Raw genomic sequence first — 72,089 nt, forward strand, 5'->3', positions numbered from 1 at the left:
AGCAATAGCCTCTTCGTAGTTTTTTGTGAATGTTTGTTTGGAAGTTCGCTTTACAAACTACATATTATTTGTTGGCAAGGCAAAAGTCTATGAATTATGGTGATGGAGTAATGAGATTTTTTGTTGTCAAAAAAATTGTTCATGTGATTGAATCTCTAATTGAAATATTTAACTTTTTCCTTCTGCTCCATCTTTAGATTACCCAACTCCTTTAGGGGTGTTGTCTTCAGTAAATTTTTCAAGAAATATATTTTTTAATCCTCTCCAATTTTAGATGGAGTTTGGAGGAAGGATGTGATACCATACAGCTACTCTACCATCCAAGCTACATGGAAAATTTTTACATGCAAGATCATCGTAGCGTACCTCAAGTTTTTTCGGATGTAGGTAAAACTTGTCTAAGTGATCCTCAACCTTCACTGTCTTGTCAGGGTCATATTTCTTCAAGAAATTCTTCACGTGCCTCGACATCTGCTGCAGGACACTCAGAAGTATCAGTGGGCTCTATTCATCTAGCCCATGTTTTTCTTCGCCATGTCTTCCTCTTTGTTTTCTTACTATTTCTTTTCTAAATCTGATGGTTCATCTTCCTCGTCTTCTTCCTCTTCTTCTCCACATGTCCCACCAAAATTTTAACCTAAGAGTAAGGGGTTGTCTCTCTTACCTCCTTGATAGAGTGACTACTCCTCTTCCCCTTCCATGGAGCTTGCTAATTCTTTAAGAGTGGTGAGAACCACTTCTTCAATGGACGAGACTACTATTCCTGTGGGGGTGGTCTTGTTCTTGTTTTGAGAATATGGAAGACTAATTGCTCTCAAAATAAATCCAAGAGCTTTTGAAAAATGACAGGTGATGGGTAGAAAACCTGAAGCTGATCATACGATATTTCACATTAAGGCCTAGCCTGGGAAGAGTCACCATTTTCAGAAGTACAACTAGGGGAGATGGAGTGAATGTTTTCACCTTGAGCAGAAGATGGATTAGTCGGGTTGGTGGGTCAATATGCCATAAAATACAGCCTACCCTCTTTTTAGCACCATAAATGTTGGTGGTTTTGGACCTACCAACATTCATGAGATCTACCTGATATGAAGTCACAATCAGACCTCACACGATTTGGTGTAGGAGTCCCATTCGGTATAAAGGCCTGCTTGCCAAATCCTTAAATATTTTCCTTGACTCTAACTCTCATCACAAGAGATTAATGCAAAGGTATCTTCAAAAATCAAGGGGAGTGTGCCTCGTGAGTGTGCAGTGCAATTGTTTCGAGGTTCTTCTATTGAAAAGTGGGAGAGAAAAGTGAGCCTCTAAGTGATGTAATAGTCCAACATTTATAAGAGACACACATGAACCATAAGGACCAACTTACTTATTTATTACAGGTGGAGTAGGGGTAGGAAAGAGACTCACAACAAAAGCAATTTTCCAAATGCTTATACAAATTTATGATTAATAGAACACAATTGATCCTATGAAGCCAAAGGATCTAATATTATCATATACAAGAAAATATGCACATAATGCAGGTGGAATAATAATCCATTCTGCATTTTTAATGTCTTTTAACAAGTCACAATTCTTGCCACTCAACAAAGAAGTATTAGACAACTTATCAAAGTTATATCATGAACTGTGGCTACATAGATGAAGCCTCTATGATTAGTAGTCAGTTATTATATTCTACTGAAAATAGACTCAGAAACATAAAACATGTACAAACCAATAACTTTGGAAACGTTTAAATGATATTTTGTGGCGATTTTTACCAAGCACAAACAATTCACAACACTCTAATTTTTGAACAACCAAGAATCAACTATCAAAAAATAACACATGATTTCTTGAAGGATAATGTCAAGTGCTTCCAATTGTATATAACTATGTGACAAACATATGAGACATTCATATCAATTTGAAATAGAATGCAAACAAATAGTCGAACATGTGATGATATAACATATATTAATACAACTTACATGTGCCCTGTACCAAATGATCCAACGTTTATCTATTTATTTTACAAAAACAAGGAAGCTACAATGCATAACAAGAAAATGTTAACGCTTGTTCCTAGCAATGAAATTTTAATCAATGCAACTCACGAAGATGAAGAGAACAATGGAAATAGAAATAGAATGCAAACAAATAGTCAAACATGTGATGACATAACATATATTAATACAACTTACATGTGCCCTGTACCAAATGATCCAACATTTATCTATTTATTTTACAAAAACAAAGAAGTTGCAATGCATAACAAGAAAATGTTAACGCTTGTGCCTAGCAATGAAATTTTAATCAATGCAACTCATGAAGATGAAGAGAGAAATGGAAATATTCCAAGGCATCAAGATACAACTAATTTGCCTTCACAAATTGTGATAAAGTTGAACATGCTAGTTGAAATGCATGCATGTTATTATGATGCACAAGATGGGTTAGTAAACAGTGTAGATGGAATAGTTAAATCATATATACCCATACAGATAAGGTTGATGTTCTATGGATTAAGTTCCATGACCCAAATATTGGTCATTGACAATCTACAAAACTAGCTTATTTGTATACTTCATACGTGCACATGATTGGATACCAATACTATGAATATCAAAAGCAATGTTTATGACACCAAAGATAACTCATTTGAAGATACATAAATAATTCCCAATTCAAATTGCATGTGCACACATGATACATGGGTCACAGAGGTTAACCTTCGATAGGCTTCCATTCGGCCCTACTGGAATACAATTGCATGGCTTAGTATACACAACTCTATCACGTGTGAGAAACATAGAGTCATTGTATTTACTAAATGCTCTCACAAGAAATAATTTCAAGGTTAAGCAAAAAGTAAATGGTGAAATGAATTTCAAGGTTAAGAAAAAAGTAAATTGTGAAATGAAACATTTGCAAAGCACTTCAAAATGGAAATTAGAAAATTATTATTCATCAATACAATCATTATGATCCATCTCCATTCTTTCACTAAATGCTTGTAATCTTCGTGCACATCTTAGTGACATATGCACATCTGAGTGACACATGTAGTGATTATGACACAATGCAATCTGACATCTTATGTTTACATGAAATATATGTCACTGTGTATGAAAGTTTAGTAAAATGAGTCTCAAATTGTATTAATCACGTACTAATGATACTGATAAAAAAAACATATAACTATGCTTGAACACATCCATTTTGGAGAGAAACCTATAGAAGCATTGTTGACAAAAATAATAGTTCACAGATCAAAAATTGCAATACTCAATATATATGCATCACCACATACAAATTTGAACAATATTTTTAATGCAATTGAAAAATATTTATTCCATCTATATTTAAAGGATATCATAATTATATTGGGAGACTTAAATATTTATATGTTATAAAGCAATTAGAAAACAAATGAGCTAGAAAGCTACATGAACAACTACAATCTCCATTTTCTTATGAACAAAACTAGTAGCATACATAAATCATTCATTGACCATGTGTGATCAAACTAACTAATATAGAATACAAAATTTCATATACATATTGATCTAATCATGACATGCCCTTCAGCTATGATATACATATGAAACACTTTACAAAATTGTAAATATTGATACCTTTCAAAAAACGTAAAAATTTTGATACCTTTTCAAATATGTACAAACATTTTTTTCCATTTTTATTTTACTAAAACATACTAACATATTCCTATCTACAATAAACCAAATAATAAGACTATATATATTATGCATCCTATTGTACATTTACATATATGACTTCATATATTCTTGAATGCAGATTCTACCAATAAAACCCTTTTCAATCAAACTAAAATGGACGAGAAAAAAGAACAACGTGGAACATGAATGAAGAAAGTATATACTTCAACATGGAACATGAAAGAAGAAAATATATACTTATTTATTTTTCTTTTATATGGTTTTTAATTCTTGTTCACTTTTTCCTTTTATATGGTTTTTAAAATTGAACTAGATATGTGCTACTATTCTATAACAATATGTGAGCCGCTGAAAATAATAATCTCTTGAAAAGATTGTCTTCTTAGATGAGTTGTGTCAGTTTCTTGATTTTAGTGCATAAAAGGTTAAGTTAACCATGTTATTGTTTCCTGAATTTTTATGCATAAAGATGGAATCTATAATAATTTCTTGAAAGGGAAGCATGAGGAACCTACCTGTGGGAAGATAGAGAATTGAGGGTATAATGACTTCCTTTAAGAAAGAAGTAATTTGTTACATGAAATGATGGTAGTATTCTAGAGAAGAGAATATGAGTTGCATACATTTAAGAAGGGTTATTGTGATAAACTAATGTATGCACAAAGAATAGTCATTGTGATATAGAGATAAGTTCTTTGTATGATAGAGAAACTATGTTGAGTTCTCAAAAAATAACTATGTGAAAAGAACGCATGTGCATAAGCATAGGAACAACAGTTTATTACATGTATAAAGGTATAACGATTGTGTTATATGTTTTAGTAGAACTAATGGGTTAGATCTCTTAAAGAGAATTATGCATTAGTGTGAATAACATTATGGAAGTAAAACAAGTATTTACTTGAACATATGTACCAGCTAATTAGTATGTCATTCTCGCTCAAGCACATGAGTAGATGTTAAAATATCACTTTTAGAGGTTGATTAATGATTGATTAATTGATTGTTGCCAAGGCCTGATGATGACAACATTGACAGGAAACGATGGCGGATGGTGCCAAAGAAAAGTGATGTTTACCATTGTGGCAGGTAAAGAATTAATGGTCCATGCAAATGAGTACAAGCTGCATGATTGTAAATTGAAAGAACAATCATGCCACAAGGAATGTTGCATGTGATGGAATGTAAGTAAAGGATTTCATGGAAGATGTATTATCTTTTAGCTAGTTATGTGACAACATAAAGATGATTCATTGTAATAATTTTATAACAATGGTTAAGGGATGGAATCCCTTATAAGCCATTGAATGAGGGGTGAAAACCCTCATGAGCATTTAATAATAAGATTAAACATTTGCTTCTTTTCACCTTACGAGGTTTCCCGGGTATATTGGTGTTCAATGGTGTGATTGCCTTGTGTCAATTTGATGATGAATCCTTGATGTTGATGCTTCCTTATTGATGGCATAATCATAATTTCCAAGTATGAGATTAATTAATATGGTTAAAGAAATCATGAAATGGATGCAAGGATTCATGAGACAGGTTATGTTATTACACTACCACAGTGGTGGTTAATGGTTATGCAACTTACTGTCCTTTATTGCAATTTACTTGATGTACTAATGAACATTATATCTAATGGATAATGAGGAATTTTGTAGTTGTCAATTGGATAATTACTTGTGGATAATTTGTATAAAAAAAATTCTAACTCCCTGCTTTTACATGTGAGGTTACCGGGGTACATTACATGTGGTATCAGAGCTAAAGGTTGCAGCACCGGCACCTTTGGGAATTGGTAAGCGGAAAGGAAATTGAGGTACACCGTCAGTGGGAATTAACTCAGGTATGAGTTTAACCATTCACATATTGATTTATGTAGTACACTACTTCTGGCATGATATGTGTGATTCATGTTTATAACTACTTTGAGTAGTAAGTAATAAAGTTTTTTACATAACTATGTTCATGACATTAGATTCTTTATGAGGAAAAAGACAATAAAACTCATGTCACACTTATGAACAATATTGAACACTCATTACACTTATGAACAATATTGAACACTCATTGAGGAAGTGATAATCAGCTACCAACTTTTGATTTTCAAATATGGCAATAACAATGATGCATTCATTGAACAGGATTGAAGTTACAACGAATGAAATTTAATGAGTCAATGCATGAATATAAATTATGGGGAACATCCTTGAATAGGATGAAAAATTGTTTTAAAAGGACCTTAGAAGAACCCCTTTAGATATTGAAAATATGCAATGAGTCAAGTAGTGAGACTTGATTGTAATAACTAATTTTTTATTATGTTTTGCCATGGTTCCATTAAGATGATTGGTAGTTGTGATTGGTTAGTGTTGTATGACTAACTAATAGCACTTATGTCCGTGAATTAAATTTGATTTAAGCTTATTATAATTTGCAAGCAAGTGATTATGGTAGTTACTTCTTGTATTGGTTTGTTAATGGCAATACGTTGTGGGGAATTGGAAAGGCTTAGATTGTTACCTCAACTATCATTGGCATTTACATAGTAATAAAAATTTGCATATACTTTTATGCATGATAGTATTGTGCCACAAACTAAAAATATTTTTGAAGTGAATACTTGTTAAATGATACATATGTATAACTAATGTTGCTGATGGGATTAAGTAGTAGTAACTTAATGGCAACAAGAAAAACTCATCATGTAAAATGTTGCAATGATAATTGAAATCATAAATGAGAAAGAATAATGTTATGTGATATGCATGATTGTGTTATTTGGAAATCAGAATGCATACAACATGTATGTCAGTTGTGTTTCCTATCAATCTAGATGTTGAGGGTTAAGTGTAGATGCATGGTATAAATGAATATTTGTTTTGTTAAATATAATGATTATATGGTTCATTATGTAAATTACTTTGGGAAAGAGTGATAAAAGAGAAATTTAACATGCCAGACAGTTGCAGATAGTTGTGAAAGACTAGAATGCCTTGGGTTGATGGCAGTTGCTTGCCCGAAGGGGTTGATGGTACTTGTATGCCCAAATTTGGGTTGATGGCAGCTACCTACCCAGTGGGGTTGATGGTACTTGTCTGCCCAGATTTCATCTCCCTAGAGATAAGTTATCTCACTAAGGGAAAAGAGTTTATGTGGTCATTGGAATTCTTGAGTTGGTTGGCCAGCGGAATTCCATGATAGACCTGGTAAGGTCTCTATCAAAGAAACTGTCTATATGTGAAAATGACTCGATCTGGTTGTGGAAACTAGTTCCTATGTGTTGGGAATTCTTTATCCTACTATGGTTCTCATAGCTAAAGAAATTAACTAATCAACTATATGTTATGCTAAAAATGAATTTTATATATAGTTATGTTATGCACATTTAACAGGAAATGAGCTTAGTGCTCAATAAGGAGTTATTGGAAATTTTAATTCCTTTATTGTATTATTAATTTTGTGAACATCTTAGTAGGGGCTAAGGCAATTTTCACTTGGTGCAGTGATTGACTGTTTGATGATTAGGGAGCTAGGCGCTCTTTTGGTACTTTTAGAAGTACTCTATGGATGTCTTTAGTGAGAATTAGTTCAATATTCTTATGGAGCAGTGATGAGCTCTTTAATGTACTTGTAAAAGTACTGTGATTTAAAAAAAATCTAACATTGCAAAATTGATTGATAGTTAAAAGTATTTCATTTGACTCAGAATATTGTGAATAATGCGATTGAATTTGTTTGTCAAACATTACAGGATTGCTTACCATGGAGGGTTGATGGGTTTTCCAACTACTATTAAAATGCTTACGTGAAGGTGCTTATGATTTTCAAGAGTAGATGGTAAGTAATGGTAAGTTGATATAGAGTTTGGTTTTTGAATTTGAATAAGGGCCAAGTGGTGGCAATTAGAACTTGCATATTTTGCAGTTATGAATGCTTATGACTATTGATATTTCTTATGATTATATCATTACTATTTTGTTTGTTGTGATTTCTTGGAATGAAATCTTTGATTTTAAAAGACAAAGGATCACATTTTGTGTGGTTTAGATGGTTATATCATGAGTAAAATCTAAGGTTCTACTGAGAGATGAACATCGAGGACAATGTTCTTGTTAAGGGGAGGAGAATGTAACATCCCTACCGTAATAACTCAGCATAATTAAACAGTTATAAAATAGTTAAGAGTTAGTTATGAAACTAATTCTTGTTAGTCGGAAACTAAAATCAAGAAAGGATTGTCGGTGTTTTGGGTGGGGGCTGGAGCTTTTCCATGCAGCAGAGACAATGGAAATCTTATCAAATAATAGGAGTTGCGCGCTTGCATTTTGGTCTTTGCCTCACTGAACCTTCCTTAAGGCGTCTCTCTCTCTGATTCTACCAACTACCTTGTGAGGATCTTTCTTGCCCATTGACAGATTTTGGAACCTTTCGAACTTCTTATATCATTATGCTTGGCTTCAATTACAAGAATTACATTCATGCAATTTACGGTGTAGAATTGGAGGTGGCTTTTTAACGTTGTGATGGTTGTTTGACCACCAGTGAGGCATTTCTCTCTCCAATTCTGTGTATCATACATTTTCTGCCACCCTTTAGCTTGTCTAACATTTTCCAGATCCGTTCGAGGGCAGTCTATATCTGCAAGCCTTCACTCGGTCTGGTAGGATTTCGAAATCAGTGACAAAAGGTCCAACTTCTTTCCAAAAGAATGTTTTTTTGGACCGTGGCATCGTTGTCCCTGTGGAGAAATTGACCCCGGTGTATTCTTGCTTATATTAAAGTGCCTCAGCCCCAAGGACTCCGCGAGGGCAGTCAATGGTGGAAGAAGAGAGGTTGTGGTACTTCTTTCTGCAGGAGGAGGCCGAGGATATGTGGGAGGTTGTGCTTCTCGCTGAGATTTACTTGTGGTCCGGTTTCCCTATCAGATTAATGTTACAGGTTACATTTCCTTCACTATTGGACACTCAATCCCATGCATAAGACAAGTAACTTGCCACTTACTTGAAGAAAAATATAAGTATGTTTTATTTGGGTATGTTACAATATCTCTTTGAAGGATTTCTTATCAAATATAGATAATAAATGCATAGAAGTATGCAAACAAAAATGTGAAAAATGTGTGGACCTAAAAGCTAAGAAAATAAGTAGTTTTTCTTATAAAGAAAGTTATGTAGATCCTCTTAGAAAGACTACATGTGAGTCTTGTGTGTGAAATGCCGAGTCACTTGTCATTTTTCTTGAAAACGGATATATGCTAATTGCATTGTGATACTAGCTAATTTCTAAGTTTTCTAGTGAAATAGCATTACATGCATGATAGAAATAGATAATGATGTGCTTCTAGGCACATAGATATTCATTTCTAACTTTCATGAAGAAAGTGTATGTTTTCTATACACAAAAATATAGTTTCTTTTTAGGAAAAGAGTGCATTCTTCATGCATGAAAATAATGACATTATGAGAAATCTCTTCAAAACTAAAATAGAGATTATTTCATTAGAAGCACATATGAATAGTGTTCATAAAAGAACTAGAACCCATACTTGTTTCATGAAAAGATTATGTGCATTGAAGTAAAAGTAATTGTGTTAGGAAAAACACAAGTTGCATGCACATAAGGGTAGCTATTGTGATTTTGGAAAGATGTTTTTGTGTGCACGTAGAGAAAGTGATTATGTCAACTTTCTTGAAAATAATAATCTCTTGAAAAGATTGTCGTGTTAGATGAGTTGTGTCAGTTTCTTGATTTTAGTGCATAAAAGGTTAAGTTAACCATGTTATTGTTTCCTAAATTTTTACGCATAAAGATGGAATCTATAATAATTTCTTGAAAGGGAAGCATGAGGAACCTAGCTATGGGAAGATACAGAATTGAGGGTATAATGACTTCCTTTAAGAAAGAAGTAAGTAATTTGTTACATGAAATGATGGTAGTATTCTAGAGGAGAATATGAGTTGCATACATTTAAGAAGGGTTATTATGATAAACTATTGGATGCACAAAGAATAGTCATTATGATATATAGAGATAAGTTCTTTGTATGATAGAGAAACTATGGTGAGTTCTCGAAAAATAACTATGTGAAAAGAACACATGTACATAAGCATAGGAACAACAATTTATTGCATGTATAAAGATATAATGATTGTGTTATACATTTTAGTAGAACTAATGGGTTAGATCTCTTAAACAGAATTATGCATTAGTGTGAATAAAATTGTGGAAGTAAAACAAGTATTTACTTGAACATATGTACTAGCTAATTAGTATGTCATGCTCGCTCATGCACGTGAGTAGATGTTAAAAGATCACTTTTATAGGTTTATTATTGATTGATTAATAGTGTATCTAATCTTGTTTCCAAGGCCTGCTGATGACAACATTGACAGGAAACGATGGCGGAGGGTGCCAAAGAAAAGTGATGTTTACCATTGTGGCATGTAAAGAATTAATGGTCCATGCAGATGATACGATTTGCGGGATCGTAAATTGAAAGAACAATCATGCCACAAGCAATGTTGCATGTGGTAGAATGTAAGTAAAGGATTTCATGGAAGATGTATAGCTTTTAGCTAGTTATGTGACAACATAAAGATAATTCATTGTAATAATTTTATAACAATGGTTAAGGGATGCAATCCCTTGTAAGCCATTGAGTGAGGGGTGAAAACCCTCACGTGCATTTAATAATAAGATTAAACGTTTGCTGAATTTCACCCTACGAGGTTTCCAGGCTATATTGGTGTTCAATGGTGTGATTGCCTTTTGTGTCAGTTTGATGATGAATCCTTAATGTTGATGGTTCTTTATTTGATGGCATAATCATAATGTCCAAGTATGAGATTAATTAATATGGTTAAGGAAATCATGAAATGGATGCAAGGATTCATGAGACAGGTTATGTTATTACACTACCACTATGGTGGTTAATGGCTATACAACTTACTGTCCTTTATTGCAATTTACTTGATGTAATAATGAACATTATATCTAATGGTTAATGAGGAATTGTGTAGTTGTGAATTGGATAATTACTTGTGGGTAATTCGTATAAAAAAAATTCTAACTCCCTGACTTTACATTTGAGGTTACCAGGGTACATTACAACTTGTCATTCCCCCTTACGTAGATTATTCTTCTACATATTTCCTTAAATATATTTTAGTGTTTACTTTTTTCAACACATTTTCTTTCTTCTTCTTTCTTCACCGGTTGTCATGCCCCCTTCTTCTTTAACCACACTTTTTCCTCAAAGTGTTCATTTTTTCACCACTTGCCACTCCAAACTTTCTTACTTCCTTAAGCACACATTTACCACATTTTTTTTTCACCACTTTGTTCTCTCCCCTTTAGTTTTCCTTAAATATAGTTTAGTGTTTACTTTTTCCCAATACATTTGATTTCTTCACCACTTTTCATGCCGGTTTCTTTTTTAACGACACTTTTACTCAAAGTGATCATTTTTCACCACTTGCCACTACAAACTTCCTTGCTTAACCACACTTTCAGTAAGTGTATTTTTTCACCACCTGTCGCCACCAGATTTTTACATTTGATTCTTCTACGTAGTTTCTTTCATCTACTATTTCAATTTCACTCCTATCCATTTTCAATTTCATTTCATCCATATTTTTATTGTTATTTTCACCTTTTTAACTTCCTTAACCACACTATTGCTATATTAAACGAAAGCCAATGTTTTTTCACTACGTGTAACCACCACATTTTTACTTACTTTTACTATACTAAAGGAAACTGTGTTTTTTTCACTACCTATAACCACGCGATTTTTACTTATTTTTTTTACATTCTATTCTACTATGTAGTTTATTTCATTTACCATTTCAGTTTCACTCTTATACATTTTTTATTTTTTCCTATCTTCCCAATTTCTCTCTCCATTGTTGTTAGATTTCTTCTCCATTGTTATATGGTGACGCACACCTACTCCCATAGTATACTAAGTAAAGTTCGTGGTTATTTTCACCACTGGGTTTTTACCTTTTTCTTACTTTCTATTATGCTACATAGTTTCTTTCATCTACTATTTCAATTTCACTCTTATCCATTTTTGTTATTGTTATTTTCATCTTCCCAATTTCTCTTTCCATTGTTGTTAGATTGCCTCTCCATTGTTGTTAGATTGTCTATATGGTTGCACAACTCCCATTAGACCTTGCACATCTTCATGCTCAATTCACACAATTATTCACCACTCAACTTCCATTAGACCTTGCACCCAATGCACCACCTGATATGATAATTCTTTAAGTCGAAGTTCCCTCTTTTGTCATGTACAAAAGTGAGAGGGAATTGTGCCATGCTCGAGGTATTGGTGCACATCCATGTACCGAGAGTCTATGTTGATAGTGGGGTTGGTTCGCTCAACATTGTAAATTTCATTCTCTTGCTCTCATCCTATGAGCTCTTCTTCTTCCTAAATTGGATTTTCTAACTCTGCTACTAATTGGAAAGAACATGACCCTTGATTGCATGAACTGGAGTGATGTCTAGATCACATTCTTGTAATTCGGTCATCCAGTTCGCCATCCTTTCACAGAGCTGCTTCTAAAAAGCAGTGATCTTACTACTGGGTGTGGAACAAAGATAACACAACAATTCTTTGATAGATAGGGTTTGAAGTTCTTTACCACATTATACACTTCATAATAATGTTTGTCCATGGCATGGTAATTGAGCTCTAGTATGTTCATACTTTCACTCATGAAGGAGATAGGTCATTCATTGTTCAACTCATCCTTTTGATTGAGCACAAGAGCAAGAGATGTGTCAGAAGAGAAAGTGTAGATCAAGAAGTCTTTACTAATGTTAGGGTTGTACAATTTGAGTTCTTTTGCTATAGCTTATTTGATATGGGAGAAAACAACCTTTTCCCTCTTATCGCATTTATAGACTACATCCTTCTTGATCATCTCCTGTATTAGTCTAACAATTTGGGCATAGTTGGAGATGAACTTATGGAGGAAGTTAATATTCCCCAAGAAAGACTACATGTATTTCTTATTCACACGGTGGGGAATCTATGTGATGGTCCTAACCCTGTCTGGGTCTACCTTGATCCCACTTTTAGCAATGATGTATCCCAAGAGGTTGTCTTCGACACTGCAAAGATACTCTTCTCTATATTCAAGGATATCTCGTATTTACGACATCGCTCAAAAATATTTTTCAAATGGCATAGGTGATCTAATATCTATTTGGAGAATATAGTCACATCATCAGGATAGACGACTACACTTTGTACAATAAGCCCACGAAAGGCGATGTCCATCGCATGTTGGAACGGTGCACCAACGTTAACTAGACCAAATGACATTTGTTGAAATATGAACGTGCCCCACTTTGTTTTGAAGGTAGCTTCTAATTTTTCAGGCTCTACTGCCAAAACATGTTTTTATCCTAAAATTTCATCAAGCAAAGAAAACATTTCGGCCCCTGCTATTATTTGTAGTATTTTATCTATGGACGCCACAGGCTAGTTATCCTTGTTCGAGGTGTAGTTGAGATTCCAAAAATCTATACACAGGTGGATCTCGATGGACTTCTCTCTCACAAGAACCAATTTTGATACCCACGTCGGATGTGGCACCTTGTAGATGATTCGAGCCTCCAATAGTTTCCTCAACTCCTTTGTATTAGGGGCTCAAGCGTTGGATCACCTTTCCTCAATTTCTATTTAAATGGCTTGGCCCCTTTCTTGATTGGTATTACATGTTGGATGATTCATGTGTCATATGCCTTGAGTTCATCATACGTCCATGCAAAGACATCATGGTACTACTTGAACAAGATTATGAATGCTTTCTGCTCTTGTGGTGTGGAATAAGTACTAAGATTGAAATATTTCAGATCTTTCTTAGTTCCAAAGTTGATTTTCTCAGGAAACAACATGGAATTGAGGGTCTTGTCATCAATGGGCCCCTGGAAGTAGTTCTATAGATCATACAACTTCTCTAATGAAACCGCACCTTTGGGGATGAGGTTCCTTTTACTTTCATTAGTTGCATCTTGTGGTGCCCTTTCATTCTCGTCCTCGTCGATCATTGCATCCTTAATTATGTCAGTGTTCGCCACAAAATATAATATTTATTGGTTGTCATAAAAAATGTATAAGTTAGTGATATTATCTGGGTCGGAAGGTTTATATAAAATTTCAATAGAAAAATCTTCCCTTAAAGGTGACATCCTAGCAATAGCATTTGCCAAGGCATCTGTTGCTACATTACACATTCTTGGAACTAGATTAATATTAAATTCTTGGAATTGAGAGATGAGTCGTCATACATCTTTTTGATAACTTTTAAGATGAGGTGACACAATGTATAGTGTTACTTACCTGATGCGCCATGATTTCAGAGTCACCTACAAATTTTAGAATGGCAACATTGAGGTGGATGGCCTTCTGTAAGCCCAACATGAGTGTTTGATACTCTGCATTGTTATTTGTGCACTTGAATTTCAAGAACCTATAGATCAAACGTTTTCCTTGCAATGGGTTTATTAAAACACAACTAGCTTCAGAGCCCTCTTGATTCTTGGATCCATCGAGGTACATAGTACACATAGTAGTGGGGCTGTCTTGCTCAACATTGTACATTTCAATCTCTTTCTCTCATCCTGTGAACTCTTCTTCTTTCTCTTTTTCATTTACTAACTTTGCTACTAATTGGAAAAGACCACGACCCTTGATTGTGTGATCTGGAGTGATGTCTAAATCATATTCTTGTAATTCGATCATCCAGTTCTCCCTCCTTTCACAGAGATCTTGCTAGAAAAACAGTGATTTGACTACTGGGAGTGGAACAAAGATAACAAAACAATTATTTAACAGATAAGGTCTGAAGTTCTTTACCACATTGTACACTGCATAAGCATGTTTTTCCATGGAAGGGTAATTGAGATCTAGTCCATGCAGACTTGCACTCATGAAGGAGATATGTCATTCATTGTTCAACTCATCCTTTTGAGTAAGCACAACAACAAGAGAAGTGTTAGAAGAAAAAGTGTAGAGGAAGAAGTCTTTACTGAAGTTAGGTTTGTACAATTTGAGTTCTTTTGCTATAGCTTGTTTGATATGGGAAAACATGTCCTTTTCCCTCTTATCCCATTTATAGACTACATCCTTCTTAATCATCTATTGTATTGGTTTAACAATCTGGGCATAGTTGAAGATGAAATTATGGAGGAAGTTGATCTTCCCCAAGAAAGACTACATGGATTTCTTATTCAAAGGGTGGGGAATCTACATGATGGACCTAACCCTATCCGAGTCTACCTTGATCCCACTTTTAGCAATGATGCATCCCAAGAGGTTGCCTTCAAAGATTGAAAATATACTCTTCTCTGTATTCAAGGATATTCTGTATTTATGGCATCGCTCAAAAATATTCTTCAAATGACACAAGTGATCTGATATCTATTTGGAGAATATTGTCACATCATCAAGATAGACCACTACACTTTGTCCAGTAAGCCTACGAAAGGAGATGTCCATCACATGTTGGAACGGTGCACCAACATTAACTAGCCCAAAGAACATTTATTAAAATGTGAACGTGCCCCCCTTTGTCTTGAAAGTAGTTTTTAATCTATCAGGCTCTGCTACCAAAACCTGTTTGTATTCTAAAAGTTCATCAAGTAAAGAAAACATTTCGTCCCTCGATATTATTTGTAGTATTTTCTCTATGGATGGAACATGGTAGTTATCCATGTCTGAGGTGCAGTCGAGAATCCAAAAATCTATATACAGGCAGATCTCATCAAACTTCTTTCTCACAGGAAACAAGTTTGATACCCACAGCAGATGTGGAAACTTGTAGATGATCTGAGCCTCCAATATTTTTCTCAACTCCTTTTGTATGAGGGGCTCAAGTGTTGGATGACCTTTCCTTAGTTTTTGTTTAAATGGCTTGGCCCCTTCCTTTATTGGTATTACATGTTGGATGGCTCATGTGTCATATGCCTTGAGTTCATAATATGTTCATGTGAATACATCACGGTACTACTTGAACAAGTTGATGAATGATTTCTACTCTTGTGGTGTGAAACAGGTACTGAGATTGACATATTTTGGATCTTTCTCAATTACCAAGTTGATTTTCTTAGGGAAGAACATGGAATTGACTGTCTTGGCATCAATGGGCCCCCGGAAGCAGTTCTGCAGATCATACAACTTCTCTAATGAAACCACACCCTTGCGGATGAGGTTCCCTTTACTTGCATTAGCTACATCTTGTAGTGCCTTTTCATTCTCATCCTCATCAATCATTGCATCCATGACTATGTTAGTGTTAGCCATAAAATACAGTATTTATTGGTTGTCATAAAAAACGTGTAACTTAGTGATATTATTTCGGTTGGAAGTTTTATACAAAATTTCAATAGAAAAATCATCCCTTAAAGGTGACATCCTAGCAGCAGCATTTGCCAAGGCATTTAGTGCTACATTACACATTCTTGGCACTGAATTAATATTAAAATCTTGGAAATGAGAGATGAGTTGCCATACCTCTTGTTGATAACTTTTAAGATGAGGTGAAATAGAATGTATAGTTTTAGGTACCTAACGCATCACAATTTCAGAGTCACCGACAACTTTTAGAATGGCTACGTTGAGGTTGATGGCCTTCTGTAAGCCCAAGATCAGGGCCTCATACTCTCCATTGTTATTCATGCACTCAAATTCAAAGAAACTAGAGATCAAATGTTTTCCCTACAACTATTTTATTAAAACGCAACCAACTTCAGAGACCTCCTGTGTCTTGGATCGAAGTACATAGTACACATATCATATGTATAAGGAATTTTAACTACACTATTACGACTACTACTACTACTAACTATGCAGAGTTGATTATCAATAGTTGGACACAGAAGGAGATCCAACTGTGTGTCTGGTGGAACTGGGGATGGCTCTGAAAGATAGCACCCCAACCGGGCTTCTAGAAAAATTTTCCAAATTAGTTCTGCGAAATCCATTGGCTCGTTATGTCCATTTAAGGGAGTCTCTGTGTGCTTCATGTATCTCCCTGACTTTTCACAGATCTAATTGTTCTTGCCCTTGTACTAAAGCCATTAGCGTGACTAGTCTATGGCGAAGTATCCTTGAAGCTTGATTGACGAGTATTTACTTAGTAACACTTTGTATGCTTCTGGAATGTCCACAATCACTATGCTGATACATTTGGGAACATGTTCGTGGATGATAAAAGAATGATGACATCAATGAGTTCACTAATTGTATAGACATGAGTTATGTCCAGCTAAATAATCTGTGCATCTCATTTTTCCCATTTAGCATTGATCTTCTTAGAAATAGATAGTGGCATGACGTTCATCGATGCACCCGAATCAACCAAGAAATTTTGCACATTGAAATTGAAGATTTCCAAAGTTGACAAGAATGACAGGCAATGAGTATTTGCATCCATAATGAGTGCATTAAGTACAAATGTGAGAGTGTTAGGAGACTTACTAAATCCCTTGTCTGAAGAGGTGGCATTACCTAAAGGGGTTTTCCCAAGTGCTCACAGAAGGGTGTCCCATTGGCTCGTGATGTTTGTGAGTTTGAACATGGAGATGTTTGCATGAACCTTCTTCGTATTGTCTACAATTTTATAATCTATGGTGCGTAGACTAACCAAGGTGTCAGGGGATGCAAATTGGTTTGTGGTTTTTGGAGGGATGGTTATGTCCATACTACTGTCGGAAACATTTTTTGTTGAGACTACTTTCGTGGACTTGTTATGAGTTTTCATCATTGAGTTAGATGGAGGATTGAGTTTCCTTAACACATTTTATTTAAATTTATGTTTTGGCACGTCAATGACAGTGGATGGCCCTTGGCTTCTTAAGTTGTATTGGTTTCTACGCTTCTAGGTCAGACCATCACTCGAAGGTTTCTTATCGGTAGTAATCTTTTGGGCTATGAGAACGCAGTGATACATGTTCATTTCATGCCCAATTCTTGTAAATTAATCGACTGCAATAGCTTCTTCTTTCTCTTCAGCAGGCTCAACCTACTCCTGAACCATGACTGAGTCAAATAACTTTGTTTCCATTCTCCTCATGAGTTCATTCCATCGTGGACTCAACTTCGTTGAATGATTCTCATTGTGAAACGTGCAATATGAATCCATGCCAATTTCTTTGATATTCAGAACAACATTGGAACTCTGTGCAGATTGTTCTAGCTGGCTGATGTTGCTGTCGAAAGTTGATTTCCTTGTAAGTAGGAACTTGGAAGGATTACTTCTAAACGCAATCCTTATTTTCCTTTGTTTGAGCTCATCCATTTCAGTAGTCAGGTACTTCATGGGATGAGTCAGGCTTTCAAGATCATTTGTCTCTTTCTCCTTAGCCTTGCTCATGGAGGCTTGAGATCTCTTACCTGTGTCCTTGTAGTCTTTTATTGATTCATCATCTATGATGACTCCAATAGCATTCAAGTCCTCCTCAACATCGATAGGCTCTTCGTAGTTTTCTGTGAATATTTGTCTCGCAGTTCACTTTACAAACTATGTAATATTTTTTGGCAAGGCAGAAGTGTAGTAATCTGTGGTGATGGAGTGATGAGGTTTTATGTTGTCCAAAAAATTGTTCATGCGATTCAAGCTCTAATTGAAATCTTTAACTTTTTCCTTATGCTCTATCTTTAGATTACCCAACTCCTTTGGGGGTGTTGTCTTCAATAAAATTTTCAAGAAAGATCTTTTTTAACCCTCTCCAATTTTGGATGGGGTTTGGGGGAAGGATGTGGTATAATACAACTGCTCTACTGTCTAAGGTACATGGAAGATTTTTACATTCAACATCATCATAATGTACCTCAAGTGTTTTCGAATGTACATAAAACTTGTCTAAGTGAACTTCAACCTTCATTTTCTTGTCAGGGTCATATTTCTTCAAGAACATCTTCGTATGCCTCGACATCTTGTGCAGGACACCCAGAAGTCTCAGTGGGCTTTGAGTCATATAGCCCTTATTTTTCTTTGCCATGTCTTCCTCTTCATTTTCCTACTCTTCCTTTTCTAAATCTAATGGTTCCTCTTCCTCTTCTTCTTCCACTTCTTCTCCACATGTCCCACCAAAAGTTCAACCTAAGAGTAAAGGGTTACCTCTCTTACCTCCTTGAAAGAGTGGCTACTCTTCTTCCCTTTCCATGGATCTTGCTAATTCTTCAAGAGTGGTGAGAACCACTTATTCAATGGACGAGACTACTATTCCTGTGGGGGTGGTCTTGTTATTCTTTTGAGAATATGGAAGACTCATTGCTCTCGGAATCAATCCAAGAGCTTCTGAAAAATGACGGGTGATGGGGCAGATAACCTGGAGCTTGTCATACAAGATTTCATATTCAAGCCTAGCTGAGGTGAGTCACCATTTTTAGAAGTACAAGTAGGGGAGATGGATTGAATGTTATCACCTTGAGAAAAAGATGTATTAGTTGGGTTAGTGGGTCTATCTTCCGTAAAATATTGTCTGCCCTCCTGCTAGTGCCATAAATGTTGACGGTTCTGGACCTGCCAACATTCATGAGATCTCCCTAATATAAAGTCCTGATTAGACCTCACACCATTTGGTGTAGGACTCTCATTCGGTATAAAGGCCTGGTTTCCAAATCCTTAAATTTTTTCCTTGACTCTAACTCTCAGCACAAGATATTGATGCAATGCTATCTTCAAAAAGCAAGGGGTGTGTGCCTAGTGAGTGTGTAGTGCAACTGTTTCGAGGTTCTTCTACTTAAAAGTGGGAGAGAAAAGCGGGCCTATAAGTGAAGTAATAGTCCAACATCTAGAAGAGACACACATGAACCATAAGGACCAACTTACCTATTTATTACAAGTGGAGTAAGGGTAGGAAAGACACTCACAATAAAAGAAAATTTCCAAATGCTTATACCAATATATGATTCATAGAACATAATTGATCCTATGAAACCAAAGGGTCTAATATTAGCATAAACAAGAAAGGATGCATATAATTCAAGTGGAATAACAATCCATTCTTCATTTTTAATTCCTTTTAACAAGTCCCAGTTCTTGCCACTCAATAAAGAAGTATTACACAAATTATCAAAGTTATATTATGAACTATGGCTAGATTTCATAGATGAAGCCTCTATGATCAATAGTTGATTATTACGTTCTACTAAAAATAGACTCAGAAACATAAAACATGTACAAACCAATTACTTTGGAAACATTAAAATGATATCTTGTGGTGATTTCTACCAAGCGCAAACAATTCAAGACACTCTAATTTTTTAATAGCCAAGAATCAACTATCAAACAATAACACATGATTTCTCGAAGGATAATGTCAAGTGATTCCAATTGTACATGACTATGTGACAAATGATGAGAGATTCATATCAATTTGAAGTAGAATGCAAACAAATAGACAAACATGTCATGATATAACCATATTAATACAATTTACATGCGCCCTATACCAAATTATCCAACATTTCTCTAATTATTTCACAAAAACAAGGAAGCTACAATGCATAACAAGAAAATTTTAGCGCTCATGCCTAGCAATGAAATTTTAATCAATCCAACTCACGAATATGAAGATAACAATGGAAATGTTCCAAAGCATCAAGATACAACTAATTTGCCTTAAAAAATTGTGATAAAGTTGAACATGCTAGTTGAAATGCATGCCTACTATTATAATGCATAAGATGGGTTAGTAAATGGTCTAGATGGAATAGTTAAATCATATATATCCCTATAGATAAGGTTGATGTTCTATGGATTAAGTTACGTGACCCTAATATTGGTCATCGACAATCTACAAAACTGGCTTATTTGTATACTTTAGACATGCATATGATTGGATACCAATACTAAGAATATCATAAGAAATGCTTATGACACCAAATATGCCTCATTTGAAGATACATAAATAATTCCCAATTCGAATTACATGTGCACGCACGATACATAGGTCATAGGGTTTAACCTTGGATAGGCTTGCATTCGACCCTACTGGAATACAAGTGCATGGATTAGTATACACAACTATATCACGTGAGAAACATAGAGTCATTGTATCTACTAAATTCTCTCACAAGAAATAATTTCAAGGTTAAGCAAAAAGTAAATTGTGAAATCCATTTCAAGGTTAAGAAAAAAGTAAATTGTGAAATGAAACATTTGTAAAGCACTGCAAAATGGACATTATAAAATCTTCATCAATACAATCATTGTGATCCATCTCCATTCTTTCACTAAATTCTTGTAATATTCGTACACATCCTAGTGACATATGCAGTTATTATGACACAATGCAATCTAACATCTTGTGCTTACAGGAAATATGTATGTCACTATGTATGAAAAATGAGTAAAGTGAATCTCAATTTGCATTAAGCATGTACTAATGATACTGATAAAAAAACATATAACTATGATTGAACACATCCATTTTGAAGAGAAACCTATAGAAGAATTGTTGGGAAAAATAATAGTTCACAGATTACAAATTGCAATACTCAATATATATGCATGACCACATGAAAATTTAACAATATTTTGAATGTCATTGCAAAATATTTATTCCATCTAGATTTAAAGGATATCATAACTATGTTAGGAGACTTAAATATTTATATGTTATAATGCCATCAGAAAACAAAAGAGCTAGAAAGCTACATGAACAACTACAATCCCCATGTTCTTACCAACAAAATAGTAACATGCATAAATCATTTATTGACCATGTGTAGTAAAATTAACTAATATAGAATACAAATTTTCATATACATATTGGTCTGATCATGACACAATATCTCTTGTCCTTCAGCTATGATATACATATGAAACACTTTACAAAATTGTAAATTTTGATACCTTTTGAAATATGTACAAACAAATTTTTCCATTTTTATTTTACTAAAGCATACTAACATGTTCCTATCTATAAGAAACCAAATAATAAGACCATATATGTTATACATCCCATTGTACATTTACATATATGACTTCATATATTCTTGAATGCAGATTCTACCAATAAAACCCTTTTCAATTAAGCAAAAACAGATGAGAAAAAAGAACAATGTGGATCATGAAAGAAGAAGGTATATACTTATTTCTTTTTCTTTTATATGGTTTTTATATTCTTGATCACTTTTTCCTTTTATATGGTTTTAAAACTGAACTAAATATATGCTACTATTCTATAACAATAGGGTAGTCGTTGAAAAAGAAAAAGAACAAACAAGTCAAACAAGTCAAGAACAAGAAAAATTGTTTGATCACACCAAAGAACAAGTTGAACAAGAAGCTACCAAAGTGTATGCCCATAGTCATTTTCATCATTTATTTTACTTCAATTTTTCTTGTCACCAATTACTTACATTCATGCAATTAAAATATTTTGTATAACTAGTTAGAATTCAAAGTGACAAATTATTTTTAAACATGACATATTTTCGTGTTTGTAAAATCAAATTACAAAAGAAAGAGAAATGATAAGTCAAATAGACGATGCAAGCCCAACAACAAGATATAAAAAGGTATAAAAATATGCTCATTTGTATTTAAAATATTAATTCCCAGTATATATGCAATCTCTTTTTACAATCTACTAATATACATATGTATAACTTGTTAGTTGCCTAAATCTACCTTAGGTTGAGAAAGGCAGGATCTAGGGTAACATCAAACCACGCTTAACCTGGTATATAGCCCTACCAGGTTGGAAGAGGGCTCTTTTCTTGTCAATCCCAGGAAAATATGGTCAATAAAGCTTGAGATGACTGATGTAAAGACTAATTTTAGGCTAGGTATATGCTCAAAGGAGTTTGATTGAATTTTATGTTGGTTTTCTGGCTCAAATGTGAAAGGAAGATTTGGGTCCAGTGAATGGACACAGTCTTGCAAAAGTTTCTGTGGGGTGAGGTAGGAAAATGGTTTAGTACTTTGAAATAAGTGAGATGAAGAGTCTTAAGACTGGTGAGGAGTTGAAGAGGGCATGAAAGTCTCAGGGATCCTCTTCAAACAATTGAAAACATAAATAACTAAACAAACCCTAGGTAGGGCACTGCAACATCAATGAATTCTAACTTTATCCATGATTCATTTAGTTAAGATGAACAGAGAGAGATGATGGCATAAATAAGCACATGTAAACTTGAATTACTGAAGGAAAAACAATACCAAATCAACTTGCCACAAGAATCCCACAAAATGCTACAAACCCTAGTCTATTCCTTTGCCAAACTGCAGAGATGAATGTACAATAATTCTCAAAGCATTCACAATAGTCCAACCTTTACAAATGACTGAAAAACTACTAGATATAGGCAAAAAAAACTCATGCTAGGCTTTAGGGGTCTAATTCATGAGTTTAGGAGTTGTTTCAACAAGATCTAAACTAAGAACTGAAAACTAGGCAGTGGAACAGCTTGCCTCTAAAACCTAGGAAACTGATTCATTCAATTCAAAACCACCTAAACATGATGTATCTACCTCCATGAGTGAATTTTTATCATTTTTACATCAAATTCCATCAAGTTAAATCAATTTACATCATGAGTTTGACCATAAGAGAGAGAAAAGTCAAACAGAGAAAAAACCAAGCAAAAAACAAAGTCTTTTGGCAAAAATGACAATTTTGCATCCTGTGTGTCGCACCACTTTTCCTGTGCATAACACTTTTTGCAGCTGATTTTCGAGGCCTTCCCATGCACCAAATTTGCTCCAAGTCGGGTTGTTGGAAAGGTCTATAAACCCCAAAATATGTGGAATTTCAAAGATTGAGTAAGGGGAAAGGGTCCGAAAGGGAAAAACACAGGCCTAGCCCTGAAAATTGTCAAATCGTAGCAAGAAACTAGAGTTTGTGCGAAAATGAGGAATTTGAGGGATATCAGTGATCGAAAGTGTTTATTAAGGTACATTAAGGATAGGGGATGGTGTATGAACATCAGGATACAAATTTTGTTGATGATTTGACCATCCAAGAGAAATTACCTTCAAAACCTTAGGAGAGGGAAATGAACCTTACCTAGGCACAACTGAAGCATGAAAAAGGTGTAAAATGACCCATTGGAACCTGACATGATGATGAAAAGCCTCTGAATGATGGTACACTCAGCTGAATGGTGACATGGACCGACATTTGGACAACTTTGAAAGGAGTAAAAACAAACCCTAGACCTAATACCTAGTGACCAAATTTTGCTTGAAGACTCACTCAAATGACAAAATTTGACATTGATACCTTAAAACCACTTTGTAAGAGCATGTTTGATCATTGGAGGAAGGTTTAAAAGACTGAAACTAACATAACTAAATGTATATAAACTAGAAAAGGTTGGAGAAGTGAGCAAAGCACTAGTATCCAATCCCCTTAGACAACACACCAAAAATATATGTACATGCTATTTATCATAAACTATTCATTCATTTCTTACGCAAAATACATGCAATAATATCAAAATCATGTTGAAATATGCCATTACTATTTTCAGTGCAAGTGAAATAGAAACAGTAAAAGGTGAATCATCCATTTTATGAAATGATGCATTAAAAAGGTCTGCATATGTAATGTGGAATTGTAATTTATTTATACTTCTACTATCTATATAAAAATCATACCATTATTATTAAAATTCTTATAGAAGTATCTAAGTAAGCAATTTATACGGGAAAAAATAGATACCGCCAGTTAAAGTATCAATGGAAGACTTGAATAGTGGCAGAATTGGATAATTATTTGTCAAAGACATAATGGTTGTTTATAGAAAATATATCAACAAAGAAAACAAATCACATCAAATATTAAGTGCTAATTTGATATATGATAAAGGAATGATGACTATATCATTAACTATACCTTCACACTATAATTGAGCAACATGAACATTTTTTTTGAAAAGGTAGCAGTATATCAATTACAAATTTTAGAATACAAATTATGATTGTGGTGACAATGATAAAATAATTTCTCTTAATCAATCAATCATTATAGAATCAAGCGTCATAGAAACTGTGTCGAAAGTTTCTAAAGAATATTGTTTCATTCTAAATACAAAAATTAAGCATTTTGCAGACAAAAATGAAATATAACCAATTGGCACAATCGGTGCAATTGTTACAGTTGAAAAAAGGGTTGGATTGTACTACATACTCCACATCAAATATGGATATTCTAAGAATGGAAATGCAACGATATGTATTTGCATACCAATTATTCTTGATTTTTAATAGTTAGTATGCATTAATCCATTATATAACTATTGTAATATGTCTCCTACTGTTGCAATTATTTGATGCACATGAACAATACTTTATTTCAATGGAACACCAATTATAGAAATGAGAGTTGCCCCTAAGTATTTTCAAGAATAAAACCAAAAATACAGATGTCCAAGAAAAAATATTATGAACAAAAAAGTCAACTTCATATTCAACTCCATTTGAACTTGTCTGCATTATTTGTAACTATGCTATCATTTCATCCATAATGATCAACAATGGAACAATCTATTGTTCAAAATGCAATAATAATTTATTTTTTGTATACAAACAATGTATAATGCTATAATAGAATCTATCACAACTAACATTGTGCATTGCATTGTCAGGCAACCTTTACTACATGATATACTTCCTCGTTTAATACACATTTCTTATGAAGCATATCCGCAATGGAAAGCTACCATTGTGTACATTTTATGTGATCTCAAAATTCGCAGGAGGTTCATATTGAAGGAAGATAACGAACTATTACATGTCAGCGCACAAATGAAAGGTACAATAACATATGACTTAACATATTTTCTTTCGAGATGTCCTTTATTCAATTGATAATGCTATGATTTTTTTTTAACTAATTCTTTGTTACAAAAATCACAAAAAACCAACGACATGGCAACTATTAGAAACCAATAGCTTGTTCCATGCCATTGAATTCCTTCACTTACACATCAAACAAATGCAAAAGTCATCTAAATATGTTTCTTTATATTATGGTGTTATTCTAATAGAACTATTTAACTTGCAATTTCCACACATTTACCAAGAAAATGTACTTATGACAAAGTACTCATGTACAATATTTTTGTATTATTGTAATGTTTCATAATTTTTTCTCATTATCGATGAAATAGATTAATGACAATTGTCCTATTTTTTTTTTGTCTAAAGTCAATTCTTGTACTCACATTTTATTAAATATTTGAAAGTTGCATTTAATCATGAACTAGGTACTTAAACTCAATTCCTTTTTCCAAATTTTCTTTAATATTTGAAAGTTGCATTTAATCATATTTGAAAATTTCATTTAATCATGAACTAGGTATTGGTATTCATGAATTACTCTCCAACTGAACAACAAGGTCAACTTCATATTCAACTCCGTTTGAACTTGTTTGCATTATTTGTAACTATGCTATCATTTCATCCATACTGATCAACAATGGAACAATATATTGTTCAAAATGCAATAATAATTTATTTTTTGTATACAAACAATGTATAAATTCTATAATAGAATCTATAACAAATAACATTGTGCATTGCACTGTCAGGGAGCCTTTACTACATGATTTAATTCCTTATTTAAAACCCATGTCTTATGAAGCATATCCACAACAAAAAGCTACCATTATGTACATGTTATGTGATCTCAAAATTTGCAAGAAGTTTGTGCTGAAGGAAGATAGCGAACTATTACATGTCGGCTCACAAATTAAAGGTACAGTAACATATGACTTACCATCTTTTCTTTCGAATATGCCCTCTATTCAATTGATAATGCTATGATTTTATTTTTTTTAACTAATTCTTTGTTACATAGATCACAAAAAACCAGCGACATGGCAACTGTTAGAATCCAACAGCTTGTTCCATGCCATTGAATTCCTTCACTTACACATCCAACAAATGCAAAAGTCACCTAAATATGTTTCTTTATATTATGGTCTTATTCTAATAGAACTATTTAACTTGGAATTTCAGCACATTTACCAAGAAAATGTACTTATGACAAAGTACTCTAGTACAATATTTTTTTATTATTGTAATGTTTCAAAAAAAAATCTCATTATCGATGAAATGGATTAATGACAATTTTCCTTCTTTTTTTTTTGGGTATAAACTCAATTCTTGTTTCCTCACTTTCTTAAATATTTGAAAGTTGCAGTTAATCATGAACTAGGTACTTAAACTCAATTCTTGTTTCCTCATTTTCTTTAATATTTGAAAGCTTCATTTAGTCATGAACTAGGTACTTTATCATTGGTATTCATGAATTACTCTCCAACAATGCTTTCAAAAATTGCCAATTTTTTCCAACTGTAAATGAAATTGTTTTATCTTTGTCCTAATTTTACCCATAATTTTTACGTTTCTCTGAAATTCTGAAATTCATTAGTATAGTTTTGAGAATACAGTCCTCCTTTCTCAGTATACAATAAGTAGATATCCTATACACTATGAATACTTGTCTTTTATTTCCAAGGATAAGTGGATATACCACTCACGGTACAATACCAATGGATTTTGATAATACTATGGCTACAAGCATGAACACATGGGCAGTTTCTATAGATATGCATGTAGAAATGCTTATTTGCAACATTGAACTGTATAAGCTTTAGCCTTAGTACATTCCATCCACATGAATCTATCTATTTACTATGCTAAACTTTGTTTTTGAATATTTTTAATCATCAATCATCATGTTGCACTAAAAATGTTGCAACTGACTTTTCAGGAAAATATCTTGTTTCAAATTCCAATAGTTTATATGTTACATAGGCCTCATTATATCAAACTATCTCATGTATTCATTACTTACTCTCCCAGTTGGTTTTCCAATTATGAACTTGTTTAATCATCATTTTAGGTTGAATGGCATTGCAGACAAAGTGTTACAGTGATACATGTGTAGAATGGAAGGTTGGTTTGCCACATACATTCATAACATGTCTTGTATATGTCCAACTAAGGTGAGAATCGACTTTGTAATACCATTTTCCATGTTATCTTATTTCTTGAATATTTGATTTCCTATGAGGTTTTTTCCCTTATTATTTTTAATCTTTCAATCATCAAGCAATGCATTTCTCCCATCATGATAATTGGCAAGTCGAATCAGGAATGATGCTCTTTTTCTTTCTCTCATCAGTTAATTTGTAACTCTAGCATGCCCTGACATAAGCATTGTGTATTGACAAGGTTTTATTTTTGGTTCTATGTCTGCACTATCACTATTGTTTCCATTGGCAAGTTAGTTATTATTCAACTTTCACTAGAGGAGTGATAGGAGTTTCTTTCACACTCCCATTGTGTTCTCAATGACTATACTTTTGAGTTCCACTTAACAAAGTTTTGCTAACTCGTTGGACATTAATAAAATTATCCCATATTATCTTATTATTCTCATTGTTGCTTCTTTGGCAGCCATGATTTTGAATAAGGTATTCATAGGTTTGTCTTCACCCCTCGGGCATTATGAATTTCCTCAATTTTCAAAACGTGTCTCATATCACATTTCACCCCTTGGTCCTTATGAATTTACTCAATTTTCGAAAAGTCTCTCATCTTGGCTGCCCTAGCATGGGTCTTCTAATCTTAGGAAGTAAATTACAGCTACTGAGATAGTTGTTCAAGCTCCTCTTTTACTACACTCACATTAAGATATACACAAAATTGAGTTGCCAAACTTGTGAAGCTTTTTTCAGTATAATATCTAGTCACTTTTGCAATTAGCTTTTTAAGAGATGTTGGTTTTTTATATCCCTCATAGTATTTACGAATGAAAAATACATAGAACTTCTCCTCAACCCCAGTTTCCAAGCCCTCTTATACTATGCGTGGAGGAATAGTATGTATATCTTAATTTGATATCGTCATTTAGTTGTTTCTCATCCTATTAATATCTTTTATAATTAAATATTGGTAGTCTAAAAGTTTCTAGAACCCATTGTTGTAAATTCTATATAATTTCTTTAGAATAGCATAAGACTCAAATATATGAATAACATTTGAATTCAATTTCGATTCTTCATGTTAGAAATAGTGTCAAACATCTGATATTGAACTATTGGTAACTTTGGAATGGTAGAGTCAACAAAAGACAATAAAGCAAATAAGAAACATTCAACATTGCATGATGGAATTAGTTGCGGGTAGAAAAACAGTTCTATGATACATATTTGGCCATGGATGGGGAACCACAACTTTGTAAATAGGTATTTCAATCTAAGATGAAAATAAGGGAAGGACACTGTAACTTGAGGAAAATTCTATCATGGGACAAATCCTTCTTCATTGAAGGTCGATAGTGTCAACCATATGATATTGAACTACTAGTAACTTTGGAATGGAAGAGTCAACAGAAGGTGGTAAAGAAAATGAGAAGCATTCAACATTGCATGATGGACTTAACTGTGAGGTACACAAATAGATCAATGCTACAACTTTGGCCATGGATGGGGAACCACAACTATGTGAAGAAGCAATTTAGTCTAAAGGGGAAAGAATAGCAGAGCAATGTAACTTGAGGAAAAGTCTAGCATGGGACAAAGAATTCTTCACTAAAGGTCAATTAAAAATATTTTTTCATATCTTACGTTATACTCTATACTCTATTTGATCTACTCTCTTTAAATTTTTTCCATTATTAAATTTGTTTTTCTTTTACTCTATTTTCTTTGTGCTATATTACTATTTTATGTTCAGTTCTCAATAAAATATCATTTACAGAGCTCAATCCTAAAAAATTATCTCCAATAAACAAAACTTTCAAAAAGTCAAGTGAGACTTTATTGCCCCTTATTAAAGAAGGTTTTGTATTTGACTTCTCTATTGCTTTCCTATCTAGAATAGTTTTTATGTTCTATAATTACTATTGTCTTGGATTCTCGATTATCGGAATTTAATTCTCTTGTTATTTTTTTGTTTATATGCAAGAAAAACATTTATATATAGAAGAAAGGCACATTACCATGAATTTGTTTTACACTCCTTTTCATCAAAAGTTTTCCCTTGACCCCAAACTTCCTTCACATATCCTTTTGACATTTTAAAACTTAGAAATTGTTCATCCCTGTCAAAACTTAAAAATTGTTCTTCAAAAGGTTGCCCTTGGACCCCAAGCTTCCTTCACATATCCTTTTTCCATGCTAAAACTCATAAATTTTTCTACTAGCTTACAATACCCATCTTAAATCTTAGTTATTAAGAACAACTGAGGTATATGTAATTATTATTATACATTTTTCCTTGACTCCAACCCACTTCAAAAAGGTCAATTGCTAAATCCACAAAGGAAATGTAGAAGGAAAGGCAGTCAAATGATGCATATGGAAATAATTGTGGTGTTACACCTCCATTAGTTACAAAGAATATGTCCAAAGGTCATAAACACATGAAATATACACATGGAAATGCTCTAGCAGGTTTGATTTTACAAATATATCATTCTGTTTGGTATTTCCTTAAGGACCTAGAATATGTAATGAAATATCATTCTTCCTAACATGGACTAGGTTGAATCAAAAAGGTTTTCTAAGGAAAATCTTCTTGAGAGTGACAAATAATCTCTTGAATTTGGTGTATTTTGTTTAGATCTTCCGACAAAATTTCGCTTCAACAACAACGGTGCATTTGTAAAACCTATCCAATCAACAATTTTATCAGAAAAATTACAAAATTTTTAAATATTATTGAGTTTTCCTTTGAATGGCCACAACAATTTGGTCACAAATCCATTTCTGACTACTAAAGGTTTATGCTATTTCTCTTCTACTAATATTATCCCCAATTGAAGAGATTGGTCCTTCTTTGTGATCAAGTTCAAGGAGAATGCCTTGCTAAATTTGCATGCCATTTTGATTGCTTTGCTTGGGTTAAGAATGAGAGTTATCTACCATAGAGAAGCATTAAGGTCGTAAACTAAGCCGCTAGAGAATTGTCATTTTAATTGTTCATTGTGTATGTTGATCCAAACTCAGTAGAATCTAGGTCTTTGGCCTGACGTATAATAATGAATTGACCTCCCTGCTTTTGTGCTTATTTTTGAAGGTCTTTATCCCTTCTAAATCGTTGTTGTGTACAAATTATATCCTTGATTATAAATTCCAAAACGGTCAAGTTTAGCAAGAATTTGTGACTTCTTGTTTCCAAGTGAATTGTTTATGTTTTGATATTAACATTCAACATCCTCTAGTATTTTTGTTTTCCTAAATATATTATAGACCTGAAAATTAAATTGTTAAAAACGTGTATTTGGATCCCTTTTCCAAAAAAGTGGCCTCACCACACATGTCAACCACTCCAGTTCTTTCACTTAGTGAAGCATCCAAATTTAACATTTATTTCCTCCATTCTGCCATCACAAAACCACAGTGGTTAATATGTTTATCCATTAAAGATTTTGCATCATTTTCCTCTATTACAAATTTGTGTCTCTCCTTTCCATAAAATATTTTTCTTCTCCCTTCGTCTAGTTTCGATTTCCCTAAGAAAAATAAAATTCTTTAAGGTTTATGTATTTTTCTTAACTTTAATCTTGAATTTTTTCTATGAATATTTTTTTTTTTCTATCTGGAAATCATAAATTTATACTAAGCGAAAGATTAAAAAATGACAGTTTATAAACATCCTTATGCGTGATACCCTTTCCCATGTAGGTATTTTACCACCAAAATGGGTTTTGTTTCAACTTGGCTCTTTAACATCTTCATTTCTTGGACCAACTCATGGCCTTGATGAGATAATCTAATTCATATCAAATAATGCACCTGCAGGTTTTTTGTTTGAATGTTTCTCTGTCTTTTGCAATTTTTTCAACTCACCAAAAAATGAGAACTAGACATTTGAAATTGTTGATGTAGACCGACAGATGCAACTTGTTTCCTCTCAACACACCCCCATGGTTTTTGTGTCATACAGGTATGACATTGTTGATGTCTTTGTATAATCATAGGGTTTTCAATTCATACTTGTTATCGTGTCAAATGTTTGATAGGAATGTCATAAGAGTGCCATAAGAATTTACACTACATTTTCTATGTGCAAACTCAACTCATTCACTATACTCATTATGAGCATGCACCTTTTATTTTGCAGCACCCTCCCATGCCTCTTTTTTGAGTCACGGGGATAGGTTTTATGCCTAAAAGATATGTTATTTCAAGCACCTTCATTATAATTGGCATGAATCTAACCCAAAGAAGCTTGAAAATTCCACTTTGAACATACTGGATAAGTAACAACATGTTACTTTGACTAGATTCTTATGTGGCTTTCTTATTTGGAACAATGGAGACAATGTCACATTGTGACAGGAGTACTATATTCTTTCACTTGAAGTTCTTGCTTGCCAAAACCAAGCTTCCCTCTCATTATTAGTTGTGATATACGTAGGTATTCCTTTATTTACTTTCCTATGGGGATGAGCCTAGAGAACCCCAAAATGGCTCCCTTCCCAAGGTTCTATGACCTACGCTAAGGATCAACAAACTTGCATTTAGGAGATGATCTGGGTGGATGTTGGTGGCCACCCACTTATCCCACCTGGACCCCGCAACTCTCTCTTTCAGTTTTTCAGTTTCTGTAATTGTAGCACAATTTACTATTTTAGCATTTTTTCAGGTCCTCAACTTCCAGAGATGTTTTGAGGTCCTAAACAACATTTTTTGGGAAATCTGGGAGTAACATGGGTCCATAAAATTGGATAAGGAGACCTTTACTAGTTGTCAATAATTCATCATGTATTATTCTAGATAAGACATTTTGAACATAAATACATCCATTACACATTGTATTTCAAATTGTTTAGCTAATTTCTTCATTCTTATAGCCAATTATTCCCTAAAAACCAGTTCCATTCACACTTAAAGCTAGCTTGCAAACACCTTGAACTTTTCTATAAATTGGAGACTTTGAACAAAATCCTACACAACATCCATAACTAACGGTAATATGATTTTTTCCTACCCAACTAAAGGAGCTGAAAAACATAGAGACTCTACTAAAACAACTCTAAGCTCTATTTACCTACCTACCCTTCAAACTGATATGCCACTAAGAAATACCCATCTTCTCACTATCTTCATAAGCCCAAAAGAAATACCCAACTTTTCACTCTCTTGAAAGACAAAACTCCCTTCTACACCTACATATGGACATACATCCTTCTGCGTAATATATCATAGCCTCAAACTGAATATCATTTTTTATGAATGCAATAAAAAGCTATATTACTTAGACGTGTGCCACAGATGTATTTTAAATTTTAGCATTAGCTACATCATTATTGACTAGCATGGAATCCATTAGCATGTATGAACATACACAACTAGTGCGGTTGATTCTTGTAGAGCTTGTTCTCATGATTCTTTTCATTATGGACATCCTAAAAGTAGAATCATAGAGAAAAAGAAATCTAGAAGCAACCACTAACAATAGCATCTTGAGTAGATTTATTGGAATGAAAGATGGGACACAAAGGAATAGAATTCAACTGATCTCTTCACTCATGCCAGGTAATAGAAATCCCTAGAAAATTTCTACATAGTCATCAGCTTTTTCCTCAAGAGAAGTAAATTATTTTTTATGCATTGCACATGGGGGTCGGAACTGCCAGAAAATCATGCAGAATTAGCTAAAGAATCTATCCATTGGAGATGCTAGTACTATTGGATTTGGTGAAGTTTATGCTACTATAAAATTTGTCATTACCGTAACGAATATTTCCTTGAATGTTATTGAGAAATATAGTGGATATCCAACTGGTATTCATCCCATGTTGTTGACTGCAACTTCTAATTGATCATAAGTCACAAAAAAATTAACAATTGGAATTGTGAAAAAAACATGGAGGTCACTATTGCATCTTACATTCTTCAATAGCCCATGGATGAGATTTTTTACTACCACACAACCAAGAAGTTTGATCCTATTGATCTCAACCCCTAAACCTGATAAACGATGTCCCTGATTGGAAGTGGTACCTCATGAAAACTCAAATATTCCCAAGGAGCTAATTGGGCAGATAGAAATTAATGAAGGTAGGTGTAACTTTAAAAAAACATCTAATCTAGTCATTTATGATTGGAAGAGAATGGAGCTTGCAATATAACTATAGGATTTTATTCATGATTTTCTTATGATGTCAAATAGATCATTCCTACAACAATTATCGATATTAAAAAATTTGTCAGTTTGCATCCCCGGTCCTATCTATGCTTATTCCCTAAAATCTCCATCTGCCAACTTCTAAAACAGAACGAACCCACATCTGACGACTTTACCAATTGGTGCATGTATTTGAGTCTTTTCAACTTTTTGAAAACTCATCTACAGTTGTACTCTACATTTCTTTGAAGCAAATCATATATAAAACTAGATCAAGAAGTGTATGTGTAACTTTGAAAGAACAATCATTTATGATTGGTGGCCAATGGAGCTCAGAATCTAACTCCATTATTTTGTTCATGATTTTCCTACGATGTCAGATAGGTCATCCCTGTAACAATCATCGAAATTCCAAAATTTTGCCGATTTGCATCTTGCGTCCTATTTGTGGCTATGCCCTCACATCTCCATCTACCAACTTATGGCAGAAAGACCCTGCATCTGACAACTCTACTGGTTGGTGCATGTCCTTGGGTCTTTTTAAATTTTTTAAAAAGCTTCTAGGGTTGTACTCAATGTTCATATGAAGAAAATGAGTTTGAAAACATGAAAAATCCATTGTCTTGCTACTATGAATTAATTTTATTTAGTATTATGGTGTCTGTTCTCGTTTGTCTCTAGGATTAAATTTTGATTTCCATTTGATATTTGCGTCTATACTGATGTTGAAATTGAATTTTTATGGGTTTGATTCTCATAATTCAGGTCTTTATATGTGGATTACTTGGAATTCCCCTATCCAATGGGGTATTACCGCAAACCCCAATGCATACAAATAGCCTATGAACTCTTAAGACACAGGTTGGTAATGTACATATTAACCACTAATAATAGGAAGTATCCCCCCTTCGATTTACATTTTATAATAGGAGCTTTAGACACTCCTTACTAATTTATGAATACAAGTTGATCTTCACCCAGTTTATTGCATACTTGCAGTACCTTTAAAATTGTATGTGATTGTTGGCTACATATTAGAATGGTCATGAAGACATATGTTCTTCCTTTGAACATTAAATAGAACCTGATCTAGATACGTTGGATGCAGATAGTGTGAAAAGAATGGGTAGTGAGTGCTAAGAAATACATGCAGAAATAGGCTAGTGTGTCAGATATATATGACAATATTTAGCAAGTGTTTACAAAAATGTAGGTCAATAATGGAAATCACCTTCCAAACTAGGTATTTTTAAAAGAGCTTGAGATTTTTCCAAAAAAGAATTTCTTCTAGGGTCTTTATCTAAATAATTTTTTATCCCTATATTTACTAGTTAGGGATATTTCATTCAGCAAATTAATATTAACTATATTTTAAGGCACCTATAATTCAAGGGAATCATTCCAAATAAGTATATTATATTAAAAATAGCTTTTTCAAAGAATGGCGCAACTTAAATACAAATATGTTTCTTTTTCCAAATCATTCCTAAAAAAAATTCTTAAATTGCGGCAATTTTGCACATATGTTCATTGTGTAAGACCTCTCAATTCTTGTTGCTCATATTCTCTATATTTTGTTAGAAAATTATATATTACAGAGCAATGGAACACATAAAATATTGCAGAAATATAAACACAGAAAACACATAAAACAAGAGAAACACAGATATACGTGGTTCACCTAGTTTGGGCTACATCCACAGTGAAACAGCCAGTCCTTATTTATTATATTATCTAGCAAACTGAAGAGATACAACCTACAACAGATCCCCTGTAACACCCTCTTCGCTCTCAATCTCCTCTCTCTTCCTCACTCAGAATACGGATATATCATAGACACAATACAATTCCCTCATATATAGTGAGGGGTTGCCTTTAGGGCAAAAAACCCTAAATTAAACATAACTTTTAGCATCAGATAATCTGCCTAATTAACAGTCCAAATTGACTCGAAATTACTAGACTTTTACAAGGCAATTTTACATCTATTTTTAGCTTCGGGGGCGTTGTCCCCGAACCCCTGCCGAGGGACCGCTGACCCCCAGACCCCCCAGCACGGGCGATTTACCCCCCCCCACGTGGAGGGGTGTATAGTCTTCCTGGGGTATACATCCAGCTGAAACCTTTGAATACAGAAGATAATCAGGCTCCACACCCAACAATCTCCCAATTGGAGACTGATTATAGCAACTCCACTGCTGCTTCATTTGCGAGACAATGAATCCACTTGGGACCTGGCTGTTTCTCACCTTCTTCATCATACTTGAAGACCAATTGAAACTGAGCAGATTCTTAGTTTCTCCCTGGTTACAACTTTTGTTAGCATATCTGCAGGATTCTGGCTAGAGTGTATCTTTTCCAGCTTCAATTGTCCATCTTCCAATGCTGACTGTATGAAATGGTACTTGAGTTCTATATGTTTAGTCTTGGAATGAAATGCAAAGTTCTTTGCAAGATGTATGGCACTCTGGCTATCACTTTATACCCTGCCCAACTCCTGATTCTTGCCGAATTCATCCAGAAACCTTTGTAACCAAATCATTTCTTTACTAGCTTCAGTAGCAGCAACATACTCTGCTTCTGTTGTTGAAAGTGCAAAAACACTTTGGATTTTTGAAACCCAATTGACAGTTGTTCCACCTACAGTAAATACATATCATGTAGTGCTCCTCCTATTATCTCTGTCACCTGCCATATCTACATCAACATATCCTTGTAGAGCAATGTTTGAACCACCAAAGCATAATGCTTGATTTTTGATACCTCTCAAATACCTGAGAATCCACTTCACCACCATCCAATGTTCCTTTCCTCTATTGTTCATGTACCTACTTACAACTCCCACTGCATGTGCACTATCAAGCCTTGTACAGACCATTGTATACATTAAGCTTCCAACTACTGATGCATATGGAACTTTAGACATATGAGTCATTTCTTCCTCAGTCTTGGGACACGCCTCCTTAATTTGAAATGGCTAGCCAAAGGTATATTAACTAGTTTTACATTCTGCATATTAAACCTTTCCAACACCTCTTCTATGTACTCACTTTGAGACAATGTTAATTTGTGATTCTTCCCATCTCTAGTTATTCTCATACGAAGGATTTGTTTTGCAGCACCCAAATCCTTCATTGCAAATGTGTTTGCCAATTTCCTTTTGAGCACATTTATTTCCTTCATGTTAGAACCTACAACAAGCATGTCATCTACATACAATAACAATATAATATAGCTGCCATCATTTTGCCGTTTGAGATAAACACAATGATTAGAGTGACATCTATTATAACCTTGTTCAGACATAAAGCTGTCAAATTTTAAATACCACTGCCTTGGATCTTGTTTTAAGACATACAAGCTCTACTTCAACTTGCACACTAGTTTCTCCTTCCCTTTTACCTCATATCCTTGTGGCTGCTACATATATATATCTTCCTCCAAATCCCCATGAAGAAAGGTTGTCCTTACATCTAACTGTTAAAGATGAAAATCTTCAACTACTAATAGACTTAAAATAGTTCTGATTGAAGTCATTTTAACAACAAGAGAAAATATTTCACTAAAATCAATACCTTTCTTCTGTGCAAACCCCTTCAACAAAATTCTAGCTTTGTACCTTTGTTTTACTCCATATTCTTCCTTCATCCTGTAAACCCATTTATTATGCAATGTTGTTTTACTTGTAGGCAACCTGACTAAGTCCCAAGTATGGTTATGTGCTAAGGAGTCCATCTCTTCTTTCATGGATTGCTCCCACTTCTTCCTGGTTTCTACCTACACTGCTTCTTCATAACATTCTGGTTCATCAGAATCTGTCAACAATACATAATATAATGAAGGAGAGTATCGTTTAGGGGGTCTACTTATCTTGGTAGATCTTCTAACACCACTTTCCAGTGTTTGAGGTGCTTTTTGCTATTGTGCTTGTTGTTCTAGCTGTCAATCATTATGATTTTCAGGAACCATCACTTTTCCTATGATATCATCAAGCACTGTGTATTCTCTCTTTTCTTTTTCTTGTTTCTTTTCCTGCAACTCATTCTTGTACAAGACCTATTCATTGAATATTACATCTCTGCTCTTAATGATTTTGTGATTTTCATAATCATATAAGCGATAATCAAAATCATTAACACCATATCCAATAAAGGTACATTTCTTTGATTTTGCCTCAAGCTTTGTTCTATTTTCTTTATTAATGTGGACAAAGGCTTCACAACCAAAAGTCTTTAAAAATGAGTAATTTACCTTTTTACCTGTCCATGCCTCCTCTGGAATACCACCATCCAAGAAACTTGAAGGCCCTCTGTTTATTAGATAAACAAAAGTATCTACAACATCTGCCCAAAATTGTAAAGGCAATCCTGCATGCAATATCATGCACCTTGCACACTCCATGATTGTCCTGTTCATCCTTTCTGACACACCATATTCTTGTGGTGTTCCTGGAATTGTCTTCTCTCGGCGAATTCCATTCTTTCAATATTACCTATCAAACTCTTTGCTGCAATATTCACCTCCATTATCTAATCTAAGACACTTCAAACTTTTCCCTGTCTCATTTTCAACCAAAGCTTTCCATTTCTTGAAAGTATCAAATACATCATATTTATTTCGAATATAATAAATATAGGATTTTCTGGTTGCATCATCAATAAAAGTAACATAATAACGAGAGCCACGAAGAGATGATACCTAAGCAGGTCCCCGTACATCAGTATGCACAACCTCTAATTTTTCACTCTTCTTTTCTTTCCCAACTCTAAGGAATCTGACTCTCTTCTGTTTTCCGTAAACAAAATTCTTACATAATTTTAAATCAACATGCTTCAGACCTGGCAACAAATTTCTTGAGTGAAGAATCTGCATCCCCTTCTCACTCATGTGCCCGAGCCTATGATGCCACAATGTCATATCTTCTCCTGTAGAGGTTAAAGCATTAATAGAATTAGAAATACCATTGCATAAATACAATGTACCAACCTTTCCTCATTTTTCTATTACCAAGGATCCTTTAGTGACCTTTCATGTTTTATCTATGAAAGTACTTACGCAACCTTCGCCTCCCAACTGCCCTGTTGAAATCAGATTTTTCTTCAGATCTAGAACATGCCTTACCTCCTTCAATAGCCATTGATTTCCATTTTGTTGTTTTATGAAAACTGTACCCATTCCAACGATTTTACAGGTTTTATCATCACCCAATCGAACCTGTCCAAAATCTCCTTGAACATAATCATGAAAATGTTTCTTATCAGTTGTGGCATGGAATGAGGCCCTTGAATCTACCACCCATGCATCAATAATATTTTCTAATGAAAGAATCAAAGCATCTTGCAACACATCACCTATCACATTCACTTCATGATTAGTTTCTTGCTGCGCATCTCCTTCTTTTCCCTTTCGAGATTTGTAGTCTTTCTTCAGGTGTCCTTTTGTCCTACATTTCTAGCACACTATCCCCAATCTAGACTTGGTTCTACCTTTTATTGACTTACTATGATATCTTGGGCTCTTTCCTCTTTACATTTTTCTTCACCTAGACTCTGCAGTCAAAGCATTACCTGATGTCTCACTGGAGCTTTTCTGTCGCATTTCCTTGCTAAGGATTGCATCGACAACATAATCAAAATTTAAAGTACTAGATCCAGAGACAGATTTACTAATGGCCATAACTAAACCATTCCAACTTTCTGGCAATGAGCACAAAAATAACAGAGCCCTAACTTCATCATCAAAATTTACCCCTAGAGAACTTAACTAACTTGTAACTATATTAAAATCATTTAAATGATCAGTAATAGATCCACCCTCTGACATCTTCATATTAAATAAATGCTTCATAAGAAATACCTTATTTGAGGCCGAGGGTTTTCATATAGTTTGGCTAATGATAACATTAAACCTTATGTTGTCGTTTCCTTTGAAATATTGAACGCTACCGATGCCACTAGGCATAGCCGTATTTTTCCAAGTGCCTTTCTGTCAAGAATATCCCATTTTGTGTCTGTCATACTCATCGGCTTCTTTGTCTTTCCACTCAATGGTAGGTACATATCTCTCTCATACAGATAATCTTCCATCTGCATCTTCCATAGTTGGTCGTTTTGGCCATTGAATTTTTCAACCCTACCATCTTTTGTCATTGCTCCCACTCGAACCAAGAACCCTTCTCTCTTGTGAGTTTATTAACCAAATAGACCTTCGGCTCTAATACTAGTTGTTAGAAAATTATATATTACAGAGCAATGGAACACATAAAATATTGCAGAAATATAAACAAAGAAAACATATAAAACAAGAGAGACATAGATATATGTGGTTCAACTAGTTTGGGCTACATCCACGGAGAAATAGCCAGTCCCTCTTTATTATATTATCCAGCAAACTGAAGAGATACAACCTACAAAAGATCTGATGTAACACCCTCTTCGCTCTCAATCTCCTCTCTCTTCCTCACTCAGAATACAAATATATCATAGACACGATAAAATTCCCTCATTTATAGTGATGGGTTCCCTTCTAGGGCAAAAAACCCTAAATTAAACTTAACTTCTACCGTTAGATCATCCGCCTAATGAACGACCCAAACTGACTAGAAATTAATAGACTTTTAGAAGGAAACTTTACATCTAATTTTAGCTTCGGGGGTGCTGCCCCCGAACCCCCGCTGGGGGATCACTGGTCCCCGGACCCCCCAGCTGGGGGGGATTTACCCCCCCCCCCCCCCCCCCCCGCACCCCCCCGCATGGATGGTTGTACAATCTTCCTAGGGTATACATCCGGCTAAAACCTTTGAATAGAGAAGATAATCACGCTCCACACCTAAGATATTTCATGGTGTTGCTGGATCTCTCAATTCTTGCTTCTCATATTCTTTGTATTTCATGGTGTTGTCGGCTCTTGGTCACTGTGGTTTCTCTATGATCATCCTAATTTAAATTTTGTGGACACCCATTTATTTTAAAAAGAGAAACCCATGACATAAGATTGGATATCAGGTTTGAGAAGTCATGGGATCGAATCTGAGTACAAATAAATCTTAACTGGTAAGGATTTGAGCATCGCAAATAGAATGAGTACAACTATGGCAATTGTCTCACCTCTTTCCAAATAAAAGATTTTGTTCTTGGTAGATCAATCTGTTGGCAAAACCAGCATTATCACTCTCTTCATGTATGACAAGTTTGCCAACACATATCACGCACCTACCCATTTTAAAAAAATGTAACTAGTTTTCTTTCTTTATTAATTTTAACAAGAAAACGCCTGATTGGATTCGGATAACTTAAATTAAATTTTTCGTGTTTCCATTTTATTTATTTTAATGCTATATGCTAGTCTTATCGAGATCCAAATTTTTAAATCTTGATTTTGTGTTGTTTGAAAATAATTGTTCTCTTTTTGGTCATTACATCATTCTTATCCTTACCTAACAAATCTGCCACAATTGGCCCTAAAAGTGGGTCCAGTTCTTTCCCTTTTTCACTTCAAACAAAATTCAAAAGAATCCCACTCCATTCTAAAAGTTTTGAACCTTGGAATGTTTTGAGAGGAAACAAAATCTAGGAAGTTTGTTGTATTGTTGGGAAGGGAAAATCTTGTGTCAATGTGCAGACACTGACAAATCTTGCACCACGTCTTTCAAGGCAAAAGATCAAGGAAAGTATTTTTGGATTCTCATTATTAAGTGCTTATATTCAAAACCATCCATTTTCCCTTATTTGTTTTGGTTTCACGTATTTTCCCTTTGAAATTTCTAAAGGGCCTCAAACCATAGTCAGGTTAGCAGGCTGCCTCTTTTTCTTAGCCCTGTTGCAATCTATGTTCCACTTATATATTTTCTTATTTTCCATAAAATTGCATCTCTTTTTCTTGGCCCTAGTTGCAATCTATGTTCCACTCCTATATTTTCTTGTTCTTGATAAAACTGCATCTCCTTGTTTAAGAAAAGTTCCATGTTATAAATATGAACATGAAGACAATTTGATCTTTTTAAAATTTTCAACTAAGATGGGAGATTGATAATGGACACACAATGTTTTTCTTTATCTACTGATCTGTGAATACGAGGGGGAGGAAATTTCTTTACCTAGAAAATCTAATGCTAGGACAAGTGGATCTTTTTTAATTTATTTCGAACACAATGTGATACGTAAGGTTGGGGAGGAAATTTCTTTGCCTGGAAAATTTAATGCAAGGACGCGTGGATCTTTTTGAATTTATTTCGAATACAATGTGATACGTAGGGTTTGCATATCTTCTTTCTTCCTTTATCAATATCTGAAGATGAAAAAGAGGGTTATGCTTTGCAATTATAATCTTTGAGATTTTACCAAAATAATATCAGCTGCTTCAAAAAACTAAAATACAAATATTCTCTTTTATGTTTTGCAAAATTTTCATTTCAATATATTGGATTGATATCTAGCTATAATTTTGCTGATAGTTTCAGAGACAATACATTGAATTGTGTTTACTAGTCTTTGCAAGTGTGGTTGTTTCAAAAATTACTGCAATAGTGGATGCTAACTTTCTTCTATTCACATTAGGCTACCATTGGTATCGATTTCTAGTCAAAGACAAGATACCTTAAAGATCAAAATGTTAGTTTGTAGTTGTGGTGAGTATCTTTCTCTTCCATATGCATAGTTCTAGTATGTTCATCTCACTCAACAATGGGGATAGATATTATGTATGTCTATGTGTAGATATTTATTATGATATAAATTTGAAATCTAGGTATCATTTTCTTTTCTACATGTTATTAACTTATTATGATATAAATTTGAAATCTAGGTATTATTTTCTTTTGTACATGTTATTAAGAGGGTGAGATCCATGGTAGATATCCCCAAATGTAACTCTCAATATAAATATGGATAAAAAAGATAGGAGAAAGTCATGAAAAAGCCCAGTATATTTTCACACACTTACTCACATGCACTCACATTTAGAGAGATCCTTGTGATATGTTTCTATAAAGTATAAATTTCAACATATATGTCTAGAAAACCCTGACACTTGGCATCTAAATTTCACCTATCTGAGGTAACTTAGATAAGAAGGTGGAGACCTTGTTTATCATTCTCTTTGGCATTAATGTTGGTACAGTTTTTGAGTATGCACAACATCTGAATTAGTAAGAATGCAACAAATATATGAAAATATTAAACTCACTTCCGAAGTCGCCTAGAGGAATGTTTCTCCAATGTAGTGGTCTGCGTATAGTTGCAAATTTTGATGGTGCAAAACATGAAAATCATGATGTTGTAATGTTATGTCAGGGCCATATCGATCCTTGATTATATAAAGAATTGTGATAAACTTTAGTGTCATCATGTGAAGTACATCGTTTAAAGATTAAAAATTTATGGTGCAATATATGAACCTTTGGTTCTCCTTTGATTTTGAATATCAATGCTTTCAAGTGATAACAACAATGCAGATTTTGAATATAGACAATGTAATCAATGATAATAGTTATGAAGCTAGTTATACCTTTGTTGTCATTTTTTCACTAGTTGGATCTCCAATGACAATATGATATTCATGCAATATATGAACCTTTGGTTCTCCTTTGCTTTTGAATATCAATGCTTTCAATTGATAAAAACAATGCATATTTTGAATATAGAGGATGTCATCAATGATAATAGTTATGAAGCTAGTCATACCTTTGTTGTCCTTTTTTCACTGGTTGGATCTCCAACGACAATGTGATATTCATGAAGGATTGTTGGTTGAATCTTACATTCACATCTAGGATGACGAAGGAACAGGAAAGTGCTAAGGAATTCTCACTTGGATTAATCAATAATCAATTCATGTGCATAATTTTACTCAATCCTCTACCTTGGTTTGGAATGGAAAGGTAACCTAGTGCCATTTTATTTTTTCAATTTACTTCTCCATCTTTTGTTAAAAATTATGCCTAGTTCTCGATATTTCGTTAAAACTTATGCCAGGGGCTAAGATGAGTGAATGCCAAAGTACCAATTTTTTTGTTGGTATATTTCTTTTATAATGGTTTGGTAATGCAAGTCTCAATTGAAGAAGGTCATGCAAAGTCTTACCAATTTGGGGTGATATTTATTGAAACCACTCCAAAAAATGGATTTAACACTAAGGTGCAACTTTTCTCTCTTTTATTACAAACTTAAATTTTAGAAAATGGTTTTTAGAATTTTTCAATTTCAGATTCTGCTAAAATTTCAATACATGTTCATTGTATATTTATGTTAGTAAGCATATGCCGCTGACATATTTAGTGTGATTGTGAACAATGTAGACCTTGTTTAGTAAGATATCAATTGCACTACCTAGAATGGAAGCGCTCTCATCAACCCATAAGGAAGACATGGTTGATGTGAATTTAAAGTCCACAGTGATTGCAACTAAAACTGAGAACAAGGCAGGGGGATGCTATTGCTAAGTATGTAATATTGCATTGTCTCTTCTTGGTGGCCAAGTTTTTGGCAGTGGCCGAGTTTTTTAGAGTGCTTAGTTGGATGTGGAAACATCTTTAGATCTCATGGAGCATCATTGGAGTGGGATACATTGCTCATGTTTCCCGAACAACATTGTATATCAATAAATGGGAGACTTTAATATGCAATTTTTATGTAAGAATTACATATTTGGTGGAAGATTGTTTTGCATGCTTGTCATTAAGCAAATAAGCTAAAGTAAATTTTTTGAAATTGATAATTGAGAATGTAATACCTTAATGAATATGTATATCAAGAAAAGTGAGACTCGGATATACAATTTTTATGTAAGAATTACATATTTGGTGGAAGATTGTTTTGCATGCTTATCATCAAGCAACTAATCTAAAGTAAATTTTTTGAAATTGATAATAAAGAATGCAATTCCTTCATGTATTGATGGACTTATTTGGTCTTCTGGATGTTTTCCACTCTTTATTATATGACATTTCCTCTTTATTTTATGATAGTGCTTATTTGATAGGTAGAGATTGTTTTGAGAAGATTATTTTTTGCGTACTTAAAACTTACTCTCTTTGAAGGGCATGGAAAGTGGAAGAGTAAATATAAAGCTAGCTATCCCTTAGAAAATAAAAAATTATGCATGTTTAAAGCCTACTAACACTAGCTTTATTTTAAGTCATAAAATATAATTAATGTTTTTTCTTTTCCATGTGCTCATCCCTACCAGTGACGAATAAAATTATTTTCACATTTTAAACTTTTTTATTTCAAATATAAAGCTAGATATCCTTTAGAAAATAAAAAAATTATGCATTTTTAAAGTCTACTAACAGTTGCTTTATTTTAAGTTAAAATATAATCAAATGTTTTTTCTATTCCATGTTTCCATGTGCTCACCCTCCATATATAGGAGAATGAGATTGCAGTACCTTAGGAGCCCCAATCAAAAATTTGCTCACAAACAATGAACAAGAACAAGTGAGATTAGAACCTCTTCAACCAATGATTGGCTCACCAATAGTGAACAAGAACAAGTGGGATTAGAACCTCTTGAACTACACATCATTGACAAAATTCAATGTTTTTTGTTGGTCTAAATCTAATTTTTTTAGGGTTATTTAACATCTTTTCAATATTTTTCCTATAGAATTACTATGCTTGAGACCCATTATTAATTGAGTAATATGTGGCTACTGAAAATAGAGTTTGCAATAACTCATGTCAAAACTAGTTCTAATGGTTTTTAGCCTTTGACAGTAATGCATAGTGAGTGATTGGTTGCTTCCTGTATTATTCGTCATGACCACTGTCCAAATTTTGGCAAGGAATCTATTATAGAATTATTGTTCTTGAGACCTGTTATCAGTTAAGAAATATGTGACTACTGAAAATAGAGTTTGCAATAACTCATGTCCAAACTAGTTCTAACGGCTTTCAGCCTTTGACAGTAATGCATAGTGAGTGATTGATTGCTTCCTCTATTCTTCATCATGACCACTACCCAAATTTTGGCAAGGACTCTATTTGCACAAGCTTAGCTTCTATTCTTCATCATGACTACTACCCATCATGTCCAAATTAGTTGTAATGGATTTTAGCCTTTGACAGTAATGCATAGTGAGTGATTGGTTTCTTCCTCCATTCTTCATCATGACCACTACCCAACTTTTGGCAGGGAATCTATTTGCACAAGATTAGCTTCTATTCTTTTTCATGACCACCACCCAACTTCTGGTAGGGAATTTGCCTACACAATATTCAGATGAACATATGCATGGCCCTTGGGGGTCATTAGTAGGGTTTAGTTTCATCTCAAATTGAAGGCATATTGGTTTCATCAATAGGCTCTATTTTACCCTTTTAGTGAAGGCGCCTCTTGGCATGAATGGTCCCAAGGGCCTATGCATATCAATTATTGAAACACGATATTTTTTTGGTTTTCAGTGTGTTAGTTTGAATATAAATTCACACAAGAGCCACTATCAACCAGTGCTTTGGATTGTCGACACTTGTATAAGTGGTTGCTTGTTGTTTGGAGTGACTCTCTTATGCATTAGTAGTTCAAGCACCATAATTCATCACTTTGTTATTTTAATCAAGGAACTCAGCCCCTCTACTGGTAGGGAATACTACTATGACAGAAAATGTTTGTTACAGTGTGGGTTCTATTTATATTTTAGAAATGTATTTTATTTGTGAGCTAACATTATTTTTTCCTTACAATCCTTATGTATTCCCGACATTGCTTCTTTTGTGTCAAATTAAAACACAAGCATCCAACTCATATGTTTAGATTTTATTCTATAAACAACTAGCAAAAAAGATCTCACTCAAGGTATATTGATTAAACCTATAATAGAGAATAATTATACAACTTATAATTTATAATAGTGAGCAATGAAACTAAAATTAAAATTCCTTTTGACATTTAATAAAAAAAATATTTACAAATACATAAAGAAGATCATGATCTGATGTAGGTTTCTTACACTAACCAAACTTCACAATGACATAAGGAGCTCATGACCTAATATATGTTTCTTACTTCAACCAAACTCCTTTGTATCCACCAATAAATATTTAAACAATTTAAAGAATGGTGGTGTTGCAGTGGCTTTGCAAGGAGGAGAAGGATCACAATCAGGAAATGGGGCATTTTCCTTCACCTCAACACCTACATAATCAATGATATGCCAATTTCCCTAACACCTGCATAATCAATGATATGCCAATTTCCCTAACACCTACATAATATATATCTTGAGGACACCACGACCATTGGTACTACTTCATGTTGTAGTTATGTGCACTTAGGAGTTTTGGTTAGTTGAGCAGATCATGCATTGATTCTATTCACAATGAGATAATTTATTATCTCAACTTATTCCCCCACATAAAAAGAAAAAATCACTTTATACCATGTTAACTAAATATTTTTATACCATGTTAACTAGATATAAGATTTTTATACTATGTTCACTAAATATAATAATGTAACATGTGCCATTTATGATATATAGGACTATTTAAAATACATAATGAGAGTTTTATGCTATGTTAACTAAATATAATAATGTAACATGTGAAATTTAAGATATATAGAGCTATTTTAAATACATAATGAGTGTTTTATATGATGTTAACTACATATAATAATGTAACATGTAAAATTTAGGATATATAGGACTAGTGTATTGTATTGTCTAATTGGATCATTAAACAACGCAAGAAAACAAGAGAACCCTTTAAGAAAAAAAAGGTGAAGTCCCTCACTCAGAAAGTCAGTCAGTTTAAGAAAAAAAACTGGAATTGGTAATGAAGAACTGAAAAGTATTTGCTATTGTCAAAATATAGTAAGATAATGATTTTCTAGTAAATTGAATTATGTTATGTTTTCTTATATGAAACAATAAGATTTTTTTAAATAAATTGTAAATAAATAAAAGAAATTGTTAAATTTATAGTGTAAAATTTATGGATTTCAAATGTTGGTGTACAAACCCTTCTTCCAAAATTCCTTATAACAACCAAATAACTCAATTAACTTAGTACATAAATTTATATTAAAGAACAAAATAGCTCAAGAAAACTTAGTACATGAAAAAATATACTTTTTAATATACAAAATATTGAATTGCAAGTGTAAAATAATATCTTGAATGTGCGATACACAAGATGCACAAATTGTACATCATTATTTGTACAAGATAACATTTGCATGATCTAGGGTTGAAAATGGGATAGATATGATGCAAAATTTGTACATCATTCTTTGTACAAGGTAACATTTGCATAATGTTGTAGAACCTGTTGAACATGTGATACACAAGATGCATAAATTGTACATCAAATAAATAAATAAAGGAAATTGTTAAATCTATTTAATTGTAACAAAAAAATAGTAAATCGTGTAAATTTTATAATAAAAATTTTATGGATTTCAAATATTTGTTAAACGTATTTCATTAAAACAAAAAAAATTAGTAAATAGCATAAAATTTATATTATAGATTTTATGGATTTTAGCTATTGGTGTAGAGAGTTTTGTTTCAAAATTTCTTATGACAACCAAATTACTCAATTAACCGAGTACGAAAATGTATATTAAACAACCAAATAAATCAATTAAGTTTGTACATGAGCACATATATTTTGCAATGTGAAAAATATTGAACTACACGTGTAAAATAAATTCAAAATGTCTTGAACATGAGATACACACAATACAAAAATTGTACATCATTCTTTGTACAAGATAACATTTGCATGACCTAGTGTGGATGTGTCTTGTATATGGAAGTCACATAGATTATAATGATGATATAATGTGGAAGTGTGTTGTATATGGAAGTCACATACATTATAAAGTTTTTAGAATCTCTTGAACATGAGATACACATGATGCACAAATTGTACATCATTATTTGTACAAGATAGTATTTGCATGATCTAGTGTGAAAGTGTCTTTTATATGGAATTCATGGATATTATAGACAACACCAAATCTGTCTTCAAAATACTTTTCATATGTTATTCGATAAGGATGGATAGAGTTGCAGTAATAAATTTTCTTTCAGAATACATTCATTTTGAAAATTTGTTGTTGTTTGAATGATGCATTTTCTTTTAAGGGAACACTAATATTTTTTCAATTGTTGACATGTATAATAATGAAGTTTATCACTATTACTTATGCCAAATGTCTCTTTTGGAAAATTACAAATGTTACTAATTGCAACAAATGAATTGGCAGGTATGTTTTTTATGGTTAACATTCCCTCAACCTCGTTAATATTTCAATATAATTAAAATGTTAGATATTACAATATAATATGCTACAAGAACATGAAATAATTAAATAGAATCTATATTCTATATTTTGTGAAACCACCTTTGTTGTTAAAGCAATCAATTTGTTGAGTCTTATGAATGTTTATTTATAGGTGCACAATAATTTGTTCTATTTTTCTCTTCATGTAACAAGATTTCAAATAGCACTAATGGTGTATGTTTTTTCTAGTGAAATGAAACATGAAATAAATCTAGAGAAAAAGTAAACTTGTAGTTGAAAAATGCATTATTATGAATAGTATGTGGTCTAAAATATGTTTTTGTAAACGCACAAAAGTATGTATCACTGAGTTTTTATGTATTGTTGCTTTCCTTTCTTCTAATTTCCCATATTCGTTCTCTAATGGATATTTCACACCTGTCTACTTTACAAATGTTACAAGTGCAACAATTGTTCCAATTGAAAAGATAGATCTGGTGGTTAGTTTCCTAATTGTTGTGGTTGGAAGGAATTTATATTCTTTACAAACAACTAGTATTGTTTCCAATGTACCTGTAAAATGAAATACCAATATGAAATTGTAATCTCCATGATCATACTCTATTTTTGGGGAGATTTTAAAATTTGTGATGCAAACTCCTTCACCAACAAGTTTGGTTTAAATATGTGTGATTAGGTTGTGGGGCATATTTACTATGATTTTCATCTCTTCTTCTGTGTTAACTAAGTCGACATGCAATAGGTTCACTCCATGTGCTCCACGTGCTCAATCACTTGTTTTTTTATATGTGACAAACACAACTCCATGAAAAAAATCTTCCTACTTTTAAGATTTTGAGCTCTTGTATTGTTATTTGATTAAATTCCCTATGTTTTTCCTATATTTGAAGATCTTCGTTTTTTTTGTGTATACAACAATATTTAGTGGGTGCAAATAAGTATAATTTCTTCTTAATCAAGTTTGTAAGAGTAGACATACATAACGTTTACCTCTTTTTAGGTTTCCATAGTATATATTTTGTCTCAATGTCCTCATGTTGCCTTTTCATATTGTTTGTCTATATAAAAACTGCTACAACCTCTTAGGTTTGCAAGAGAAATGTATTGCATTCAATAGTAAATATCAATTAAGGATGAAAATATATAGAAACAAAAATATGCATGGGATGCATTTATTTCGAGTTTTATGTTTTAAAACATTGTTTAAAACCTAAAACTACAAGAATGGTATTGAATTTGTTGTTACATACCTGGATTGTTCCAAGTAAACGAGAGATGCAAGAAAATTTATATTTTGTTGTGATAAAAATATTTAGAAAAGTGTATACCATGTTTTTATTAGAGAGGTAGCAAATCATAAATTATGCTATGATCAGAGCAATATGATTTTGCAACATTGATTTCACATTTTTTGATAAGTAAATTTGTCGAGATATGACTTATTATTCTTTTTTATCGTGGACATAATCTAGTTGTTATTTCTTGTAACTTTTCTATTTCCATATATTCTTCGAGTGTTCTACTATGTGGTATTTATAATTGAATATCAATGTTGAAATCACTAATAACTGTAAAACAAAATCAGCATGTGTAGTATATGACTTTTCTTTTTGAATAATTTATATTACTATAGATACTTATTCAAATGGTCCTACATAAATGTCTATTAAGCAAATTGGTTGTTGAAAGTAAAGGTCAATTAATGTGAGTTCAGTTTTGTTGTCACAAAATGTTTTTGTTTCTTTGATTGATTTTGTTCTATACAAGTAAGGATGCCATGTGTGGGATTTTCTATGACAAAGTTGAATGATAGAATTTTTTTATTTTTTGGTGGAATATGCTAGTGAGATTCTTGAAAAGATATGATGATAATGTCCATTATGTGACATGGACGATGTCACTAATATGTACAATTTAAGTTGTGTGTATTTATGGTTGCAATTGATAAAACATTGGTAGGAATTGTTTATTTTATGGTGGAATGTGAAAGTGAGTTTCTTGAAAATATATGATCATGATTTCCCTTAAGTTGGTCTCATTCATTACTTCACTAATATGTGCATGTAAATTGTGTATTTATGGTTGCAATTGGTAAAAAATTTGTGTTTTCAGTTTTTTTTTGGCAAATCCTAGTTTCCAAGGAGCATTCTTTCTAGTTGTGTCATATCATTTCATATCTTGTTATTTATATGAAATTTTTGGGGTGGTTAGGATGCTACATTGTTAATCAAGTATAATAAGTCAATGGTTTTAACATGTCATAATGCAATATATGCTAACCCAAGGTTTGTAAAACCATGTGATAGTGCAGTATATGCTATCCCATGTTTTGTCACACCATTTGGGTCAAATGAAAGCGCATTTCATGTTATTTTTTTCATTTGGTACATTAGTTGTCCACAAATTAATTATATTATAAATTATTTTTGTATTGTGATCTGTAACTTGTGAGACATTACTAATGGTTTTTTTATTCGAAATATTGATGTCCAAGTTGGAAAGATATTTATTTCATATAGCTCACTGAATTTGTTTCTTTGGTTTTTTCCACTATTTGCTTATGAAAATTATATCCAAACAATGTCAGTTCCATTGTCATTACAAGAGTACATCCTTATTTTCTACCTTGATGATATTCATCTCCAAAATTTCTTGTTGGATACAGAAGTTCAAGAAAACATGACAAGGAAGATGAGAGGGAGTTGACAACGAGATTAGGTTGTCCTATAACATCATAAAGTGCATCCACATGGATGAACATGGAATGGAAATTAAGGTCATAAAGTAGGCTATAGTGGTAGAGAAATAGGGTGCATCAAAATATTTTTGGAGTGTCCCAAAGGAAAATATACAATTCTTGTCTCTTCTAAAATACAATATACATTTATTGTCGTGATAGTAACCACAAGATTCTTGTAACTAGTGGTATATTTTTTGGTCATGAATGAATATGTGGCAGATAAATTTAAAGATTTCGACTCGCCGGCATAAAATAGATCATGGGGCCGAATGAAAATTTCATGGTACATGTCAAGGATCTTCGGCAAAATGGGGTTAGTAGCCAAAGGCTACCTTCCAAATAATTCAAGGAGAGTAGGGAATATTTAGAGGAGGCCAACTCAAGAAACCATAAGCAAGAAAAGGTGGAAATAATCTAACAAATATGGTTAGAGTACGCATCAAAATCCCCATGAATGAAATGGTGGTTTACACAGGGCTCATGAGAGAATATGGGATGGAGGGTAAATTGGCATGGTTAGAAAATGAGAGAAGGGTTTTATTTACTAAAGGAATATGAGATGGAGGTCATGTCTAAGTTCAGGGAGGCTTTTATCTTTTTTGACAAGGATGGAGGTGGATGTATCACAAAAAAGGAGCTTGGGATAATAATGCATCTTTGGGTCGAAACCCCAATGTATATTGGAAGTGGTACAAATGTTTTATATTCAATAATCGAGTTCTAGATACAATCAACCACAAAAGGGTAGTTATAATATCCCTGTAAATGAAACATATTAAATACACCATTCCAATTTGATTTTGCTAAGGAGAATCAAAGAAATAGATGAATCTGGTCATCCATTGCCTCCATATAGAGAAACTAACAAGCATGCCCACTCTGTCCTTTACGACACAAATTATCCCATGCGAAGGTGAAGCCAGAAAAATACATTTACTAATATTCTTAGACAGAGCCAAAATATGAAGCCAATAAGTAGAGGTGCTCTGAAGGAGTACTCAAACTAGAGCCAACTTGCCTCCTAGGGAGAGCCACTTGTGTGCCCATGATAAAAGTTTAAAGTGGATTTTATCTATAAGTCACCTCCAATCCTTAATTCCATAACAATTAGGTTAGAGAATAAATCTAAGATATTTAAAATATGCATCCAATGCAGTGGAGATAACACCAAAAATATGATAAATATCCAATCCCAATTCATCATCTCGGTAAGAAGAAATCATATGAGAATTAATATTATTCATCAGGAGTCTAGAGACCAATCAAAAGAGGTTAATCTACCAAATAGTAACACATCATCGACAACAATTAAAGGAGTAACTATGACTTCTCTACCTACATACCTATAGCCAAAATTACATTTAATCCATCTACCTCCACACCTGCAACCAAAATTACCGCCCTTGGGAATTTTGTGACTAATTCTTCCCCAATCCAATCTGTTATCCTCAACGTCTTCTTCTCACAAAGTTGTCATAGAGATTTTCAAGTAGGCATATTGTTTTCTAACGAATATTCTGTAATTTTCCTCCACCATCCTTGTATAAATTATGGTGTAGAGTTGCAACTGCTCAAGAAGTTTTAATCAAAATCACAAGACACAAACCTACTCTACTTCTCTTCAGAAGTAAATTCACAATTTAGAACAAAAATTTCACATGCAATAAGAAATAATACACATGCACACATAATTTTTCCTGGGGAAATAAACATGCTAAAAACCCCAATGCCTGCTTACATTAATATGATGAATATAAATTTATTGCAGTTTATTTGCTCAACTGAGCACAACCTGCAAGTGAATAACCTGTCTCTATGCTCATTGAGAAGCTCTAACCCAGACTTAGTAAATTTCTACCTCTGCTTGAGCCCATATTTCCTTGCATAGTTCCTTGAGAAATTAGGCCACTATTATTTAGGAATTTTTACAAAATGGATTGTGAAATTCTCAAGGTTGATCATCTCACTACATGCAACACCTGTACACTCAAGGCTAGTCTACAATTGATGTTACACTGCCTTGGAATCTCCACCACAGCTGGGGAGCTTGAATTCTCCATGCATTAGCTATTTTGGGTTGATTGATTAGTTAATTGGATGATCATTGAGTTTGAATGAAGTCCCACTGCACAATTCGCCTTCCACTCGTTCCTCAAGCAGTTGAAATTCGTTTGACTGAAAACAACTTGAGATAAATGACTTTGACTACAAATTAGAAATCATACATGCTTAACTAAACTCTCACTCCTCCAACTCGAATTTACTAAGTAAACTGAGTGACATAATCCATGTCACACAAGTTAACAACATCCAAGTTGTCCATTGATGTGGAAATGCAAATTTTCCCAATTTAATCAAGGAAAAATCAAATTGAGAATTTATTGCTGCATTTTTCAAGACTTCATCTCTACAAGAAAGGGATTATCAACCACCCGTATCCCGCACCTACGAAATTCGAACTTCCCTCTTCACAAAGCTTTTGTCAAAATGTCAGCATCTTAATCATCTATGAGAATGGAGTGTAGAAATATCATCTCCCTCTAGACAGATTCTTGTAAATGGTGATATTCTATATCTATATGATTGGATCCATCATGAACTATAGGATTGTCAGAGAGATTGATGCAACTCTGACTATCACAATTGGATCCATCATATAACCAAATAGTCCAACAACTATATTTCTCATCCACATTGCCTCACATGTTGCTTGACTTGTAGCCATGTATTATGCTTGTGTCTAGCTAAGAAAAACATTTCTTTGCTTCTTGTCTTACCAAGAAACAACTACGAACCCAACACCAAAAATTCCACTTCATGTACTCTTTTGATTTGATGGAATTCGTTCCCAATATGGATCTGTGAATCCACACAGCTTCACTCCCTCCGCTCGTCTGTACCATAGTCCAAACTGGGTAGTGCCTGTGAGGTACCGTAAAACATGCTTAGTTGTCTTCCAAAATAGTTTGGTTGACCTAACCATATCTTGGCTTAGTTGGTTAACTGCACATCACATATATTCCCATGTGTTCACAAGATACATGAGTGGACCCACTAGCTACCGATAGATGGTAGCATCCACTTCACCTGAAGTGGCATCCTCCTTCCTCTAATTGTTCGTTAGAGGTGTTTTCATGGGTTTACAACTCTTCATGTAGAATCTCTGCAATATCTCATTTGCATAGTTGCCTTGAGAGACAAACAATTCCCCATCACCTTGTCATACTTCCAACCCAAGAAAGTAGTGCATGAGACCAATGTCATTCATTTCAAATTTCCTTAAGAGTTCCTCCTTTACAAGATATGATCAGTGGCTCATCATTAGTTAAAATACAATTATCAACATATAAGAAAATAACAAGCAATTTAACTTCTGTCCATATGTCATGAGCTTTACATCCACTTCACTTATGGTGAAGCCCAAATTGGTGAGATAACTATCGATCTTGGTGTACTAAGCACGAGGTTCTTGTTTGAGATTGCACAATGCTCACTTGAGTCTACACACATAAGGATCTTGATAAAACGTCTCAAAACCTTTTTTTTACTATATGTACACCTCCTCCTTAATAACCCCATTCAAAAATGTTGTGTTGACACCCATTTGGTGGATATTCCACCCCGTCTACATAGCCAAACCACGAATTGATCTAATGGATGACTACCTTGCTACAAGAGAAAAGGTATCCTCATAGTCAACTCCCTCAACTTGAGAGTACCCGTTGGCCACAAATTTGGCCTTATACTTCCCTATTCTTCCATCTATTTCCTACTTCACCTTAAATATCCATCTCAAACGCACTATTGATTTATAGGCTGATCCTGGGACCTTTTCCCAAACACAGTTATTTGCAATGGATTGATATTACTCCACCATTGCATCAACCCATACAAGTTTCCCTATTTCTTCCACAAGCTAAGATGGCTCAATCTCTATAATCTTAGTCATAAGAGCCATGTAGCCAATTTACCTCTCAGGTGACCTCCTTTGCTTATGCAAAATTGAAGGATATCCCACACTCTCCCTCGTATCCTGCACAAGTCTATCAACTTCCTTAGTTATTATTCTTCCTTCTTTGGAGGTTTTGCTTTAATGAATGTCTCCACTCCCCGATCCACAATTTGTGGTCTCTCTACAACTTCTTAAGGTTCCTCTTTTGGAGCTAAAATCTCATCTTTTCATGGGAGCTAAAGCTCCCTCTCAAGAGAACACCACATAAATTTATCCTCATGAAAATTTACATCCCTTCACACAACTATCATTATTAGGGATGGAAAGTACACATGTTAGCTGTGGGGAGTTTCTGTGTAACCCAAAAATACCCCCAATTTTGTGGTCAACCAAAGCTTATTCCTTGATTCTTTGGAGACATGACAGTAAATAGAGGCTCCAAAAATCCTTAAGTGCAACACATTTGGATTTCTTCTCGAGAAATCCTCCTCCATTGTAATCATGCCAAGAATCCTATGAGGACTTAAGTTCTGCAAGCATACTGTTGTATGTCATGCCTCAACCCACAAATGTAGAGGTAGGCCTTGGTCATGCAACATCACCCCCGTCGCTCCCAAAATTCTATGGATATTTCTCTCAACCACCCCGTTATGATGTGGGTTGTGGGGTTTTGTCAAATCTGGTCGAATTCCTTCTTTCACACATAAATTTTTAAATTCATTCAACACATACTCACCTCCATTATTGCTTTTGAGAGCCTTCACCTTCTTGTTGGTTTATTTCTCAACCATTGCCTTGAATTCTAAAAACTTGGAGAATGTCTCATCTTTCTTCCATATGAAGAGATCCAACACTTCCGTGAGAAGTCATCAATAAAAGGGAAAAAAATATTTGTGTCGGCAGTGGAGGCTATCAAGAAAGGTCCACAGACATCAGAGTGGACCCTTTCTTAGACTGCATGCGCTTTGTTGTCCCAGTCATGGAATGCGGATTTTATGTACTTCCCTAATGTACATCCTTTGCATACATCGTGATGCTCAATTGCTCCTTTAGGGAGGCTAGTGGCTATTTGTTGTATAATATTCATGGTGCCATGATGTAAATGGCTAAGTCTTATGTGCTAAAGTTCACCTACATCATGGCACTGTACTCTCTCTTCCTTAGTTCTTAATCGAACACAATATTCCACATCTAACTTATATAGATTCTTCACACAAACCTCAATCTTCTTCACCTGTCTCATGGTTATGTGTCTTAGGAATGTTTTTCCTTTGTTGAAGATCATGTCATAACCACGGTCTTCCAAAACTACAATAGAGGTGAGATTTCTCTTTAGGCCTAGAACAAACATTACATCCTTGAGCTTGAGAGGGAAGCTTGAGTCCCTCTGAAAGCTGACTGTACCAATATTGGTCATGTTTTACCTTCCATCATCCCCTAGCTTGATGTGCATCTAGAGATATTTCTCGTCCAGGTCACTGAAAAAATCTCTACACCCTGTCATGTCGAACACTGCACCTAAGTCCAAGTACCACATGCTCCCCATCACTATGTTGGACATGCATGCGATAAGGGTAAAGTCAAGGTTGAGCTGTGAAGCCAAGGCTTCACCCATTTCTCCTCCTAAGGTCTTGTTTCTTACCTTTTTCTATGGGAACTTCGTGGCATAGTGCCTGTATTCATGACAATAGAAGCATTTAGTTTTTGACAAATATTTCTTTTTTCTCCCTTGGTTGGATTCTAGTTTGGCTTCAGATTTATTCCCTTTTCCATTCTTTCCCTTTCCAAACAATGAAAGTTTTCCTCATCCTTGCCATTGGATTAGGTCCCATCTCTCATATTTTTCCTTATTTCCTCCTGTACCAAATCATAAAAAAATTTCTCCCAATTTGGTAGTTTCTCCCTCCCATTCACTTAATCTTGATAGCTATGTCATGTCTTGGGAAGGTCCGGACGAGATATTCTTACCAAGTCATCCTTTGAAAGAGTAACACCAACTCCTACAAGCTCATTATGAACTTGTGTGAACCTCCTCAGATATTGTATGATTTTGTAATTCTTCTACATCTTGATATTTCAAACTTTATTCTTAAGCACCAACTTTTTGTGTTCATTACTATTCTAGAACAGATTTCTCAGTGCCTACCACATTGCATAAGGATTTTCTTTCCAATGGAGATTGCTGATAATGTGGTCCTGTACTCCCTCCAATATTATTATCCGCACTTTGGCTACAAATTTCTTCCACTAAGCAAGGTTTTGGGCATCAGATTCTGCTCGTTTTGTAACATCTCTCTTGATGTATTCTAGAAATCCATTGTCATTGAATACCCTCTCCATGCAATCCTTCGAGTCAATTAAATTAGAGTTGCCTTCCAAGGCATACTCTAGCCTCAACCTGTTGAAGGTCATATTTTTAGTTCTTAAGAGATCTTTCTACATTGAACTGCAAATTCGAACCTCCTAAGAAACAAATTGGAAATTCCTTCTCTAATGTCAATCCTTCTATGATTCGATGTAGAAATTCTGTTGTGGATTTGCAACTTCTTATGAAGTTTTTTCAAAATCATAAGACACAAGCCTACTCTGTTGCTCTACTGAACTTAATTCACAATTTAGAACAAAAAATTTAGAGATGCAATAAGAAATAAAACACATGCACAAAAACTTTTTCCAGGGGAAAGAAATCATCTAATAACTCTAATACCATCTTGCATCAATTGTATCAATATAGATGTATTACAATTGCTTTACTCAACTATCCACAACCTGTTAGTGAATGACCTATCTCTTTGCTCACTAAGAAGCTCAAACCCAAATTTTGTCAATATTTGCCTCTACTTGAGCCCTTATTTCCTTGTGTAATTCCTTGAGAAATTAGGCCCATATTATTTAGGTTTTTTCCCAAAATGGATTGCGCAATTCCTAAGGTTGATCATGTGACTGCTTGGAACACCTGTATGCTCAAGACTAGTCTACAACTAATGTTACACTGCCTTGGAATCTCCACCATAGCTGGGGAACTCAAATTATTTGCATGCACCAACTATTTTGGACTGATCGATTAGTTAACTAGATGATCACTACATTTGATTGAAGTCCCACTGCACAAGTAGCCTTCCACTAGTTCCTCCAATAGTTAGAAATAGTTTAACTGAGAACAACTTGAGATAATTGACTTTGATTGCTACAAATTAGCTATCATAGATGCTTAATTGAACTCTAACTCTTCCAACTCGAATTTATCGAGTAAAATGGGTGACACAAACCATGTCATACAAGCTAATTGCATCCAAGTTGTCTACTGATGTGGAAATTAAAATTTTCTCAATTAAATCAAGGCAAAATCAAATTGAGAATCTCTTGCCGCATTCTTCAACAATCCTCCAGGTGAATCTAATCCATGTTGCCAATCTAGCACAACAATGTGCTAATAACAACAACCAACGGATATAAGTAGCGTTCAAAATAAATAAAACAGTAAAAAAACACATATTAAAACACAATTGATGGAGACCTAGAAAAGTACTCCAACTATGTTACCACCTATTAACATTCATCAAAATTTCCTCCATCACTCCTCTCACGACACGCACCTCAATTTTTGGCCTCCATCGCCCTAAATAACATTAGTTGTTGTCACCCTCCATTGCTCTGCTTCTCGAAGAATCCATAAATAGCTTAAAGATGAACCGCTAATCCTTTACCTTTCTACTAGCACTTCATATTGAAAATTTTAAGACAATATATATTTTGTCTTAAAAAATTGTCTTAATTCCCCTCCATGTAGTGTCAAATGAAATGACATACAAGTTGTCTCTAATCATGTCAATAGAGATCGAAGGGACAAAATAGTAATTAATGTCTGGGAAATCTTTCCATGGAAAGTTTTCACATTCTTTAGAGTCGGCTACCCCAACAAAATGAAGAGCCCAACAAGTTGTTGTCTTTATATAAGATAACATGAATGGAAAGTGAAATAGCAATGTTAGTATAAGCATGATATAGTAGTAGCCCACACGCTCGCGGACTTAGGGTGCACTATGAGAGTCAATTTTGTAGTTGTTATAATATTTTCTTAAATTGATATGTTTTTGTCTTAATTGTTAATTGCCTTAATCGGTTTCGCCTTAAGCAGCCATTTTCTTAAATTTAAAGTTGTCTTAAATTTTTGTCTTAAATATAAAGTTTTGTCTTAAAATACTTTTTGTCTTAAACTCTTTTTGTCTTAAATTTAAAATTGTCTTAAAATATATTTGTTGTTGTTTTTGTCTTAAATATAAAGTTTTGTCTTAAAATATTTTTGTGTCAAATTATTTTTGTCTTAAATTTTATATTTGAGACAATTCGATTGATATTAAATTTTAATGTAAAATAATTAAAATAAAAAATAACGTTTTAAGACAAAATTTATTTTTTCTTAAAAACTTGTCTTAAAGTGTCCTTGGTGTAATAGTTTTAGTAGAGACCCCAAATGCTAATAATAGGGGTGATACCCACAAGAGAATGTTTATTATGGGACGCACCAAATGCTAATAAAATAAACAAATCCTTCACATGAGGTTAGGGAATACATATCTAATAGATGACAATTCCCACTAAGCATATTATTTAAATTTTATTCTTATCTATTTGTCCAAAGACTTACTTATGATAAGTAAGAATTGATGATAAATATGTTATTTATCTAAATATAAAATATTTTCAAGAATTTTTGTATATCTTAAACTCATGACAAGAATATGTAAAGACTTTTAAGTTATAGTCAATTAATAAAAATAAATATTATTTATTTTTTAAAAATAAAAAATATTACTTATACAGTTAAATTAATAATGATCAATTAGCAAATGGAGAAATTGTATATTCCAATCTAGATAAGGATTATAATCACTAAAAAAAAAATATCTCCATATTTAAAAAACCAAAAATTAAAATAAATCAATCTTATAAAAATAGAAATAAAATCCAAAAATAAATTAGATACAAAAGTTTATATATCATATATCTCCATTTAAAAAAAAAAATAAATAAAATAAATAAATTGCACTTATAAGTTTATAAACATAGAAATAAAACCCAAAAATAAATTATATACAAAAGTTTATATATCATGGTTTCACCCACTCACAACTCAGCTGCTCCATGCAATTAGTCCAATCTGAATTTTGCAAGTTCATAGCAGTGAGTACACTATCATTATGAAGTTTATGACGAAATTTTTCAGCCCAAATCCTTTTGTAAAGGGTTCGCTGGTAGCCAAATATTGTAACAGAGGATCTTCTTGTTATCCAAGTTAATAGACGTGTCGAATCATGCGACACATGTATATGCTTTCATCAAAAAAACAAAAAACATACGTGTCATTACTGTAGAAATGTAAATTTGCATGCAAGAAATGTGTCAAACTGTTCACCGTGCTAGCTGCGAAAACATGCAGAAGGGCTCCTGGGGTTTCAATTTAACTGTCCATTCAAACCCCGCCCCAAAATCCCAGTACTCTATACACCTCATTATCTGGTGCGTTTTGGAATTTGAATTTGTGAATGCTACGACTGTTTGCATTCCTTTTTCTGAATTCCATGGCGGTTTGAACCAGGGAATGCCTAAGTTATTAGTATAGTAAATTGGATTTCTCCATGCTCAGAAGCATTTTAGTTTTTTTGTACACATGGTGAAGGGAAAGGGAAAGGTGTTGGATAATGGATTTTTTCACAAAATTATTTCAGTTTTTCTATATGGATGGTGGAGGCAAAGCTGTGGATATTGATGCAGGTCAATGTCTTCTGTATGGAATGTATGGATGGGTAGAACTGGAAAGAAAAAGAAAAATAAAATATGGTGTGTGTATGTTTTTTTATATGAAATAGGCAGAATTGGAATGAAATAGGTAGAATTGGAATGAAATATATAGTATGTGTACATGTTTAATGTTTAATTGTTTTTACATTTATGTGTTAAATAATGTTTAATTGTTTTTACATTTATATGTTAAATATGGAAGGTTTAATACAAGTAGTTAAAGAAACGAAGCGAGCGTCATAATTTGTTGATAATTCTTTTTACATTTATATGTTAATTAAGGTTTAATTATTTTTTACATTAACATGTTAAATATTCAAGGGTTACTACAAGTAGTTAAAGAAATGAAGGCAATGAACTATCGTCATAATTTGTTCATAATTTTAAAGTTTGCAGTCGAGCTATGCCAACCCGTTTTTCAAAATAACACGTTTATAATAACACGTTTTTAGAAAAGGGCTCTAAATGGAAGGATTAGGATTAATTTTGCAAAATAACACGTTTTTAGTATTAGGATTAAAGGATTAATTTTGCAAGCCATGTAATAGTAGTATAAATCAACCATTCTGTGAATAGCTATGCTGTGTTATGCTCTAATAAAAAAACTCGTGCATGTAATTGTCATTTCAAACTTGAGTTATTCTCTACAGGAATAAAAAACTCCGTGCATCAACATCTTCACACTTCTGAAATTGTATTATCGAAAAGAAAAAAGTAATGTATTTGTCATTTCAAAACTTGAGTGTCATATACCAGGCATGTGGTCATATACTCTCATTGCATGTATTGGATTAATGATTTCATTAAATTCACACACGGCTTTGTAAGTTCGCCATGTCTAGAAACCCTTATCCTGTCTGTTGACATAATCTGGGGGTTTAAAGCAACAACATCAACTCCGTGCATCAACATCTTCACAGTTCTGAAATTGTATTATCGAAAAGAATAGAGTAACGTAATTGTCATTTCAAAACTTGAGTGTCATATACCATGCATGTGGTTATATACTCCCATTGCATGTATTGGATTAATGATTTCATTAAAGTCGCGCACGGCTTTGTAAGTTCGCCATGTCTAGAAACCCTTGTCCTGTCTGTTGACATAATCTGGGGGTTTAAAGCATTTTGTTGATCTTGGTTGCTTCTTCGAGTAATTTGTAATTTGTCAAGAGTGGGTTATCCAAATGTTCAACCCCAAAGTTGCCGTCATGTACTCGGCACACATATATGTGAAATTCGCAGAAAGCCTAGCCAAGCCAGAAAGCTGAAAAGTTCCCACAGCAGGGAATTGACCATAAAATCATCACATAATATTCAGTCCATTTGATCCATAAAATCATCGCATAATACTCTTCGTAGACTCACCCAAATCCATTCAATCGCTCCGCAAGGCTTTTAACGGTTATGAATTTCTATAGCTATGGCCTTTTCCGTAGAAGTTTAACCACGACTTAAGACGCACAACTATAATTCAAATCAGGATTGCCCACAAGCCTGAAATCAGATTACCAGAATTGTAACTAGCCGATGCTAGTTCTTTTTTGTTTTTTTATTTATTTTTTTCTATGTGGCTATGCTAGTTCTTTTTTGTCAACAGGCAAAAAATAAAAATATAGCTTCTTCATATTGAAAAAGAAAGAAAATACTAAGAGAAATATGAAAGAAAATACTAAGAGAAAAGAAAGCAAATACTGAATAGACTGCATACAACGTTAGAAAATTTAGAAAATTCAGCCTACTGAAAACCAAAATGTCATTATAGGTGTGATAATGAGACTTTAAATTTAGAAAATTCCAAAATGTCATTATAGTTGTGATAATGAGACTCAGCCTACTGAAAACCAAAATTTCATTATAGGTGTGATAATGTGACTTAGAATTTTATCACTAGCGATTGCCCCAAAAGGGGCAAAAGCTGCAAGGTCAGACCGAATCGCTGGCTCTAATACACTGGGATCCGCTACTGACTGGGCTACTCCGCTAATCCGCTAATCCACTGGCCTAACTCTAATTGACTTGGATGGGCTAATTGATTGATCGAGCTAATCCACAGGGCTACATTTATAAACTCTCTAATTCACTTTGCGAGTGCTCCCCGGATGCTCTACTCCAATGGCTCCATTACCTAGGCTACTCCGCTAATACAATGGGAGAGGCTAATCCGCTGATCCAATGGGCCTAATCAATTTGAGACTCCTACAGAGACACATAGGGAGACATGTAGAGGTGCACGTAGAGAGAGGCAGGTTACAGAGACACATAGAGAGACATGTAGAGGTGCACGTAGAGAGAGGCAGGTTACACGTTGGGGTAGGTTACACGTTGAGCTACACGATCGATGCAGGTTCAATTAGATACAATGCTTGAGGTTCGATTACCTTACACAATTAGGTACAATGCACGAGGTTCAATGGATGAGCTTACACAATTAAGGTTACACATTGAGGTTTACACGATGCAGGTTCGATTAGGGAGGTTACACGATGCATGTCGAGTTCGATGGTTGTTTATTGGCGTTGGCATGTTGATTGGTGTTGGCAATGGCGTTGGCAAGGGCAGAGAACGGGCCCACCTACCCGATGGCAAGCTTACCGAGACCAACAATCGTTCTTTCACTTTATGATACGGAACAATACCGCATGCCATGAACGAGGCATTACTTACAATGTACCTGGTGATTAATAATTGGATGGTGTCTCATCACCGAATACCGTGCTCTCAATAAGGTTACTTTCAAGAATCGCTATCCTTTACCATGTATTGAATATCTGCTGGACCCGAAATTTGTGAATAAGTTGGACCTGACTGCGGGATATCACCAAGTGCGCACGAATTCCAGTGATACTTGGAAGATTGCCTTCAAAACCATGTTTTCGTAATACGAATGGTTGGTGATGCACTTTGGGCTTACTAACGCTCCTGCTACCTTCCAGCACCTTCGTAATTCTATTTTCCATCCTCACTTGGGTCGATTTATTGTGATCTACTTGGATGATATCTTTCTTTTAAGTAAGACATGGGATGAGCATCAACAACATGTGCATTTGGTGCCGGAAATGCGACGCACTCAAAAACTGCAGGTGTAGCGCAAGAAGTCCTTCTTCGGACAACAATCCATTCAGTATTTGGTTTTTCTTGTTGATCAAGTTTGGTTTCATTAACATCCCGCCAAGTTCCAGGCTATTGTAAACTGGCCTGTTCCTACTATAGTAGCAGCTTTGGAAATCTTTCTTGGGGGTCTCAACTTTGACAGGAATTCATATTTGACTGTTATCATATAGCACGCCCTCTACATCAGCTATATAATCAGCCCATATTCACGTGGACCAAATCAGTCGATGAGAGTTTTCAAAAGATGAAAGATTCCTTTTGTGTTGGTCCCGTTCTCCATCTTCAAGACTTACAGCAGCCCTTCGAGCTGGAGACGGATGCCTACTATAAATAAGCACTCATCATAGTCTGGAAGCTCCGAAAATTCGGTTGCTCTACATTTGAAAGCTGGGCGAAAAAACTCTGCTACTCATATCGACCTAGGACATACCACAACCATCTCTGCAAGCGCGCTCGACCGATTCATTATGTTTTCTCCGCTGTTGTTAATACACCAACCTTCTTTCTGTCCCCGTTTTCTTAAATAAACGGAAGAGAGCTGAAATGCTCCGGCTTCCCTTTCCTTTCTTTAGGGGAATCTAATTAATACGCGATAAGGTGGCTCAACCGATAGGGCCGGGCACTCAACTGTAGAAATGGTTAGTTTGCTCGCCCCGGTGAAATTTGAATCTCCATATAGCCTTTAGCCGACTCTTCTTGAAAGGGATACTGATCCTGAGTTGTATTGAGAAAACCAGAAAGCAATATTCTTCTTCCTACTGCCGATTCGTCATTCATATTCTTCTTCCTCCCTACTGCTGGCAAAAACTAATTATAAGTGTTGAGATGATACGGGCAGGACTGGTCTATCAGGGCTGGTCACATCTGGGCGGGTATAGATACTATCCAGTGAGGGCTGGTCAGATTTCCTTACGGTCTTTTTCTCCTATGATTCTAGAGAAGCGGTTAGTCTTCACTGTATTAAAATAGTAGGAGGGTAAATCAATCTGACTTAGCTCTTCAAGGGAGCTGGCTTCCGGGCCTATAGATCAGGGGCAGAGATCAGATCCGAGGCAGAAAGAAATCGATCAGTAGTCAGGCAGGTAGATCTCAGCAGTCAGTCTGAAACCTAGGTCGGAGCAGGTTAAAACCTCTGCCCAAAGACTTCAGGAGAGCCCCTCCAGGTCGTAGATATGGTGATATAAGATATTAATGTATTTAGTAGCCATAACAGATATGGCTGCAATGGGGTCTGCTACATGGCAATAACATAGATATTATTCCGATATAAAATAGTAACACATAGATATGCGAGTATAGTATATTAAAACGTAGAGATACAGATATCATATAGGTATAACATGTATTTATGCAAGTCCAAGTGTCAACGTAAATATGGCAACATCCTATAGTAACAAATAGATATGTGACATCATATCCTAAATCTAGTTAGATATGGTGATATGTCATATAGTAACAGGTAGATATGCGATCTCGTATATCAAATCTAGATAGAGTTATTATCATTCTTTTCTTTTCAATGGACTGGAAACTAAATTGAAGAATTAGGTTTTTTCATTGCCAGGTAGATATGGTGACATCGTATATTAACCATTATAGATGCAGATATCATATAGTAACAATTATAAATTTTTTAAATTGGAAAAAATTGTTTAAAGAAGGTATTTGTAGATACATATGTCATATGATATATGTATTGACATATTTTAATATATATATAAGGGTGTTGTTGTTGAACGTTGTTATCTATGAATTATAGATTTTTTAAATGGGAAAAAATTGTATAACTATGAATTATAGATTTTTTAAATGGGAAAAAATTGTATAAAGAAGGTATTTGTAGATACATACGTCATATACCATATGTATTGACATATTTTAATTTATATATATAAGGGTGTTGTTGTTGAACGTTGTTATCCATGAATGAATTAGTGCCAGAATGACCTAGCATTTTCTCTCTCTTACTCTACTACTATATATATATTAAAATAAAAACACTAATTTGATATACCTCTGACAAAATACTAAAAATAAAAAGAATAATGAGTGTTGGAAACTATTATTTAAACTCAATTAAAATAATTGTAATATATATATATATATATATATATATATATATATATATATATATATATATAGTTTTAATTTATATATAAATGATAACTGATGCTATTTTAATTTCATATATACTCCAAATCAAAAGAGCAGATTTCACAAAATACCTAAAATAAGGAATAAAAATTTAGTTTGCCAAATTTGACAGCTAAAAAAGGCCATTGAGTTACCCTTCTAAAAATAATTTTTTTAAAAGTAGAATTATGAAATTTTGTAATGAAGATTAAGCCTCGAATGAACAAAAGCCATAAAAGAGCTTTTCGAAAGGTAACTTAAACTATGGCATAGAAAAAAAAGAAAACTTAAATAGAAACAACAGAGTTCGTAAAAACTGATAATTATACTTGATAGGAAGAAGTCCATTTCATTGCGTTAACAACTTCCAACATTCATATATGAAATAATAGTCCAGTGAGAGGTAGGAGACATTGTAAACACCATTGATTATTTTGAGGAGCTACTCAACCTTTTCTCTTCTCTAGAGTCCTTGTGAACAAGGAGACTTACAAGCTCACAAGCTTGAGTGTAACGTTCTTTCTCCTTGAACATAAAATATCCCAGTCCTCTATTTTAATTATTAAAATAAATCACAACTCTAAAATTAAACTCTTTTTAATTTATTCTAAAAATAATTATGTCAAATAGATTCGAATAAATTTTGTTTTAAGTTTAAGGCCATAATATAATCACAATGCGGGAATGTCTACATATAATGTAAATTATGTTTTTATTATTATCAATATGAGAACATTTAATTTATTGTAAACAATTATCATATAAAGTTATTTAAATAATTCTATATAAATAGATTTTGTAATATAAGATGAGTATTTTAGTTTAATGAAATGAAGAAATTAACTTTAAGAGAAATGCAAATTGATAATAATTATGCTTATATAATAACCCTATCATAGTTGAACAAACATAATTCAAATGATGTGAACAGACATCAAGAAAAAATTCAAAATGAAGTTAAGGATCACTGAATTCATAAACAATTGTTACCCTTAACATTTTACATTGGTGTTGAAGCTGAAGAAATTTCTCTTCATATGCCAACTCAAAATTCCTACAAAATTTAACATTTTTCTCACACCTTGTGATCTTTCTTCACACAATCTATAAACATTTCAGTGGGGAAAGATAATAGTGAAATTTAGATTAAGGATCAATCATCATCACTAAATGCCTCGGAGTACTTATTTCACTAACTTCTAACAAGTATTCTCATATTGAGACATACTGTCAGTTTTCCACAAATGATAAGCTTCTCCTTGTTGTGTAACTGCTCAATGCTTTTATTTTCCTTCCCACGTAAACAACATTTTGAATTCTCCTAGTCACCACAAAAAGTACACACCCAGTGTTTGCAACCCTACATGCCTCGAAGTAATTACTTCAATAACTTCTAACAAGTATTCTCATATTCAGACATACTGTAAGCAGTTTTCCACAAATGATAAGCTTCTCCTTGTTGTGTAACTGCTCAATGCTTTGACTTTCCTTCCCACATAAAGAGCATTTTGAATTCTCCTAGTCACCACAAAAAGCACACACCCACTGTTTGGAACCGTATAATAAAGTGAATTGATTTTCCTTCCCACTTAAAGAGCATATTGAATTCTCCTTGTCACCATAAAAAGCACACACCCAGTGTTTGCAACCCTACATTAAAGTGAATTAAAATCCTCGTTCCCTTCTAACGAATTATTATGTAAACGATGGTTCAAATCCTTGTAGATCAAACTAACCCAAAAAAAATACGATTAAAAATTGTGGTGATTACCATGAAGCAAAGTCCTGCTTGTTGATAAATACAAAAAGAACACATCAACTTTTCTGCAGATCCTGAAGCACTGTATCTATGGGATGTATCTTGGAATTTATAGTGCAAAAGCCTGGAATCTTCCTCCCAAGAATTTGCATGAGGAAAATTGAACAATTATCCTAATTTCTATGAGAAAAATTGAACAATTATCCATAAACAGAGGCAAATTTAAATTAAGCCTACTACTTATTTGACACTTGGATTATAATGGGTTTTTCCATTCATTAAAAAAAAAAATTATCCTCAATATTTACCTTATATATAAAATAATAATAATAATAATAATTTAATTTTAAAATCAAAATCTATAAAAATATATAGATTTGAAGTTGCAATTTTATCAATTCTTCAAAAAAAATATCACTCCAAAAATGTAATCCTCTAAAACCATAATAATAAATTCAAAATTTTGAAATCCAAAAACAAATTTAAACTATTTATTTCAATTTATCAAATTTCAATAAAAATATCTTAAATATTTCATCTTTCTTCAATATTTCATCTTTCACTTGACTATAATTTTATACAATTTCATTTTATACAATTTCATTTTACTCTTATAAAACCCTCCTAATAAATTCAAAATTTTGATATCCAAAAATAAATATAAACTATTTATCTCAATTTATCAAATTTCAATAAAAATATTTTAAATATTTCTTTCATTAATTATAATTTTATACAAATTCATTTTTTTATTTTTATCTTAGATTAACTATAATTTTATACACATTCTTTTTTTATTTTTATCTTACTCTTCCACTCCCTAACTAACGGCCTTCATAGCTTTTTGCTATAGCTTTTTGCTATCAACCTTCGAGTCCAGAATTTAGCACATACTTATTAGACATCCATGTTCTCCATAGAACTTCTAAAATTAAAGCAAAAAAGATTTCAAATTTTGAATATACAATATAGCTGCTCATGTAACGATTGCTTTAAGTAGAATTTCGATCTTGTCGTATGTGATGTATTATTATTAGAGAGATGACATGTACAGACTTCACAATTTTTATTTATTCAAGTTGATTGAAAGCACCTCAAACTAAATAGCATAACTAAAAGCAGACATTTTCTTATAGTTAAAATCCGAAAGAACCCCATAAACATAATGCATATGCTCCTTCATACATCATTTTATCATGTCATGTCAGGTGAGTACATGGAATTAGTTCTTGCTGGCAAACCTCAAGAAGTCATGGTCGTTCCATGTGCATTATTAAATTGTGTAATATTCATGAATGAATTGGGCTTTAGAAAAAGCCTGATGGACCAGCCTCTAATTCTTCCATAAAAAATGGCGCACACAAGGAATTCAGACGCACATGCCGCTAACTTCGACCTAGAAAATGGCGCACACAAATGTTACCTGGAGCGTAGAAGTGGCACACAAAATGTCAAGTGGAAGGCAGAAAGGTGGGCGTAACAGTTTTTTATAGGTGTGAGACAGAGAATTGCACATATGTCAAATGGACACAAAATGTAACGTCCTGCGGCTCTACCATGGAGTGCGATCGCGTTTGGCGATGGGCGACCAGGAGCGCGCGTGCGGTTGGAGGACGAGTTGCGATGTGCGACGGTCATGTGACAGAGGTGCGACACATTTGCGACGAAAGATGCGACGATAATGAAAGAGCGTTGGAGTTTATATAGCGCTTGGAGCGGTGAACGATATGGGGACTTAGCCCCTACGCATGGCTATACATATGTGGATACGCTTGAGCATTCAAACATCATTCGATCAACACACATCTTCGCACAAGAGTTGAAGTGCGCAGAAAAAAGAGGAGTAAAGGCGCACTTCTCATGCGCCAATTCTTGGTTTAGTCGCACGGTGTGAGGTCGCACTCGGAGTTGGGTGAAGGTGCGGGAAAGGTGTGCCCGGTGGTTGGTTAAGGCATGCACGGTGAATGTGTAGCGTCTGTTTGTGCTAAGTCTTGGCGTGGGTGTCTTGGTAGTTCGGGTGAGCGCCCACCCAATGTGCAAGTGTGCAGGAAGGTGAATGAAGGAAGGCGACCGAGTTTGCCTTGATTGTAAAATTGGCTAAGTATGGAACTTGGTACTTCCAAGTATACTTGTAAAAGCTTGTAATATTGAAGATTGTATAATACATCTATTTCAGGCCGACTCATTGTTCAGGGAGTTGCCCCTCCCTTTATAATGTGCAATTGTGTTCTCGTTTATAATTGATGTTGATAATGAATGTGTATGGGTGTTCATTGGTATAAATGATAACATAATAATACTTGGCTGTGAAACACAAACTAAGTAGGAGTAAATGGTTAGGCATAGTCCACGAACATAAGTATTGGTGAAAAAAAAGTGTTCGGTGGTGCCGCACCTCATTAAGAGTGGTTGAAAGACTGCCGCTGGCTTGGGGGCATGACAGGTGGTATCCGAGCTGATGATCACGAAGCTGATCAGGTTTACGATGAAGAGCTGATCTCACTACACTATCGTGACAGTTGGTACCAGAGCTCGGTTGGAGCTGGTGAGCACGGTTGCTCGTGACAAAGTGCAGGTGTGTAGACACTTGGAAATTGAAGACAGTGAAGTAGGTACTTGCAGGTGAAAGAGGTTGGCAGAAACTTCTTGATAAGTGTTCCATCAAGGACTTGGGTTGCAGGCATTTTGGTGAAGCTCTTGGATGGTTGAAACTAGATTGAAAAGAAGAAGGAAGTTGTTGGCAATGGGAGTTGAATCTTAGGCTGGGTCTAGTGACGTTGCGAAGGATGCTACTATAACACTTATGGAAAAAGTGTTGGAAAGAATGGAGGACATGGATAACTTCTCGACTAAGAAGATGGACTTGTTCGATAAGGAGTAAGAGGCCAATTCGAAGATGCGCGAAGAGCTCGATGAACTCTCGACTCAACATGAGTACACTGATCTTATGTGTACACAACTTGAAGTAAGGGTCAAAGAGGTCGAAGAAGCAAGGGACCAGGGTCTTGCAGAGATCATAGACTTGAAGAAATCTCTTGACGAAGCCAGAGATGAGATCGCAGTGTTGAAGAAGGCCATGAGGCATAACTCAGGTGGAGGATTGCCTCATGTGAAAGTCAAGGAACCAGAATCTTATGATGGTACAAGGAGTGCAAAGACTCTTCACAATTTTCTATGGGACATGGAGCAATACTTGGAATGCTTCGGTCTATCCAATGATGAGACAAAGGTCAAGGTAGCTGCTCAGTTCTTAACGAAGGATGCTAAGATGTGGTGGCGAAGACGGATGGATCAAATTTCCAATGGTAGTGCTGGTGACATTACTTCGTGGGATGACATGAAGAAAGATTTGCAGACCCATTTCAGTCCACAGGATGAAACGTGGGAAGCAAGGATGAAGATTAAGTTCATAAAGCAGACCGGGAACCTACAGACATATCAGCGGGAGTTTGCAAGTGTTGTTATGGAACTTCCTCACATGGCAGAGAGAGACAAGGTGTTCAATTTCATTATTGGGTTGAAGCCTT

This window comes from Pinus tabuliformis, chromosome 7, assembly GCF_031772625.1.
Source record: "Pinus tabuliformis cultivar Carrire ecotype Pingquan chromosome 7, CPIR1, whole genome shotgun sequence".
In the NCBI taxonomy this organism is placed as follows: domain Eukaryota; kingdom Viridiplantae; phylum Streptophyta; class Pinopsida; order Pinales; family Pinaceae; genus Pinus; species Pinus tabuliformis.